A 72,089-nucleotide genomic window follows, 5' to 3' on the forward strand; every position below is an offset into this window, starting at 1 on the left:
TTGTGAGATTATGTCATTATGGGTAATTAATAAAGATTGACAAAAAAAGCTTGCAGTAACTATTTGAGAGACATTAAAAATAGATACCCAAAAAGCAAACGTATACAATTTATAGAAAAGAACTAATTGGATCCCTCCAAGTATTGTAAAGAGGTCAACAATCTCAGTGAAACCCACATTTTTCACTGATACAAATAAATCAGGTATGGCTGGATATAAATCTGAGAAAATAAGGTGATTAAAAGTCCATTTACATCAGTTCAAAAATCAAAATTATATACAATCTTTATGGTATTGTTAGATTTTCCTGAATCTCTTAATATAATTACTGACTCTCAATATGCTGAAAGAGTTGTTTTACATGTAAAAACTGCTAAATTTACTCCTAATAAAACAGAACTGACTACATTATTTATAGAACTACAATAGGTCATCAAAAACAAAAGTTATCCCTTGTATATTACCCATATTCGATCCCATACAGGTTTACCAGGTCCATTGACATAAAGAAATGAAAAGATTGACAAATTCTTGGTAGGTAATGTACTCAAAGCCTCAAGATTTCATTAAAAACATCATGTCAATGCTAAGGGGTTAAAAAAAGATTCTCTATCACTTGACAACAAGCCAAAGAAGTAATTAATAAGTGTCATACATATTCCTTATATCATCAACTACTATTACCTGCTGGAATTAACCCTAGAGGTAACAGAAGGAATGAAATTTGGCAGATGGATGTGTTTCGTTTTGCAGAATTTGGAAAAATGAGGTATGTGCATCAAACCATTGATACATATTCAGGTTTTCAATGAGCAACTGCCTTAAGTTCTGAAAGGGCTAACTGTGTGGTTATTCATTAGCTGGAAATAATGGCATTTATGGGAATAACATGCACAAATTTAGACTGACAAGGCTCCTGCATATGTGCCCCTTAAGATGAAAAACTTTTTATATTTTATAATATAAAACATGTTATCTTAAAATAAATGCTTATTGAACAAAAGACAAGAATCCAGACACCCAGGGACCAATTAAATAATGCTTTGTTGACTCTAAATTTTCTTAATGTTAATCATTAAGGGACATGAGCTGTGGAGAGACTTTGGGTGAAAGAAAAAAACTGATAAGTTGGGACAACCAATATTCTACAAAGATTTGTCGAGAATAAAATAAAACCCTGCAATAGTTTTGAGATGGGATCCTTGGTATGCATATGTTTCCACAGAAAGTGAAAAAATATGGCGACCAACCAAACTTATAAAGATTAGATCTGACCTTATAGCAAGTGAATCTTAAGAGCTACCTGGTTCTTACAAGTTGACATTGTTTCATACAGCTTGGAGAACTAATGCCCTCTTCTGGCCTGCTGGTGTATATGCAGGTAAGCCCTGTATTATTTGCAAAAGCAAGACAACACTGAAGGACAAAACAGGCAGCCTGGGTGATTTAACCTCAAAAGCATGCCTCTGGCACTTCAAGCAAGGTACCAAAATTGATGTTTCCTTGAAAAATTATATATGCACTAACATACCTATACTAATGATTTCAAAAGTTTGCTTACTTTCAGAACAAAAAACAGGACAATGTTGAAAACTGAACTTCTGCCTCTGGCCCTACTGCTTCTTCCAGAAATTGCATGCATATTAAAAATAAACCGGCTAGCGGAAAGGATCGATCCCAAAAAGACTGGAAAAAAAACAGATACAGCTAGCTTTTTCAGCGTTTGGTCAATGTATTATTTTTCTAGGGTACCCAAAAATATTTTATCTCCTAAACAAAATAAATTAATTTTGAGAACATAATGCCTCCATTCCCAGTAGTTGGGATGGGTGTTTTTGGTTGGTTACCAATGCTCATTTTTGCCTAAAGGGGTTAGTCAATTTAATAAAAATTTCATTTGGGGATTTCTTTCTTCTATCTTTCTTTCTCTCTTATTTTCTATCCCATCTTATATTAAGGAAAAGAGGGGAAGGAAGGAAGGATATAGGTTTGCAGAATAAAAGGTAGATTATTGAATCTACTAGCTTCAAAAATCCTACATTGGTATTTTAGAATGATGAAAATTTAAGACCTTTGATTGATGAAAATTTAAGACTTCAACTTTTGCTTCACATTGATATTAATTTTAATTGTATATTGTCATTCATCTTTACCTTATGTATTGTACATTATATGTTGACAAAATATTATATATTGTATGTTATATATTTAAGTTCATTTTGTTCAATGTTTATTTAATGTATTATTCATGTACCATTAATGTCTTATGAAAAACTATTAATAATCTGTTCAGAAAGATTGGGGATAATAGTTGGGATTTAATTATGTAGAAATCCTACTAGATACTAACTTACTATGTCATGGAGCAGGTTTGTTTAATTCTTGTATATGTCTTTAAAGAAATAGATTGATAATTATAAGAATACATAGAGTTGGTCTTCAAACTATTCAAAGATCCACAAAATATGGCATTTAAAGATGAGAGCTTTCCTGACAGAGAGAGACGTCCGCTCCTGGCCGCATCTCTATATGCATCATTGAAGATGGGGGCATCAAGGGACGAGGGTGCCAAAAAGTCACTGGACTGAGAAACTGCTCTAATCTCTACTGCTGATGATAGGATGACTGTCTGCAATGATCAACAGTGATGCTGAAAAGTTGACTGTCCAGCTTTAAAGAGACTAGATGGACCAGATCATTGGATTTCCTGCTTTAAAAAGCAGGTTGTTTGATGTTTTGGGCCGATAAGGATGAAGACTGATTGCCCCAATGAAAGAGAGAATAGGGTGACTGTCCAAGTGGTCTGCCTTCTCTGTCCCATCCACACTTGTAAGTTGCTTGCCAGCACTTCCTTTATTAGATGCAATTTCCTTCTTCGGTCTCTGATTGGATTGAATACTAGATAGCCACTGTGTTACTAGAAGCTTCAGTTTAAGAATTAAAAACACATTTATAGATTGATAATTGCAATTTTTCATGAAAAAAGGACTCCCTTTGATAGGATAGTGAAATACTTTCTCTCAGGTTAACAAGTATAAAAGGACATTTTTATGTACTTGATACCTGATGATTCTGTATATATGTAGTTTTGTGTATATAGTTCCTTTTTTTTTTAAGAGAAAGGGGATGTGTGGGAAGGACTGTAAGTTTTGTCACTAGTGAAAGCAGTCTTGGTGGGCTTTACCCTTGGACACCCCATGGTTACCTTGTGATAGACTGAGTGGAGCCATCCTTGGCCTGGAATTCAGGAAACAGACATGGGGACTCCACCTGGACTATTGTTTTCCGGATGGAACCTCAACAAGAGAAGTATACCGCACTTCGCACATGACCCAGACAGGAAGAGAGGAGAGAGCAACAGCAGGTTGAGACAGGGCTTGAGCACATGTGGATTAGCGAACAGGCTGGACTAGCACACATGCCAGAGTCACCTAAGGACCCGTCTCATGGAACGGATACTGGAAGGTTCACTCTTTTTTCCCTTTAACCTTTTCCCCTCTTGTGTAAGCTAGTTGGGTTGTATAATAAAGTTTAATTGTTAAGAAACAGAGCCTACAAAGTCCTTTGCGTATAGAGACAATGTCAATTATTAAGATATTATGTCATTAGTGCTGTTGATTTACTGATTTACTGAATCTCCACTTAGTCCTTGCATCAATACTATTGTTAGAGAACAAGACAACGTTCTTTTCCTTCTGTCTGCCTTCCTCTCACACATGGTCTCCTTAATGAACATGGTTACTATACAGAGAGGACAAGTATGTGAAACTAATACATGTGTTCTAACAAAATAATAAGCAACAGAAAATACTATTGTGGTTCTGGTTCTGGTAGTACACTAGAGTTTGAGGAAGCACATTACTATTTATGTTAATTAGAATATATCTGTCTATTATATGTATCTTATATGTCTGTCATATATATAGAGAGAGTTATGAAAATATGACATTCTTTACAAACACATGCAGTTCAAAAATAACTTTGAAAGGCAAGTGGTGGAAGAAAATGAGGTACATATCTCACTTTGTTACTGTTGGCATAGGCTCCAGAATCTTGACATCACAGTGGTCTGTCACCATGACTACTACAGAACCCTCACTCAATAATGTTTCATCTACCAAGTGCTCAAGTAAACTTCAGTGTTTATTTCCATAAAAAGGAAAAGATAATTTCACTCCTATTGAAAGTTTCCTTTACAGGCTCCAATATAAAGGTATCTTCAAATATCTAATTTGATTTTTATGATAGACTAATGGTTGCAGGATTTCTTCTGTCTTGATTCCTATAGATCGTGCCATCCAATACCTTAGTGGTTTCATGAAAAGTTACTCATGTTAGCAATATTAACTACCATTTCCCACGAGAAACAAAGTTATCGTATTAGAAGAGATATCATTTAAGCTACACATAAGAATGGTTTCTGTAAATCTTTTTGAAGTCTGTACAAGTTATGAAATAAGCTTATTTTCTGCTCTACTTAATTTTGTTATTCAATGTGATAGCAAAGAATTATTGGCAATTGGTCAGACTTAAATCCAAAAGTCTACAAATTCTCTCAATTTCAGAAAACATGTTATTATTTTCAACATGTATTTTGTTCTTTGGAACATATTTCACAATGTTTTAACATTAATTAATATTAGACAGAAGTAACCTTCCATACATGATCATTTTCTTTCCATTTTACTCATCATGAAATGGAGTTGGTACTACTTTTACCATATCTTTACACCATTGCATCATGCATGTGAAGACAACCATTAGCTATTGTCTCTCTTTGATGTATTGATTCACAGGCATCTTATCTACTTTCTAAGTAAAGAATATCGTTTCTCTGAACATTCTCCTTCAATTCTGTATGTTTTGAGCAGAGTAATATTCAGTTAAGTAGATATATAATTTTAAAATAATAATACATGCAGGAAAGAGTAAAGAAACCACCAAATGTAGTCAGTTCATAATGAAGGAGAAGACTTTTATTATGAATCAGAGAGGATAATGGTCAGATGCATCTGTGGGATTTCAGAGCAGATAGAAGAAGAAATATGTTTGCTATGACCAAGTCAGTCTAGGAAAGAAGGGAGAATATCTGAAAAAAATGTTGAGATAGCTGGAACAGGGATAGAAATTTTACCTTCATAAAGAAAGGGAGCAAGGGTTCTAAAACATTTTTGAATTAGCATAGTGAAAGTGTTGGGGATATTTGAGAAGGGAAAGGAATCTAGGTGGGGGCATGAAAATACATAGCAATTATATTTCCTTCCCCTTCAGTGAACCTGAAGTCCAGAATAGGTGTTAATATCCTGATAGAAGCCATAGGTCAATAGAGAGCCATGTGTCTTTTTTGCCAGGGTCAAAGGAAATGACCCATTTTCCTGGATAAGAATGATTTTACAAATTCATTTTATTATATTTATTTTTAAATTTATTCACTTTATATTCTGATTCTAGCCTATTCCCTGTCTCCTCGCATTGCTACCATCTTTCCCCTCATCTAAGCTAGTTCTCAGAAAGAAGGAGACCTACTGCCAAATCATCTGTCCCAAGGGTAGCACTTCTCAAGTGGACTGGCTGCATCCTTTTCCTCTCAGTCCTGGCAAATCATCCCCTCAAGGGGAAGTGATCAAGAAGTAGGCAACACAGTCAATGTCAGAGGCAGCCTCTACTCTTCATATTATGGGATTCACAGGGAGACTATGCTGTATATCCACCACAACTGAGGAGAGGAGGGGGTCTACGTCCTCTCCATGCATGGTCCTTGGTTAGTGCACCAGTCTCTGCAGGCCAACATGGGCCCATATTTTTGGCTATATTGGTTTCCTTGTTGATATCCTGTCCCATCCAGGTACATCTATTCCTAAACCCTTCTATAAAAAACCCTGTTTTCTCCCAATTTTTAAATTTATTTATTGTAATGTATTTTATTAATTTATTCATATTACATCTCAATCATTATACTATGCCTTGTATCCTCCCATTCCTCTCTCCCTCCCATTTTCCCCTTAATCCCTTCACCTATGACTGTGACTGAGGGGGACCTCCTTCCTCTGTATATGCTCATAGGGTATCAAGTCTCTTCTTAGTACCCTGCTGTCCTTCCTCTGAGTGCCACCAGGTCTCCCCATGCAGGAGCCTTGGTCAAATATGGGGCACCAGAGTTTGTGTGAAAATCAGTCCCCACTCTCCACTCAATGTGGAGAATGTCTTGTCCATTGGCTAGATCTGGGTAGGGTTTCAGAGTTTACTGCAGGTATTGTCCTTGGCTAGTACCATAGTTTGAAGAGGATTAAGAATTTCTCTTTCACGTTATGTATATAATTGTGTTGACATTTAATGAGAATAGCATGGAATCTGTAGATGGCTTTTGGTAAGGTGGACATTTTCATTAACTTAATCCCGCTAATACATAAGCATGGAAGATCTTTCCAACTTATGATTTCTTCAACTTTTTCTTTAAAAAGATGGAACTTTTCTCATACAGTATTTCACTTGCTTCATTAGAGTTATAGCAAGTTATTTTATATTATTTGTGGCTATTGTGAAATGTATTCTTTCTCTAAATTCATTCTCAGCCTATCTGTCATTTGTATATAGCAAATTTTGTATGGTGCTGAAGGATTTTATCAGATGTAGGTATTCTCTGGTATAATTTAGGTGTCTGTTCTGTGTACAATCATATCATAAGGTAACAACAATTTTTATCCTTTCCAATTTTTATCCCCTTGGTCTCCTTTAGTTGTCTTTTTCTATGGCTAAGAGTTCAAGTATCATCTTGAAGAAATATGGAGAAAGTGTTTAGCCTTGTCTTCTTGCTGTTCATGGAATTGTTTTAAGTTTCCCTCCATTTAATTTTAATGTTTGCCTTTATGTTTTTCTATGTTACCTTCCTAGTGTTCAGATAGGGCCCTTATGACCCCATTATATCCGTGAATTCTAACATGAAAGGGTGTTGGATTTTTGCCAGAGGTTTTTCAGCATCTAATGAGATAATCATGTTGTTATTTCCTTCATTTTGTTTATAGGGTGGAATAATAATAATGGATTTCTATGTTGAACCATATCTGCATTTCCAGGATAAAGCCTACTTGCTCATAGTGGATAATGTTTTGGTGTGTTCTTAGATTTGTTTTCTGAGTATTGTGTTGGGTGTTTTGCATCAGTGATTATAAGGGAGATTAGTTTGAAATTAACTTTCCTGTTGCAGCCTTTGTTTATCTTAGGTATTAGGGTGAGTGTGCTCTCACAAAATAACTTTGGCAGTGTTCCTTTAACAGTATAGTTATTAGCATTATTGTAAAAGTCTAGAATAGTTCTGATTTAAAACAATCTGGCCCTGGGCTTTAGTTGTTGTTGCATTAATTAAATCACTGCTTCTATTTCCTTTGGTGACATAGTTCACTGAAGGCTATTTACATGATACATGATTTTTATGGCTTTGTTATGTCATTCATTTCTTTACACTTTTCAACATTGTGGAGTAAGATCTGGATAAGATTGGATATGACTTTCATTGTTCACAACCTTATCTAAAACACTTGAAGGCTCTACAGATATCATGTATGCTCCAGTGATCTAGGTTTCAGCACAAATAGGCTTTGAGAAATATTAGCTTTTCACTGAGAGCCTCCAATATCTCCCTGAAACTTTTTAATTCCCAATCTGGCAATTGCCCTTCTCCTTATTTCCAGGTTGCTCCCTATTTCACCCAAATACAGCAACGCTCACAGTGTTCTTTCTTTCCACTTAATTATTGGATGCCCATGTGCCAGGACTCTCATGGCTCTCATCTTGTAGCATCCAGTCTGTTACTTGTCCTAGTTTGTGACAGACACTTGCACTGTGTGTGCCAGATACTTCTACAAATTCAGTGGAAATATCTGTCTTTCATAGAATAAGCGTCTGCCTATAGAATTCAGCACTTTCCTTTACAGTCATATCCACTAACTTCCATATGCAGAACTCGACGGCCCACCACACTAGGGTTGCAGCTTTTACCCAATTTGCTTCTCTCAGGTGGTCTGTCCTTGTTTTCACTTCCCTTTCATGTATGTCTAGGAAGGCACTTTTCTCCACTCATCTCTAACACAGGGACGTTACTTCCCAGGTACCCTGACATATTTGCTCTACATCTGGTGGCTGCTGCTTGCTTCCAAGCCCTGACCAGCTAGAACTAAATCTGTCCAATCACAGCCTCACCTTTGTGCTCAAATGCACTTGATGTCAGCACTGTATCTTCATAAAGACATGTTCCTTTGCAGTGATACTTCACGCTCCTCGTTAGCATAGTCCAAGGAGATAGAGTCTTCATCTTCCTTTGTACAATAGTGGCTCTGCACAGGAAGGGGAACCTGGAATGTTCCTGACACCTGAGAACAAATGTGATTTCCAGAACAGAGAGAAGACTTGATATCCCACAGGCATGGAGGAGTGTTTGAAGTGTTTCAGGCTGTAGTGGGTCAGAAAGTGAACAGTAATCTGGTGAATGCAGACTCATGCTGTTCTGGGAAGAATAGAGAAGAGGACAGGAGCAGTAGATCAAACATCCTGCCATGCACCTTGTGTACTTGAGACAGTGTTGGCCCCTGGCCTCTTTTTTTGTGAACTAGAATTGTGGCACTGAAGGAAAGAGAGTTCTGACCCATGATGGACAAGAGGCTAACCTCGGGACGCTGGCTATTTTGGATCTGTTTCTTGCCATTCACAGGGTCTGTGCACTTATTTGTCTCTGGTGATAACAATTATTCAAGCCAGGTTTGAGGGCGCATACCTATATTCTGACCACTTGGGAGACAGTGGCAGGCTATTCTTGGTGAGTTTGAGGCCAGCTTGGTCTACAATGTGAGTCCAGGACAGCCAGGACTGTTACACAGAGAGAACCTGTCTCAAATCAATCAATCAATCAAACAAACAAAAAACCCAAGCAAAACAAAACAATTATCCAGAAACTACTATGAAGATGTTTTTCCCACTCTGTTTGGGAGGTAATGGCACTATGTGAGGAAGACTGTGTGTGACAAAAGCTCTTGAGATACACATGCAGATCACAGGTTTCTGTGTAGTTTGAAAACATAGGAGGCAGGTCCAGATAAAATGAGTGATGTGAGAAGGATCCCAGTGAATTGCAAGGACAATCTTGTCCTCTGCCAACAGCTATAGGTTTCTGTGAAAAATGTTTAGCCCATGGTCAGATTGAGGGGATCAGATGGTCCTCTTGTAATGAAGGAGAGGTAGACTGTCCTTGGAATCTCAAGATGAGTAGTAAAACAAGCATTTCCAACATGGAGGTGAATCCTTCCTTCCAGAAGAGCCCCAGTCCTTCTCCCTGGCACGTAGAAAAAGAGAAAAAATCAGATTAATTTTCAGTTCTGTCATGTCCAAAATGTTTAATGAGAAAAGGAGTGTGTGTGTGTGTGTGTGTGTGTGTGTGTGTGTGTTATTTGATTGTTTTTTTACTGGATCTTTCTATAAAGCCTGTTTTCGGCTGAAGGTTAATTACTATATTTGTTTTGTGTCAAAATCACAGATGCCTTTCTGCTGCTGTCCCTCGAGTGCCATAAGTAAAGAATGTGCCACCACAATCAGCCTCAATAATGAGCATTTATTAGAGGTAACTGCATAAAAAGATAGTACACTATTATTAAACCAAATTTTTATATCTTGAAAAGGCTGCATAACAACCTCAGTTACAGTAATAAATAATATATTTTATCTTCCTGACCTGCAAGGCTGTACAGTACAGAATATTTCCAATTGCCTTTATTGTGCCATGAGTATTAATAATCTTAGATGTAGGATGTTTTTTTCCCAAGACAAGGCTGTTTGCCATAAAGATTGTATTAATTTAAAAATAAATAATAAAGTTTGAAGACTCTCTGTGGATAAGACTGACATCTCACATATCTGAAATTTCTGTGTCCTTACATCCATGGCACAAAGTCTTAATATGTAGAAATTTTGCCAGAATGAAAGATAAAAATGGGACAAAGAAACAATGAAAAATTCTCACTAAATATTGAGACACAATTTAAGTTCTCATTTGTATTTCCTGTGGAGAGTAATGAGAAACAGTATGGGTGAAATTTGAAATAGATCAAAATGTCTCTGCCTGTGTTATACAGCATATTCTTTGTCGAAATTGGATACTAAAGTGTTGCTTGGAAACATGCCTATAATATAATTGTATTTTAAGCCTCATTTTAGCATAAAAGTGTAAAAAAGAAGTTGTTGAAAAAGGATAATGCCAGCTGCCTTCAGTAAGAGCCAAATATAGAAGAGTTGGTGCAGAAGTGCCTTATTTAGATATCAGTAGGTGGATAGTGTTTTGGTAAGGGATCTCGAAAAGCAATGTCAGTATAAAAATGAAAATGTGAGGGAATATAACCATTGGGCTTTCCTTAGAGCAACAAAATCATTGTATTATAGACTGGGACACAGAAGCCAAAACTAATATCTCACTGGAGACAATGGTGAGTCAGGCAGTGATTGAATTGCTTTTTTCTCATCTCCAGGCAACTATATTGCTTACCCAGGACAAGAAATACTTTCAGGTTGGGGTCACCACACAGATTCTGGCCATGATTGCAAATATGGGTTTCAATTTTGTTTCAATGAGCTGTCACAGGAAGAGACAAAGGGAGGAAAGGGTGACGAGGAATTATTTTTTTTCTAACATGGTATTCTACTTTAATTCTTTGTTTTTTACATCTTTTTTTTACTTTATTAATTTATTCTTGTTACATCTCAATGGTTATCCCATCCTTTGTATCCTCCCATTCTTCCCTCCCTCCCATTTTCCCCTTATTCCCCTCCCCTATGACTGTTCCTGAGGGCGATTACCTCCCCCTGTATATGTTCATAGGGTATCAAGTCTCTTCTTGGTAACCTGCTGTCCTTCCTCTGAGTGCCACCAGGTCTCCCCTTCCAGGGGACATGGTCAAAGGTGAGACACCAGAGTATGTGAGAAAGTAATATCCCACTCTCCACTCTACTGTGGAGAGTGTTCTGTCCATTGGTGACGAGGAATTTTAACTGACAGCTGTGTTTAGTCTTCATTTAAAGTTACAATCTGACTCTGTTAGGTGTTAGGTATATAGCAGATCACTTCAGGAACTCAACTGGGTCTGTAGATAAAAACATAATCTGGGAAAACAGAGCAACTAAATTCAGGAAAGGAAAATGTTTTGTTCGTTCAGAATGTAGGAGGTCACGGTTTCTGCATCTGTTCACTAGCAAAAAGCATGGAGTGAGGCCAGTTTTGATTCCTGAGTTACTTTCTTCCATTTCACCAGGAACAGGGAAAATCTCCTGCATTTAAACACAGAGTGGCTTATGGAAGGTGAAATATCAAGGTAAACTTTCGTGAGACAAACATTATGAAGGGTAAATAAGAGATGGCCTTTTCTCAGGTAAAGATATGTGTGTAGGGGGACAGGTTGATTGTCCTTACAACAATACTTCATTGTTAAAATATTTGAAACTTCACTATGAAGACTCAAATTTTCAGAGTTAGTTTTTCAGTTGATTCTCCTTATTAACTCTTTAAATATTTTGTCACATGTGTGTTAAAGCCAGCATATTTTAAGTCTTTTATTAAGTCTTTTTTTTTTAAGGACAACTTCTATAAATGTGGTGGCGCACACCTTTAATCCCAGCACTCGGGAAACAAAGGCAGGTGGATCACTGTGAGTTCGAGGCCAGCCAGGTCTACAAAGTGAGTCTAGGATGGCCAAGGCTACACAGAGAAATCCTGTCTCGAAAAACCAAGAAGAAAAAGAAGAAAATAATAATTTGTAAACATTATAAAATTTATGGCTTCAAAGATGAATATAGGCATTCAACTTTTACAGAGACAGAGTGGGATCATATTTATTTGTAAATATAGGCCAATCTTTTATGAATATTCCATCTGAGGGCCTAGTTAAGTAGTTCTAAGCCTTCCTAATGCTTCAAGCTTTATTAGCATCCCTCATGTGTCGGTATGTCGTATGATGTCACCACACACAAGTTCAGTGCTTCTGGACAATTGGATCATTGCAGAGACATCAAAACATTATTTTTTGGAATATAATATATTTTTAAAATGCATTTTAATTATTGCTAAGAGAACAAGTTCTATAGTTAACTAATTTTTCTTGTATGAAAAATAGAATTTAGCCAGTGGATATAAATAAATTTTGTTTACTTTAATTTCAGGGCCTACTGAATTTAAAGGATGTGGCTATAAACTTCTCCAAGGAAGTTTATACTTCCTTGGAGTAAGAATGTCTGGACTCTGCTCACAGGGCTTTGTATGGAGTTGTCATGCTGGAAAATTACAACAACCTGGTTTCTGTGGGTGAGACTATTTTTATTTCACCTTTATAGGTATTGATTATTGTCTTATTTATAGGTAACATTTTATGTCCATTTATCTTATTTTTACATTTAACCTACTGATAATTCAATCACCTATGCCTTTCGTATTAGTAGCCAGTAACTCTTATATATGATACTACTTTGATTTCAACAGTTGTCACATTTTTAATGTATTTATTAAGGAAAGTGTATCCTGAATTTTTAAAACTCTTGAATTATGAAGAGTCTAAAATATTTTGGAAGGAAGTGAACACTAGGAAATCACACATGTATATTTTATGCCTTTCCATTTTACCTATTTGTCACAAACCTATGCCAGTACCCAGCTACATTGTATGTTATATCTGTATGTCTCTTTAAATGTACAGGTGTTTCAGTTTCAAAATCAGAGTTAGTAACCTGTAGTGAACAAAAGGAAGAACGCTGGATGGCAGATAAAGATGAGACAGAAGAAAGAGAACGAGGTAAGAGGAAATAAAATGACAGAACATGTAATGCCTCTAAATCAAGGAGCAATCTAGTTCTCAATGTGATGATACAACCTATTCAATAGAAATTATTCCTAAGAATTTCTCTTAAAATCATCTACTAAATGTATAGTACAGCATGGATGTTTGATTCTTGCCTTATTTTATCTTAGTAGTAGTGATTTGAAATGCAGTATGTTATAGACATTTGACAAACTAGTAGCTCATTCTGTATTCTAATTACTGATAATATTTTTGTTGCATGTGAATGATAAATAGATTTGGGTGTTTCTATTATTTATTCCATTAAAAGGATTTTATAGCATATATATTGCTTATAATTTTTTTCTTTCACATCCTCGCAAACCATCTCTTCTCTTTACAATAACTCCATGTCATGATTTCTCCACACCCCCACTGTTTAAAGAAAAAAGAAAACAATAAAAGACAAAATGGATTTAAACTTTGAACTGGATTTGTGCTCATAACTTTTCCTGAACCTAAGTCATGAAATATGATTAATAGATCCAATGTTATATCCTAAAAACGCTTATTTTTTCCCTCTCCACTTATCTATGTAGTAAAAATAGATTTTCAGCTTGGGTGAGACGTTTTACCTCTTTCCCATTCTCAAAACAAGATTTTTCTGCCTTGAACTTGTGCATACTATCAGTGGGGTTATATGTGTATTAGTCGTGTTGTGTCTATAAGGTACTGTTTATTGAGAGTCATACAACATTTCTGGCCTTTATAATCCTTTGCCTCATTTTCCACATAAGTCCCTGAGCCGTGTTAAAAGGGGTGTGATAAATATAACCCACTTAAAACCAAGTACTCCACAGTCTCGAAATATCTACAGTTTGTCACATTGTTGACCTCCACATTAAGCTTCGCTATTGAAGGTTGAGTGATGTACAGATCTATTGGAAAAGGAATGTCTTATGGAAGCATATTATTGCCATTTTAATTTAGAAAAAACAATAGTAGGTTTTAATATTAAGCTATGACTTGGCTTCATACATAGGTCAGATGTGGGTTTCACCTTCCAAAGCTACCGTAATGCCATTCAAAAAGTAGTCGGTACTGAGAAAGAATTTGTGGAATTATTTGTACCAGTGAACATATCTTGGAGGAAGGCCATCATAGGACATCATAGAGTTCATATCTGCGTGTCTCTGAAATAATTTTGTCTTTCTATTACACTAGTAATACCTGTCAATACTACGAGTACAAGTCAGTAGGGGTTATACACTCATCTGTATTTTGTATAGTTTAAATAAATAGCAAATAATGCATCCATGGGGCTTTACCAAAATAATATTTGCTTGTTTATTTATTTACCTTAGTCTTGAATGTAACCTCCTTTCCTCCTGGTCCCATTATCCGTATCTCTTCTTCCATCTTCCTTCACTACTTCCAGAAAAGGGAAGACTAGAACAACAACTCACCCTAGGACATCAAGGCACATGAAGCCTGAGCCCATCTTCTTCCCTTGTAGCCTGCCTCAGGAAAGTTATTGAACAGTAGTCAACAGAGTTCATGTTAGAGGAGGCTTTTGGTCCACTTACTAGGAGGTCCATATGAAATTTGATGTGTCCAGTGGCTACATCTCTGTAGATGGCCTAGGTTCAGCCTATGCATGGTCTGTGGTTGATGCTTCAGGCTCTGCAATCCACCTGGGCCCACAGTAGTGGCTTTGTTCTCCTTTTGTGATGCTTATGTCATTTCCACATCCTTCTGCCATCCTCCCACTCCTCCACAAGACTCCCTGTGCTCTGCCCAATGTTTGGCTATGAGTATCAATAGGTGATAGAATCTGCTGTTGTGTGGAGCCTCTCAGAGGACAACAATGCTAGGCTCCATTCTTCAAGAAGAGCAAAGTATTCTAATAGTATCAGGGATTTGTTCTCTCCTATGAGGTGGGTCTCAGGGTGTACCAGGCCTAGGTTAGACATTTGCTCATTCTCTGTTCTATCTTTATTCCTTTACATCTTGTGGAAAGAGTAAATTTTGCATCTACCTTTGTTTTGAGTTGGTTGCTGTTCTGCTTCTTCTACTAGGTGTCCTGTCTATTTCTTCAGTCTCCATGATTCTGCTACTACAATTCTCAGTGAGAAACACCCCCATATCCTCCCAGAAACCTCCAATACCTTAGGCCTCCAGCTTGTCACAGAGATGCCCCCACATATGGTTATTCTTTTACATGAAGCCTTCTGTCCTGCTGTCCTTAATCTCACCAGGTCTGATTTCCACCATCATTTTTCTCAGCACACCCTCTCATACACTGTTACTTCTCTGCAAATTCTTCCACAGTCTATCCTTTTTATCATTTAATTTTAGATAAAAGCACCACCCTCTTGGGTTCTTCTTTTTCCTTATCTTCTTAGAGCCTATTAATTGTATATGATTATCTTTTACTATATAGCTAAATTACAATTATAAGTGAGTAAATGTCATGTGTGTATTTCTGGGTCTATGTTACCTCACTATGGATAATCTTGTCTAGTTCTATCTATTTGACTACCAATTTTGTGGTGTCTTTGTTTTTAATAGCTGAGTAGTATCCCATGATATAAATGTAACCACAGTGTCTTTATCCATTCTTTCATTGAAGGACAAAAGGGTTACTTCCAGGTTCTCTCTCTTAGAAGTCAAGCTGATATGAACATAGTGAGCAAATCTCCTTAGTGCATGATATGGTGTAGCACATTTTGGCTATAATCCCTGAATTTGTATATCTGGGTTGTAAGGTAGAACTATTCCCAAAAATCTGAGAAAGCACCAGTTTGATTTTTCAAGATTTCTTATAACTTCGCACTCCCATCAGCAGTGGAAGGTTCAACTTTCTCCATGTCCTTGCCAACATGTGCTACCACTTGACCTTTTTATGTTCCTCATTCTGATGGGTATAGGATGAAATCTCATAATCGTTTTGATTTACATTTCCCAGATTACTAAGGATGTTGAGCATTCCCTTAGGTGATTCTCAGCCAATAAAGATTCCTTTGATGAGAATTATCACATCAGTTCTCTATCTCATTTTTTATTGGATTCGGTTTGATGGTTTAATTTTTTCAGTTCTTTATATACTTTGTATATTACCACTTTGTCAGAGGGTGGGTTGGTGATAATTTTCCCAATCTGTAGGATGCTGACTTCTTCTACTGATACTTTACTTAACCTTGCACAACCTTTTCCATTTCATCAGGTCCTATTTATTTATTGTTGAACTAACAACATGAGCTGCTTGTGTTCTAGTCAAGAATTTGACTCCTGTGCCAATGAGGTCAAGATTGATCTCCATCTTCACTTCTGAAAGATTTAGTGTATCTGAGTTTATATTGAGATCTTTGAACCACATGGACCTCAGTATTATTCAGGGTGATAAATATGAATCTATTTGCATTTATTCTACCTGTAGACATTGAGTTAAAACAGAACCAATTGTTGAAGGTGCTTTCTTTTATCCATTGTATGGATTTTTGTTCTTTTGAAAATATCAATTGTTCGTTCTGGTGTGTTTGTAGATTTGATTTTGAGTATTCCATTGAACAACCGCTTTATTTATATACCAGAATGTTGAAGTTCTTATTAAACTTGCTCTCTACTACAGTTTGAAATCAGATGTGTAGATACCACCAAATGTTCTTTTATTGTATAGGATTGTTTCAGCTATTCTGTTTTTTATTTTCCATACTACCTGAGAAATATTCTCCCCATGATTGTAATGAATTCTTTTGGCATTTTGAGGGCAATTGTAGTTAATCTGCAGATTCATTTTGGCAAAATGACCACCTTCACTATATTAATTTTACGGATCCAAGAGCATGACAAACCTTTCCATTATCTGATCTGATATGTTCTTCAGTTTCCTTCTTCTGAGACTTGAAGCTTTTGTCATCCAGGTTTTTACTTGCTTGTTTAGAGTTACATCAAGATATGTTATATTATTTATAGCTATTATGAAGGTTATATTTCCATAATTTCTTTCTCAGCCAGGTTTTTCTTTACTTACAGGTTGTCTACTGAAATTTTAGTTAATTTTAAACTCAGCCACCTAGCTTAAAGTGCTTATCAGATGTAGGAGTTCTCTGATATCCTTTTTCAGGTCATTTTTGTATAGTAATTTATGATCTGTGAATACTGATACTTTGCCCTCTTTCTTTCCAACATGAATCCACTTAAAGACCTTTAGTTGGAGATCCAAGATGGCGGCGAGCAGTGTGGACCGTGTTTGGAAGTTCCAGTGAACAATTCAGGGAATTGCACAGATTTCTGAACCAGGAACACCAAGGTCTCCACACCACGGCAGCAGGAGTGCTCCACGGTTTGGAGGGACCAGGTTGCGGAGGACCTGCTTGCCCCTGCACATGGGAGGAGCACAGATTGTCTCGGATCAGAGCAGCAGTGGCAGAGACAGCAGAGACACCAGTGTCACCAGCGGCACCAGTGATGGTGGCTGAGGTTTGCAGCTCAGAGCCTACCAGTGGAGGAGATTGGTGTGGTGGACAGTGGGAGTTGCTGCAGGAGAGGGGAGTCTGGACAGGATTTGGGTCGCATGGTGCCTTGAGACCCAAACTGGACTCAGCAGACAGTTCAGCCCCAGAGTCCCGGGTTTGCTCAGTGCACTGTGCCAAGGAGACATTGGCTCAGCTCAGCAAGCAATTCTACCCGAGGCACTACCTCAGCGCAGGCACAGCTCCCCTGCTGTGACACAGGCTGAGCCAAGCACTCAGTTCCACCCTAGGATCCAGCTCAGCACAGCTGCAGTTCTCCTGCTGTGACGTAGGCTGGGTGGAGCGCTCAGTTCCACCCTAGGCACCAGCTCAGTGAATCCGCAGTTCTCCTGCCGTGACACAGGCTGGGCAGTGAGCTCAGTTCTACTCTAGGCGCTAACTCAGTGCAGCCGCAGTTCTCCTGCGGTGACGCAGGCTGGGCAGAGTGCTCAGTTCCACCTGAGGCATCATCTCAGTGCAGCCAGATTTCTCCTGCTGTGGCAGACGGTTCAGGCCCTGAGAATCTAGCTGAGTTCGATGCATGGTTCGGGCCCGGGATCCCTGGCTGGACTTGGCAGGGGACCCAAAAGGCTGTGGATACCTTCACCTGATCCAACGCTCATTCAAAGACCCAGAACAATTGCAGGACCCACAGCAAAGGGGAGCTGAGGATAACTTGCTGTGAGAGCCCAAAATGACAGGGCTAACCTCCTGCCATCCACACCAGTGAAGTATCAGAGCTTCCAGCCTACTGAAATCGTGAGAAAACAAGTGAATCTATCATCAGACTCCCTCCACCCAACTCTGGATGTTACCCAACAAAAACAGAGATGGCAAGATGTCTAAAGGACAGCATAAAAGCATACACAAAAAACCCCAAAACAACATGACATCTCCAGTTTCCAGCTATCCCAAAGAAAACAAACCAGAGAACTCAAATACAACGGAAACACAAGAAAATGACCTCAAATCCTTGGTAATGAGGATGATAATGGAGGAAACAAATAAAATTCTAAATCAGATGCAGGAAGAGGCAGCCAAGCAGGTGTGAGACATAAAAGAAGCACATAGAGTGGAACTGGAAAATTTTCAGGAAAATGTAAACAACCAGATGAAAGAAAGAAATAAAACGGTTCAAGATCTGAAGACCTATAAAGCGACAAGGGAAGAAACTCAGGAATATACAAAAATTCAGATGAAAGAAATAAAAAAATCTGTTCAAGATATGAATATGAAAATGGATTCAATGATAAACATACAGACAGAAGAAAAATGAGAACGTGAGGCCTCAGAGTAGAAGGCGAATGACACAGTGCTGAGCTTTTCAAACAGAATCCAAGAGATGGAAGAACGAATCTCAAGTCTAGAAGATACAACAACAGATCTTGAAGCAACCATTAAAGAAAATGCCAAATCTGGAAAACTCCTGACACAAAACATCCAAGAAATTAAGGACAACATGAAAAGAAGAAATCTGAGGATAATAGGCATTGAAGAAAGAGAAGATATCAGACTCCAAGGCCCAGAAACTATTCTCAACAAAATCATAGAAGTAAATTTCCCCAATCTAAAGAAAGAGATGCCTATAAACATACAAGAAGCCTACAGAACACCAAATAGAATTGACCAGAAAAGAAAAACTGCCCGTCACATAATAATCAAAACACAAAACATACAGAACAAAGAAAAAATATTAAAAGCTGCACGGGAAAAGGGCCAAATAACATTTAATGGCAAACCTATCAGAATTACACCCGACTTCTCAGCAGAGACCATCAAAGCCAGAAGGGCCTGGAAAGAGACCCTGCAAACCCTAAGAGACCACAGATGCCAGGCCAGCCTACTTTACCCAGCAAAACTATCAATAACCATTGATGGAGAAAACAAAATATTCCATGACAAAACCAAATTCAAACAGTACCTATCCACAAATCCAGCTTTACAGAAGGTACTAGAAGGAAAACTCCATCCCAAAGGGTCAAGCTACAACCAAAACTACTAAGGAAATAGATAAGTATACCATGGCAAAAGCACAACTACACAAACACTCGACTGGAAAGAACATCAAAATTAAGATTCTTAATAGTAACTGGTCATTAATATCTCTCAACATCAAGGGTCTCATTTCTCCGATAAAAAGACAGAGAATAACTGAATGGGTGCATAAACAGGATCCAACATTCTTCTGCATTCAAGAAACACATCTCACCCATAACGATCGGCTTTACCTCAGGATAAAAGGTTGGAAAAAATATTCCAAACAAATGGTCACAAGAAGCAAGCAGGCGTAGCCATTTTAATATCGAACAAAATAGACTTTCAACCAAGATTAATCAAAAGGGATGAGGATGGACACTTCATACTTATCAAAGGTAAAGTCAATCAAGATGACATCACAATTCTGAACATCTATGCTCACAATACAAGGGCACCCACATCTGTAAAAGATCTGCTAAAAAGGCTTAAACCACACATCGATTCCCACACAATAATAGTGGGAGACTTCAACACCCCACTATCACTGAAGGACAAGTCATTGAAACAGAAACTAAGCCGAGAAATAACATCATTAACCAATGCCATGGGTCAAATGGATCTAACAGATATCTATAGAACTTTTCACCCAAACAAGAAAGAATATACCTTCTTCTCTGCACCCCATGGAACCTTCTTCAAAATTGATCACAACGTAGTTCACAAAGCAAGCCTTAACAGATACAAGAGGATTGAAATAATACCTTGTATCCTATCAGAACATCATGGGCTTAAGCTGCAATTCAACAACAACAGAAATAACAAAAAGCCTACACGTATGTGGAAACTAAACAACTCTCTGCTAAATGACACCTGGGTCAGGGAAGAAATAAAGATAGAAATCAAGGAGTTTCTGAAATTCAATGAAAATGAAGGAACAACATACCCAAATTTGTGGGATACATTGAAAGCAGTGCTAAGAGGAAAATTCATAGCACTAAGTGCCTTTAGAAAGAAATTGGCAGCATCACACATAAACACCTTAACGACAGAACTGGAAGCCCTAGAAAAAAAGAAGCAGAAACACCCAAAAGGAGTAGATGTCTGGAAATAATCAAACTCAGGGGTGAAATTAACAAATTAGAAACTAAGAAAACAGTCCAAAGAATCAACAAAACCAAGAGCTGGTTCTTTGAGAAAGTCAACAAGATAGACAGACCATTAGCCAAACTAACTAAAAGGCAGAGAGACAGTATTGAAATCAACAAAATCAGAAATGAAAAGGGTGACATAACAACAGACACTGAAGAAATACAAAGAATCATAAGATCCTATTTTGAAGGCATATATGCCACAAAATTTGAAAATCTAAGGGAAATGGATGATTTTCTTGATCAATTTCACTTGCCAAAGTTGAGTGAAGAGCAGATAAACAAGCTAAATAGTCCCATTTCCCCTACAGAACTTGAAGTAATCATTGATAGTCTCCCAACCAAAAAAAGCCCAGGGCCAGATGGTTTCAGTGCAGAATTCTACCAGACCTTCAAGGGCGAGCTAATACCGATACTCTTCAAGCTACTCCAAAAGATAGAAAGGGATGGAACATTACCAAATTCATTCTATGAGGCCATAGTCTCATTGATACCTAAACCTCACAAAGACTCAACAAAGAAAGAGGATTTCAGACCAATTTCTCTTATGAACATCGATGCAAAAATACTAAATAAAATACTTGCAAAACGAATACAAGAGCACATCAAAGATATCATTCATCATGACCAAGTAGGCTTCATATTAATCATGCAGGGATGGTTTAATATACGGAAATCCATCAATGTAATGCACCGTATAAACAAACTGAAAATAAAAAACCACATGATCATCTCTTTGGATGCAGAGAAAGCATTTGATAAAATCCAATACCCATTCATGTTTAAAGTTTTAGAGAGATCGGGAATACAAGGCACTTTCCTCAACATAATAAAGGCTATATATAGGAAGGCAATAGCCAAAATCAAAGTAAATGGTGAGATACACAAAGAAATTCCTCTAAAATCAGGAACAAGGCAAGGCTGCCCACTCTCTCCATATCTCTTCAATATAGCACTCGAAGTTCTAGCTAGAACAATAAGACAACAAAAGGAGATCAAAGGTATTCAAATGGGAAAGGAGGAAGTCAAATTATCCCTATGTGCAGATGATATGATAGTCTACATAAGTGACCCTTAAAATTACACCAGAGAACTCCTACAGCTGATAAACACCTTCAGCAAACTGGCTGGATACAAAATTAACTCAAAAAAGTCTGTAGCCTTCCTATACACAAATGACAAGCTTGCAGAGGAAGAAATTAGGAAAACTACACCCTTCACATTAGCCACAAGCAAAATAAAGTACTTAGGAGTTCCTCTAACTAAGCAAGTGAAGGACTTGTTTGAAAAAAATTTCAAAACTCTAAAGAAAGAGATTGAAGATGACATGAGAAGATAGAAGAATCTTCCTTGCTCATGGATTGGGAGAATTAACATAATAAAAATGGCCATCCTACCAAAAGCAATCTACAGATTCAATGCAATCCCTATCAAAACACCTACACAATTTTTAAAAGACATTGAAAGTTCAATTCTGAACTTCATATGGAAAAACAAAAAAACCCAGAATAGCTAAAACAATCTTGTACAATAAAAGGTGCTCTGGAGGAGTCTCCATACCTGATCTCAAACTGTACTATAAAGCAATAGTAATTAAAACAGCATGGTACTGGCACAGCAACAGGCTGGTTGATCAGTGGAATCGAATCAAAGACCCAGATATGAATCCACACACATATAGTCATTTGATTTTCGACAAAGAAGCCAAACCCATTCGATGGAAAACGGATAGCATCATCAACAAATGGTGCTGGTCTAACTGGATGTGTATGTGTAAAAAAATGCAACTGGACCCATATTTGTCACCTTGTACAAAACTCAAATCCAAGTGGATTGAAGACCTCAACATAAAACCAGAGACACTAAGTCACTTAGAAGAAAAAGTGGGAAAGAGCCTGGAACATATTGGCACAGGAGACAACTTCCTGAACAGAACACCAACAGCCCAGGCATTAATGTTAACTATTAATAAATGGGACCTCATGAGGCTGAGAAGCTTCTGTAAGGCAGGAGACACTGTTAAGAGAACAAAGCGACAGCCTACAGACTGGGCAAAGATCTTCACCAACCATACATCTGACAAAGATCTAATATCCAAAATATATAAAGAACCGAAGAAATTAAACACCACCAAACGAAATAACCCAATAGAGAAATGGGGCTTGGAACTAAACAGAGAATTTTCAACAGAGGAATATCAAATGGCTGAGAAACACTTAAAGAAATACTCAACCTCCTTAATCATCAGAGAAATGCAAATCAAAACAACTCTGAAATTCCATCTTACATCCATCAGAATGGCTAAGATAAAAAATTCAAGCGACACCACATGCTGGCGAGGATGTGGGGAGAGAGGAACACTCCTTCATTACTGGTGGGATTGCAAACTAGTACAACCACTTTGGAAATCTATCTGGTGCTATCTCAGAAAAATGAGAATAGGGCTTCCCCAAGACCCAGGTATTCCACTCCTTGGAATATACCCAGAAGATGCTCCAGCACACAGGAAAAAATTTGCTCAACCATGTTCATAGCAGCCTTATTCATAATAGCCAGAATATAGAAACAGCGTAAGTGTCCCTCAATAGAAGAATGGATAAAGAAACTGTGGTACATATACACTATGGAATACTATTCAGCTATTAAAAACAAGGAATTCCCAAAATTTGTGGATAAATGGATTGAGCTAGAAATGATGATAATGAATGAGTTAACACAGAAGTAGAAAGACTCAAATGGTATATACTCACTTATATCTGCATATTAGCCCAAGGGGCATATCCCACGAAAGCCTTCACTTACCAGGAAACTTAGACAGAGGGGAGGACATTCTAGTGGGACTCTATATGAGAGAATCGTGGGAGAATGGCAAAGTAGAAGGATCCAGAGGGTCCTGGAAGCCTACAAGTAGAACATTATGATAGGCAGATTTGGGCACAGAGGTCCTGCTCAAACTAAGGCACCAGCCAAGGACAATACAGGTGGTAAACCTTAAACCCCTACCCAGATCTAGACAATGGACAGAACACTTTCCACAGTAGAGTGGAGAGTGGGATATTACTTTCTCACATACTCTGCTGCCTCACCTTTGACCATGTTCCCTGGAGGCAGAGACCTGGTGACACTCAGAGGAAGGACAGCAGGTTACCAAGAAGAGACTTGATACCCTATGAACATATACAGGGGGAGGAAGTCCCCCTCAGGAACACTCATAGGGGAGGGGAATAAGGGGAAAATGGGAGGGAGGGATGAATGGGAGGATACAAGGGAAGGATAACCATTGAGATGTAACAAGAATAAATTAATAAAGGAGAAAAAATGAAAAAAATAAATACAACTTGTTAATTTATAAATTTGATGAATCACCCATTAATGAATCCATTCATAAATTATTTGACATATTTAAATGACAATATCTCAGTAGTTTTATATATAGACATTAAGATAACATTTTAGAAGTAATTTTTGGTTTACATTTTTTCAATTGAATACCTAGAGTAAACATTCATTGTGTCCCAATTACATAGGATCACACTTATCATTGTTAAGATGCAGGAATATTATGTATAACTAGGGATGAGGCATATTTGCCTCATCTTGTTAGCTACAAATTCTTTAAGGGAGCAATATTTTAGATCAAACTCCTATAAAGGAGAGTGTGATGAGGAAAAATGCTTCACATACTCTATTAGCATAAACATATGGACCAGAGAAAGATTTGCCATGTTAAAGCCTTAATCCCATCTTCCCACAATGGATCCAAATGGCAATGATTTTTCCCACAAAACACACCCACTCAGGTCTTATTATACTCAGTGTTTCCTCTGCTCCCCAGATATTCTCTTCCTAATGATTATCTTGTAATTATTCGAAAGGGATCAAATTTGTTGTGTTGTGTGTGTGTGTGTGTGTGTGTGTGTGTGTGTGTGTGTGTGTGTATGTGAAACACTATTGTTGGCATTATGAAATGTCGAAATAATGATATGAACAACAACATTACAGCATGTAGTGAATATTAATTACTGCAATGTAGAATTAATAGAACATAGGTGTAATGTATTTATTAATATTCATAACAAATAAGGGATTAGCTTCAGATTTAAAAGTATCTCTAATGTATAATCCATAAAAAGCACAAAGACTAACAACAAAATAATCTTCACATAGAATATATCTTAAACATGCCATTGTTCTACCATATTAAACTATATATAACATTATGTAACAGGCTTGTCTTAGCATAGATATTAGTACTATTATCCTGGCTTAAATTCTTACATTTTAAAATATTATTTATTTATTCAGTTTTGACATGAATTCTATAGCACAACCAATCAATGGCATCAGATAAAAACAGCATGAAACATTCTATTTTATTTTATTTTCTAAATAATTGTGTAATAAAAATTTAAGGAGTATTTTTGGGTAAAACTTTTCCAACTCCTACCAAGTATTAGGATTCCTGATACGGGTTCTCTGAGAATAGCTAAGATTCAACATTGTTTAAACACTTACAAGTATTTTCTCATTTAAAAGCCACGTTTCTCAAATGAACTCTATGATAGTAATTACCTATCAAGTTAGACTCTTATAGGAAATCTCTTTGTGCTCTAAAGTTTTAGTTTGTACTAAAATAGTGTGTCTTCAATTTGCATAAACTGTTGTTTTTGAAGATATGATTTCTGGGTAAAGGACATTCCATTCTTTACATTAATAAGGTATGTTTGGGTATGTATTCTGTGGTGGGTTTGAAGAGTTTTGGACTTCCAAAAGTATTTCCTGTATTAAACTTATAAGGTTGCTTTCTAGTATGGATTCTTTGATGAACTTGGAGAGTTGAAGACATGGTAAACCACTTGCCACAGTCTTTATATTTGTAATGTTTATTTTCAGTGTGGTTTCTTTAGTGAACTTAATGACTTTAGGATTTGGTAACAGATTTCCCACACTCATTATATTTGTAAAGTTTTTCTCAGTTATGGATTCTTTGATGAACTTGGAAAGATGAGGATGAAGTAAATTATTTCCCACATTCACTACATTTGTAAGGTTTGTCTCCAATATGAATTCAGTGGTAAGCTTCAAATTATGGGTACTATGTAAATGATTTACCACAATTATTATATTTATATGATTTGTCTCAACTATGGGTTGTTTGATGACTTTGGAGAGATGAATACTGGGTAAAGGTTTTCCCACACTCATTACACTTGTAAGGTTTTTCTCGAGTATGGCTTCTTTGATGAATTTTAAGATCTGAGGACATTGTAAATGATTTCTCACACTTATTACATTTGTATGGTTTGTCTCCATTATGAATTCTTTGATGAACTTGGAGATTTGAGTACTGGATAAAAGATTTCCCACACTCATTAAACTTGTAAGGATAATCTCCAGTATGGATTCTTTGATGACGTCGGAGTGTTGAAGAGTGAGTAAAGGATTTCCCACACTCATTACATTTGTAAGGTTTATCTCCAGTATGGATTCTTTGATGACATTGGAGAGCTAAAGAGGGAGTAAAGGATTTCCCACAATCATTACATTTGTAAGGTTTATCACCAGTATGGATTCTTTGATGACGTTGGAGAGCAGAAGAGTGAGTAAAGGATTTCCCACACTCATTACATTTGTAAGGTTTATCTCCAGTATGGATTCTTTGATGAACTTGGAGAGCTGAAGAGTGAGTAAAGGATTTCCGACACTCATTACATTTGTAAGGTTTATCACCAGTATGGATTCTTTGATGACGTTGGAGAGTTGAAGAGTGAGTAAAGGATTTCCCACACTCATTACATTTGTAAGGTTTATCTCCAGTATGGATTCTTTGATGACGTCGGAGAGCTGAAGACTGAGTAAAGGATTTCCCACACTCATTACATTTGTAAGGTTTATCTCCAGTATGGATTCTTTGATGATCTTGGAGAGCTGAAGAGTGAGTAAAGGATTTCCCACATTCATTACATTTGTAAGGTTTATCACCAGTATGGATTCTTTGATGACCTTGGAAAGTTGAAGAGTGAGTAAAGGATTTCCCACACTCATTACATTTGTAAGGTTTATCTCCAGTATGGATTCTTTGATGACCTTGGAGAGTTGATAACTGAGTAAAGGATTTCCCACACTCATTACACTTGTAAGGTTTAACACCAGTATGGATTCTTTGATGAACTTGGAGTTTTGAGTACCAGGAAAAGTATTTCCCACACTCATTACATATGTAAAGTTTATCTCTGGAGTGGATTCTGTAGTGTACATGAAGACTTGAGGAGTTGGTAAAGGATTTCCCACTCTCAATATATTTGTGAGGATATTCTTGAGAAGGAATACTTTTTTGATCCCGGAGAGAAGAGAATAAGGCAAATGATTCCAAACATTCATTACACTTTTGACATATTTGTCCAGTATTAACGCTGTGTTGAGCTTGAAGTTTTGAGGACTGTGTAAATGATGTGTTCCTCTTCGTATATTTATAAGCGTTATCTCCACTGTGGATTCTTTGATGAACTTGAAGTTTTGAGGACTTGGTAAGTGATTTTCCACACAGATTACATTTATAAAATTTACATCCCATATCTATTTTGTGTTGACATTTAAGTTCACTACTTAATATTTCCCTCTTTCTGTGTAGAATAGAATTGTACTTCAAAACTTGTTGTGAACCTTTTACCTGTGGCGCCTCCAATTGTGAAATCATGAGTGGTAGAGACTGAGTGCTCTCAGAGGAAGCCAGAGCTTCTTGATCTTTTGTTTCAGAAATGACACACATGTATTTTTCACACTGATCATTTCCATAATGAATTGTTTTATGAACTTCACTGTCACATGAATATTCCCAGAACTTCTTTCTATTCATCTCTGAAAGGCCATTACACCCAAATAATCTTGGTATTTCTTTCAAGAAAGAATCTTGTGTGCACTCCTTTGGGAATTGCTTCTTGGTATGGTAAGAAGACAAAACTGAAACAAATGAAATGAAATCACTATATGATATTTCAGATGCATATTAATGTAATATAGATATGTAATATATAAAATGACATCAAACTGGGGATCATAGCAAAATGGTACAACATAGAATTGCAGCAATTTTTCTAAGAAAACAAATGTCCTGGTTATAATGGATGTTAGAAGATATCACATGAAACCATCGTATATTTTGTAATATACATTAGTGTCTTCATTAAGTATTCATTGGAACAAGAAGAACACTATGATGGGCAAACCTGGGCCCGGGGGTTCTGCTCGATCTATAGCACTAAGGACAAAATGTGCAGTCATCATCAAACCCCTACCCAGACCTAGCCTAAGGACAGAATATTCTCCACAGTTAAGTGGAGATTGGGGACTGACTTTAACACAAACTCTGGTGCCCCTTATTTTTCCATGTCCCCTAGATTGCGTGTCCTGATGGCACTCAGAGGACGGATAGTAGACTACCAAGAAGAAACTTGATAATGTAGCATCATATTCAAGGGGAGGAGGTCCCCATCAGTCACAGTCATAGGGAAAGGGAATGTGGTAAAAGAGGGTTGGAGGGAGGAATGGGAGGATGCACGGGATGGAATAGCAATTAAGATGTAATATGAATGATTTTATTTTTCAGTAAAAAACAAACATGCAAAAAAGTATTAATTGGAACAAATAATGTCAAATAAAATTGTTGTAACTTTAACGCATGAATAGAAAACTACTCTTCACTGTGACATTCAATTAACAATATAAACACCAATCATTATCCTAAATACATTTAGAAATTATTGACAGAAATGAGCAACTACAGCATTATTTAAGTTTTTCATCCAAATGCAAGATTTATCAATGATTCTAAAATCAAAGAGAATATTAATAAGAACACAAGAGAAAACATGATAAAAATTAAGTGTATCATGTAAAATCCATGCCCAGTACATGAATATAAAGGGTTTCAAAATTTTCACAAACATTAAGGAATATTTACTAAGACAAGTAAGTTTCTTAGAAACCAAAGAATTCTTAAGAAGTTAAACATGTTTATGTCCCTAAAATCAAATTTGAATCCACAGTACTATATATATATATATATATATATATATATATATATATATATATATATATATATATATATCTTTATTTTAAATTAAAATATGAAATTCCAGACCTGACATTTAAACAGTCAAACATAACTTAAATTTCTATTGAAGTGAAAATTCATTACATTTCCCATTGCTTCTTTCTCTCCAGTATCACTCAGGTAACATTCTATGGTCCCTACACTCATTATCAAGTTAAAAACACGTTTTACTCTGAAATTTGCCTATCTCTTCATGTTTGGGTTGTGGGTGTGTGTGTGTGTGTACTTACAAGTACAAGTACTTACAAGTACTTACAAGAACATATGTGTTCTTTTTTATCATTGTATATTGTTTCACATATGAATACTAATCATTCAAGAATCCATACTGCAGATGAAATGTAATATAATGGGAGAAATGAGGAAAAGTTTCTCAGCTTGAAGTGAACAAAAGATAAATATAAAAGAAAAAATATTTTTGACAAATATTTAAAAGGTAGCACTCAAGGATCTTGCTACAGTTCATGCATTGTGTGTGAGTAGCAAGGATGGAGAGAGAGTGGATCAAGTGAGTAGCCAAGTTCTGGACTCTGAAACAGCATTGCCTGTATTTCCTAAATAAGAGGAGGCATCCTAGGAGCTATGGACACATCAACCAAGCCCCATATGGCTGATACCCAGGTTCAAGAAGCATACTGTCCCAGGTTAAATCACCCAGTAGCTTCCAGCCTAGCCAAACCTGGGTTACAGAAACACATGGCTGCAACTATTGACTTCTGCAAAAATAATTTCTGGGAAACAGGGACATGTTTTGATCCTCTGGCCTGCAGTTCTACTTTTCTATATGTTAACATATGCTGGACAATATGAATAGACAGGCTATCATTCCAAAATGGAGGCCTCCAGCAGGCATAGAGTCTGAGAATCAGGAGCTCAGTGAGTGCAGAACACGTAGTTGGCTGCTCAGTTGAGCCTACCCCAAAATGCAAACAATGTCTCATGTTCCCTATAGAAAAAACGGTATCCAAGTTGCAAGAAGAAACAGCTCTATGCTCTGACCTTCTGAATACTCCTGGAATTCTGAGAAACCGACCAGCCTATTTTTCACAGTACTAATAGCCATCTTGAAGAGAACTGACAGATCTGAGAACCACACATGTCAGACCCTTATCCAAATCACCTGACTGCATGTCCAACTGGGACACAGCCTGATGTGAAATGATACAGGATATTGGAGGAGATCCAAATCCCAGCATATGACCCATGGCTCTTCTTGCATGCTCTAGAAGCCCAGAGATATCCAGAAACAACCAGCCAAAGCAAGGAACACCAATATGGCTAAAGGGCAGCAAAACCTATGGCAATATGTCACCAACACATTTCAACTACCCTAATAAAACATGGCCTGGACATACAAACACAACTGAAACGCAGGTAAATGGTTTTAAATCTATGTTTGTGAATATGACAGAGTCAATTCAAAAAGTGATAATTAAACTTATATAAGAAATATAGGAAAATATGATAAAACAGGATAAGGACATTAATAAAATGATCCAAGACCTGAAAAGGAAAATAGACTAATTAAAGTAAACACAAACTGATGAAAAAATGGAGTTGGGAAACTTAAAAAGAATCAGAAAATTCAGAGGTAAGTATCACCAACAATATATGAGTGATGGAGGAAATAATCTCAGGCACAGAAGACACAATTGAAGAAATAGATACATATATCAAATAAAATATTAAATTTAAAAAAGTTCCTTACACAAAACATCCAACAAATCAAGGACATAATGAAAAGACAAAACGTAATATAAGTATGATAGAAATAGACAGAAGATGACAAGCTCCAAGACCAGAAAATATTTTTAACAAAATTGAAAAAGAAATTTTCTCCAACCTAAACAGAGAGATACATTTTAACATACAAAAGGCTTACAACGCAAAAAATATAATTGACACAAAAGAAATTCCTCTTGACATATATTAGTCATATCCTGCCTTGAGAAGGAGAAAGAGGTACAAATTGTCAACCAAGCTGAGAACCCATTTATTGTACTAGATATATGGAGAGAGGAAAATAAGGAAAGGATATATATATATCCTTCGGATATCATTGAATATATATCATTGGATATATTAATCATATGTTATGCCATATCTTGGGAGAATTTATTAGCACAAACCCAATTTCATGTTTAAATCCATTTTAGCTTCTATTCTTTTCTCCTCTCACTGTCTCTCTCTCTGTGTTATATATATATATATATATATATATATATATATATATATATATACATAGAGAGAGAGAGAGAGAGAGAGAGAGAGAGAGAGAGAGAGAGATCATGACATTGAGTTATTGAGGAAAGACCTGGTAGTTTGGCTGATGTGAATGAGAGAAAGACTAAATGCAAAATATATGATATAAAATCCTTTTAAAGGAATAAGTAATGGAAACCTCCAAATAATTCATCATTCATGTACAACAAAAATATTTTCAGTAATTAGACACAAATCAATCTACTAGTTTGTTAAATGTCTATAATATAATGTACTTCACATCAAAAATATTAAAATAAATATGTTAAATATCATATAAGATCCATGCTGTACAATACATTTTGTACTTTGTTCTAAAAGAAATTCTTAGGCCTACTTTCTGCTGAAGCTGTTTGCTAAATACTCTTCAGGTCTAGATTGCTCCTTGGATTAGAGTCATCACATGCTGTGTCATTTTATTTTATCTTACTTGATTCTTTTTCATTAATCTTCTCTTTATCATCAATCCAGGGTTTTTTCATTTGTCTAAGACATGTTAATACCTCTGCTTTTGAAACAGAAATGCCTGTGAATTCAAAAAGAAATACAGACACACCATTCTATGTAGCTGTATACTAGCATAGGATTGTACCAAATAGAGAAGAAAGTATACATGAATGACTTACTAGTTCTCAATTCCTTCCAAGACGTTTTAGACTCTTCATAAGTCAATAGATTTTCAAATTCTGTATTTAATTTTCTTAAGTAAACTTAAGTAAAATAATAGTAAAAGCATAACTTTGGGATTCAAAATGGATTCACATATAAATGCTACTGGTTACCAGCACAAAAGTTATGAAACGTTTAATTATTATTCGGATAAATGTAAAAACAAAGTAAAGGGATGTAAGAAGTTATCTATAGATAAGACAGTAATCAATACCTATAAAAACTTATGAGATAAACTAAGCGATAAACTAAGCAGTGGAAGTAAAGTCAAAATATTAGCTAGTAGAAGCTTTAGACATCCCTAAGATGAAGTAGCAAGCATGGAATAAAAATATTCTCACCTACAGAAACCAGGTTATTGTAGTTCTCCAGCATGACATCTCTGTACAAAGCCCTCTGAGCAGAGTCCAGACATTCCCACTCCTCCTTGGAAAAGTTTATAGCCACATCCTTGAAAGTCAGTAGACCCTGAAAATAAAATTAACAGTATCCTTTCATGGTCATTGTATAAATTCTATGTTTGACACAAGGAAAGATTAGTTAACTAAAGAACTTGGTCTGTTTTAAAAAATCAAATATGCATTTTAAAACTAAATTATATTCTGAAAAAAATATTTTTCTGAATTCTCTGCAATGAAGCAATAGTCTAGCAACACTGACCGTGTGTGTGGGGACCTTTTTGGGGGATCAAATGACATGATCACCACACCATGAGTGATGCTATTAAAGTTGCAATCAATAGGAAGGATGAGAACTACCAAAAGAGGCCCTCAGATGAAATATTCACAATATATTGGCTTCTATTCCCGATTAAATAATGACCCATCTCAATCTCTGCAAATATAGAGTGCCTATATTTATCTTTGATATGAGAAAATTTATAATTTTTACAGATTACATTTTTATTTTGTAGAAGTTGTTCTAAAAAAAAAAAGACTTGCAAATAAGCTGCCTTAAGCAAACAGGTGACAAAAGTTTTTAAGAGATAATAATGAGAATCAAATGATAAAAGTACTTCTGAAAATTAGTCAGCATCGTGAAGGTTCAGAAGTTCTGATAATGAAGCATTTTTGTACAGACAATCAACTTGTCCCACACACACGCACACACATTCATTTACCTGTGAAGAAGACATCTCTTCTTTCCTCTTGAGAATGGAATGTCCCAGGAAATTTTACATTGACATTTCACCTTCTAGATTCCACTCTCTGTTTAAATGCAGAAGATTTTCCGTGTCCCTGGTGAAATGGAAGAGTGTAAATCAGGAATCAAAACTGACCAATATCCCTGCTTCTTGCCAGTGAAGTGATACAGAAACTATGACTTCCTACAGCTGAAAAAACAAAAGATTTTCCTTTCCTGAATTTAGGTGTTCTGTTTTCTTAGCATATTATGTTTTTCTCTACAAACCCAATTGAGTTGCTGCAGTAACCGGCTATATACCTAACAGAGGCAGATTGGAATTTTAAAGGAAGGATAAACACAGCTGTCAGTTAAAATTCCTCTTCACCATTTCCTCTCTTTTTCTTTGTCAGAGATAGCTCATTAAAACAAAAGTGGCACGTAAGTTTTCAATCATGGCCAGAATCTTTGAAGAAACCCCCACCTGAAAGCATTTCTTGTCCTGGGTAAGCAATGTAGTTGCCTAGATCCAAGAGGAAACAAGCCAATCACTGCCTAATTCACTATTGTCTCCACTGAGATATTACTTTTGGCTTCCATGTCCCCGTCTAAAATACCATGATTTTGTTGCTTTGAAGAAAGCCCCATGGTTATATTATCTCACAATTTCTCTTTTATACTGACATTGTTTTTTTGTTTCATCAGCAAAACACTAACTGCTGATACCTATATAAGTTACCTCTGCACCATTTCTATTACATTTGGCTGTTACTGAAGGCAGCTTGTCTTTATGCTCTTGTAATATGTTCCTTCATGATACTTTTATGCTAAACTGAGGTTTCAAATACAATTATATCATAGGCAACTTTACAAACCAAAATTGTATCATTCAATTTCTAAAAAGAAAACGGTGAATAACAAAGAGAGAATCATTTTAATGTATTCCAAATTTTACACTTACTCTTTCTCATTAGTCTCCAATGGAACAACTAATAAGAACTCCAATAGTGCCTCTACGTTTGGTGGGAAGTTTTCTTACATTTCCTCTTTTTCTCTTTCATTCTGGACATAAAATTACATATAAAGTCCTTTTTCCTTGGATGTAAGGATTCATAAAGTACAACAAATTCCGTCTAACTCACAGAAAATTTTCAAACTGTATTATATATGGTTAAATTAATAGCACCTACATAGAAATTTGCCTTGTCTTAGGAAAAAACATACTGCATCTAAGATTATCTAGACTTATTGCACAATAAATGCAATTAGAAATATACTCTAAAACAGGCTTAAAGTTATAGAATAATATTATATATTATTTCTTATGTATATAATATTTGTTAGGGAGCCATTGTGAAAGAGAAAATCATGGGTTTAATAATTGGGTGGCATCTTTGTATGCAGTTGCCTCCAATATACTCACCATTGAGGCTGAGTGTGGTGACACATTCTTTAATTCTGGCTCTTGGGAGGCAGAGGAAGGAAGATGTCCACGATTTTGAGACAAGACAAATCTAGAAAGCAAGCTCCAGGCTGTTGATGTACCTTTTATTCTTCCTACCTTAGTTAACACAGTAAATTATTAAGCCACTAGTTTTCTTTTACCAGCTAGTTCCCAAAGGACAGCACAGATAGTAAGGTTTCTTTTCAATCTGCAAGCACTAGGCTGGGCAGAATCTGAGCAACTCTAATCTTAATAACCTTAAAACCAAAACATGAACCAATAACTTGCGAGTGTCATGGCTCTCAGGTAGATTATTTTCCCTCAGGCTCTTTTTTGCCACCATCTTCCTCATGCTTATGACCCAGAAATCCCTCCCTTCCATTTTCTGTCCTTCTGCCCAGTTTCTTGGCCAAACAGCATTTTACTGGCAGCTATAATACCCACTCAAGGCATTCTTCTACACCAGGATAAATAGAAAGATCCTGTAACAAAACAAACACCACACACACACACACACACACACACACACACACACACACACAGACTACTCCTTATTTCATGAATATATTATGGACACAGCAGGCATTATGTTCTCCAATAATTGAAAAGAATTAAGAATTTTCTCCATTGCTAAGAGCCAGGGAGAAGGACTGTAGCTCCTCTGGATGAAAGGATTCATCTCCATGTTGGATATTGTGTTTTTTAATTTATTCAGATTACAACTCAATTTTTATCCCAACACTTTTATATTCCCATTCCTCCCACCCTCCCGTTTTCACCCTATTCACCTCCTATAGGTCTAAGATCGATGGCGACCTCCTTCTTCACTATATGGTCATAGGCTATCAAGTCTCATCTTGGTAGCCTGATTATTCTTTCTTTGAGTGTTTTCGTGCCTCCCCACCATGGGGATGTGATCAAATATGGAACAGCAGAGTTCATATCAGAGTCAGTCCCCACTTTCCACATAACTGTGGAGCATATCTTGTCCATAGGGTAGATCAGAGTAGGGGTTTGATGTTTACTACTTGTTTTGTCCTTAGTAAAGCAATAGTTTGAGCAGACCCCTGCCCCTGGGCCGCGATCCACTCATTGCGATGTTCTTCTTTTACGTTTCTAAGACACACTGGGTCTTTCTATTTCCCCTTCTCCTATATATCTCTTACCTTAAGTCTCAGAAGGATGTTGTCATATCTATCCCAATCTATTCGTAAGTGAAGTCTTCTGTCGGACATGATATTTGGGGTACTGCCCAATTATCAGTGAGCATATACCATGTGAGTCTTCTGCTTCTGTGTTAACTCATTATGACCATTTCTAGTCCCATCCAATTGTACACAAATTTCAGGATTTCATTGTTTATAATAGCTGAGTAGTATTCCATAGTGTAAATGTACCACAGTTTCTTTATCTGTTCTTCAACTGAGAGATGTTTAGACTTTTTCCAGGTTCTGGCTATTAAGAGTAAGGCTGTTATGAACTTGGTTGAACATATATCCTTGTTGTTTGATTAACCATGTTCTGGGAATATGCCATTGAGTTGAACAGCTGGGTCTTGAGGAATGTGTATGTCTCTTTGTGTCTCTTTCTGTTCTAGATGCTGCCTCCATCTAGTTCTCTGTTTCCCCATTACTCTTTCTTCTCTCTCTCTCTGTCTCTGTCTTTGTTCTCTCTCATCTACCTTCCCAACCCACTGAGACATGAGACAACACTACCTATTGTTTTAGCTGTTTGCTCTGTGGTGTTATAATATGTAGTCTGGACTGGCTAAAACAGATGCTAAACCAACATGGCCTGAACATGTACTTTATTATATGAGTTCAGGCACTCCGTGAAGACCTCCTGTGTGATTTGAATAGTGTAGAACCAAAAGGGATTCCCCTGCTGTGTCCTCCATCTCTGTGAAAATCACTGGCTCATAACCTCCTAGTGCTGTGATGGAGGGAGTATCCGAATGAACTGAAACTAAGGGCCCTGATTCAAAGCCCCATGTGTGTAATTGAATTTCAAATTCCCAAAAGGAGTCAGAAAAATTATTAGTGCAGTTTTAGGATTGAGCTGAACACTCATGAACCTGCCAAATCTTGTTACTATCAAATGTGGATTTACTGAAGCTAAGGTGTTCCACAGATGACCTATCAGCTGGCTACCCAGGTCGTTACTCCAATTAAGCATCCTCAACGCATAAGGGCTGTGAAATGCTGAGGCTAGCACAGGACCAGCTGTGCCTTTCCTATGCAGTAAATGCACATTAGGATATAGTGAGTGTCCAGCCCTGGCCTATGCTTTTACTGCACCATAGGGTGGAATGAGTGGCCAGATCTGGCCTTTATCTGTACAATGACTCCCTAAAGCACTCTATCAATAAAACAGTGAGCAAGGAGGTGGGAAAGAAGACATGGAAACTGCTCACTTGCTAATTGTTTCCCAGACGCTGAGCTAGATAAGGCTTTCAAACTAGGTGCAGCAGAAGTAGAGCCAGATCTACCAGTAGTTAACAAAGAGACATAAATGCACTGGTTAATGAATAATGCCACCATAAGACAGCTGTAGACATTCTTCCTTGATGCAAAGAAGCTATGGAGCTGCCCTAGTCTCCTGGGCAAAAGGACAAGGTCTAGCTCTACCTGTCCCTAACTACTGGGAACAGGAATCCAGATTCTCTTAGGCAGAATCTGAAATAGCATGTTGGAAGGGAACTGGGAATGTTGGACTGTAACTCTATGTAGTCCATGTGGGCTAAGCCTGATGGCTCACAAACACCAAAAATGGTGCCCTCTTCAGGCCTTCAGGCATTTGTGCAGCAGAATAGTGATGGTTTCTGCCTGCTCCCTCACAAGCCTCCCAGGCCATCACTAATATCCTTATCTTTTGCTCTGTTCAGAAGAACATACTCATCACCCCCACTCTTCCTCTTAGCAGGAAATCCACAGGCAGTTGGGGAAGTAGGCACAGGGACTCAGGAGTCTGATTTTACTGGGGATTGCTTGTCCCAGCTGGCTGCTACTATTCTAAGAAGATCCCCCTCTTGGAGCCTCCCTGTAACTGACCCTCTCCAGGACACACCTCCTCCACAGCTGTTATGTAGCCCTAAAATTTTTAAGTTTCCATTCTCAAGAAAGGCTCAGAAAAGCACTAAACTAAACAGCCGATCGAGGACCACCCTTAAACCATAGAATCTCAATGGCATGATCTTCCCTAGTACCACCAGAAAAGGAAATATGGGGAATTGAAATAGCCTTGGGAATAGACCAGCTGCTTTTAGAAATCAAGTCCCTCCAATCTTTTCACAGCTGAGTAGACCTTTTGAGGTCACTTTGAAGGAAATACCAACATGAAAATAGTATTGAATGCAAAACTGGCAGGAGATTGGTCATGCTTTGGACTCTGTTTTCCTTTTTTGACAGCACAGATTTTTGCTGTCTCATTCATAGACAGTGTGTTGCATGAATGCTGGTATTGCCCACCTTCTGCTGCTTAAGCAAACATATTCAAAGTGTTGTCTCTCTTGTTCAGTTGTCTTCTCTGGGGAGGTCCAGCAACTTTCCTCACATTTGCATCTTCTCAGAAGGAGCTGTGGTCAGCTCTCTTTGTGAAGGAGTGTTATAAAATGAAAGAGTTCCTTACTCATACCCAGTCACCAGAACAGCTAGGACTATCCTTTCATTTCTGAAAACTCTCCAGAACCTTCCTCAGGACATGGATATAAGCCCAGACACTTGAGGAACTTGCCTTTGACTTCATTTTAAATACAATAAGTCTAGGACTTCCAGCTTCATCACCCTACCTGGTCTTTGCCCAGACCCTGTGCACCTGTTTCTTCTGTCTAAAAAATATCTTAGGAATTACCATTGGGATGTTAAATAAACCATCTCTTTAGTGTATGTGGTTAAATCAAAATACACAAATAAATATATCTAAACATCACTAATGGAAGGGATAGGCCTTTACTGTAAGTAAATTTTCCTTCCCTCCCTTTCTCTCTCTATTTTGGTTTATCAAGATTGGGTTTCTCTTTTTAGTGCTAACTGTCCTGGAACTCACTCTGTAGACTAGTCTATCCTCAAGCTCATAAAGGTCTGCTTGTATCTGCCTCACAAGTGCAGGGATTAAGGACATGTTTCAAAACTGAGCAACACAGGGAGGGGTTAAGGTGGGAATAAGGATGGGATAGGGTGGGGAGAAAGTGGACACCAGGAGGATATAGGGTCGGGATAGGGGGTATAGTAGGAGGGGAGGAGGCAGGAGAATGAGGGTATAAGGTGGGGATCGGGTAGAGAAAATGCGGGCAGAGTGAGGTGTATGAAGTGGAGAAGGCGGGACGAAGGTGGGAAGAAGACATTCACTGGGAGGGCTTAATGTGGGGATAGGGCAGAGAAAAGGCAGGCAGAGGGAGAGGATAGGCTGGGTAGAGGGGGGAATAGGGCGGGGAGAAGGCAGAGAGAAGGAGGTTATAGGGCGGGCAGAGGGCAGGGAGAAGGAATGTATAGGGCAGGGATAAGACTGGAATAGATCACAGAGAAGGCTGGAATAAAGACAGGCAGAAAGAGGGGAGAAGGAAGGGAGAAGGTAGGGACAAGGTCAGGATATGGCAGAGAAAAGGAGGGCAGAGAGAGGTGATATTGTGGGCAGATGGAGGGAATAGTACAGGCAGAGGGAGGGGATAGTGCGGGGAGAAGGTGGAGAGAAGGTATAGAGCAGACAGGGGGTGTGGAGAAGGAAGGTATAGGGCGGGGATAGGGCGGAGATAGTGTGCAGAGAAGTTTGGGATAGAGCAGGCAGAGGGCAGGGATAGGGCAGGGATAGGACAGAGAGAAGGAGGGTATAATGTGGGAATAGGGTGGAGAGAAGGAGGGGTGAGTAGGCACAGGGAGGAGATAGGGGTGGGATAGGTGTATAGGAGGAGTGGGGTATTACAAGATCCATGCCTGGTGTGCCTGAATCCCTATGGTTTCAGGCCACTGGCAGTATCCGGGGAGGTAGCAGTTTCCACGGCCCTGTATGCCAGGACACTCCCAGCTTGCTATAGATTAGCAGTTATATCCTGCACGCCTGAGCCACAGCACCCTATATCGTGGGACCCAGCTAGGATCTGTTGTTTGGGGAGTGCAGGGTTAGTGCCACTATACTCACTTATATCGAGACACTAGTCCAAGGTGTACGTCCCCATGAAAAACTGTGCCTACCAAGAAAGTGGGTAAGAGGGGAGGACATCCTATTGAGACTTTAGGTGTGAGAAAACTTGGAGAATGAGGAAATAGAAGGATCCAGCGGGTCCTGGAAAACTACAGGCGAATCTGGGCCCTGGGGTCCTCCGCAAACTGTGGCAACAGCCAAGGAAAAAATAGGCAGTAAACCTTGAACCCCTACCCGGACTAGCCGATGGACATTCTCCACTGTTGAGTAGAGAAAGAGATCTAACTTTCACACAAACTCTGGTGCCCCATATTTGACCATGTCCCTTGGATGGAGATGCCGGGTGGCACTCAGAGGAAAGATAATAGGTCACCAAGGAGAGACTTGATACCGTATGAGCATATTCAGGAGGAGTAGGTCCCCCTCAGACACAGACATAGGGGAGGGGAGGGGAGTAGGGGGGAAGTGGGAGGAAGGGAGGAATGGGAGGATACATGGTATGGGCTAACAACTGAGATGTAATATGAATAAATTAATAAAAAAAGAAAGAGAAGAAAAAAAAGAAATTATGGGTAGCAAGAAGATGAACTCTGGGCCCAAATGCCTATGGCCTACAGGCTAGACTGGCAGACCTAGAAATTCTCTCCTCCTGGGCCTAAGAACAAGAGGCCTATTGCTTCAGCTATAAAAGCCAACAGCTCTCCATTCTCAGATTGGAGGCTATTTCTCTAGGTTTTAACCAACAGAAGCCTGGTATTTGGCAGCTATTTTAATTCACATGTCCCATCCATCAACATTGATTGCAGTAGCAGCAGGCAGCATTTATTAGTATTGCACCTCCCAGATAGGCCTCAAATTCAAGGACACTTGGGTTCTTGGTAACTAGTTTTATAGCTCTTGTGCCATGATTTACAATGAGGAGAGGTGACTGCAAGTGTTCACTGGGATTTCTGAAACAAGCTGTTGGGTCAGCCATTGTTTGGTGGACAGGAACCTTAGGAACCAGAGCTGTGCTTTGGCAGAACGCTCCTGGGGTCAAAGTGTAGCTTGCCTGACGCTTGTGTGTATTGTGTAAGGCTGTGAACTTGTCATTTTGAGGGGTGGGGATGGACTGAGACAGAGTTTCACTGTATAATCCTGGCTAGCCTTGGAATTCACATTGTAGAGCAGGCTCCCCTTAAAGTCAGAGACCCCTTTGGCATCTGACTACAGGGTGCTGGGATTATGTGAGTTTGTGCCACCTGTCCTTAGTCAGCTAGCTTGTTTTAGAAAGGCATTCTGGCATGATAGGCCCTATGTCTGCCTTATACCCTCCTTCTCCCCACATACCCCACTCCTCCTATACCCCTATCCCTGCCCTATCCCCTCCCTGTGCCTACTCTCCCCTCCTTCTCTCCACCCTATTCCCACCTTATACCCTCCTTCTCTCTGCCCTATCCCTGCCCTCTGCCCGCTCCATCCCAATCTTCTCTGCACACTATCTCCGCCTTATCCCTGCCCTATACATTCCTTCTCCACACCCTCTGTCTGCTCTATACCCTCCTTCTCTCCACCTTCTCCCCGCACTATTCCCTCCCTCTGCCTATCCTTTCTCTGCCATATCCCCTCCCTCTGCCTGTACTATTCCCTCCATCTGCCCACAATATCACGACTCTCTGCCCTCCTTTTCTCTGCCATATCCTGACCTTGTCCCCACCTTCTCCTTTCCCTCTCCCATCCCTCTGCCTGCCCTATCCCTGCCTTCTCTGTGATCTATTACCATCTTATCCCTACCTTATACATTCATTCTCCCCACCCTCTGCCTGCCCTATACCCTCTTTCTTTCTGCCATTTCCCTGCCCTATTCCCAACCCCTGCCCGGCCTATCATCTCCCTCTGCCCGCCTTTTCTCTGCCCTATCCCCACCTTAACCCCTCCCAGTGAATGCCTTCTTCCCACCTTCGCCCGGCCTTCATTTCCTACCCCTCCCTCTGCCCACCTTCTCTCTGCCCTCTCCCTGCATTATACCCTCCCCCTGCTCCCCTTTTCTCCATCCTATACCTGCCTTATACCCTCCTTCTCCCCACCTACTCCCCTCCTTCTCCTATACCCCCCAATCCCCACCCTATCCCCTCATTGTGCCTGCCTTCTCCCCATCTTCTCTCTGCCCTCTCCCCACCTTATCCCCTCCCTCTGCTCACATTTTCTCTACCGGATCCTCACCTTATAACCTCCTTCTCCTTGCCTCCTCCCCTCCTCCTATACCCCCTATCCCCGCCCTTTATCCTCCTGGTGTCCACTTTCTCCCCACCCTATCCCATCCTTATTCCCACCTTAACCCCTCCCTGTGTTGGTCAGTGTTGAAGTATGTCTTTAATCCCAGCACTTGTGAGACAGATACAAGCAGACCTTTATGAACTTGAGGACAGACTAGTCTACATAGTGAGTTCCAGGACAGTTAGCACTAAAAATAGAAACCCAATCTAGATAAACAAAAACAGAGAGAGAAAGGGAGGGATGGAAAATTTACTTACAGTAAAGGCCTATCGCTTCCATTAGTGATGTTTAGATGTATTTATTTGTGTATTTTGATTTAACCACATACACTAAAGAGATAGATTATTTAATATCCCCATGGTAATTCCTGAGATATTTTTAGACAAAAGAAACAGGTGCACAGGGTCTGGGCAAAGACCAGCTAGGGTGATGAAGCTGGAAGTCTTAGGCTTATTGTATTTAAAATGAAGTCAAAGGCAAGTTCCTCAAGGGTCTGGGCATATATCCATGTCCTGAGGAAGGTTCTGGAGAATTTTCAGAAAAGAAAGAATAGTCCTAGCCATTCTGCTGACTCTTGTAAGGGACTCTTTCATTTTATAACACTCCTTCACACAGACAGCTGACAACAGCTCCTTCTGAGAAGATGCAAATGTGAGGAAAGTTACTGGACCTCCCCAGAAAAGACACTGAACAAGAGAGACAAAGCTTTGGATATGTTTGCTTAAGCAGCACAAGGCAGTCAATACCAGCATTCATGCAACACACTGTCTTAAATGATACAGCAAAAATCTGTGCTGTCAAAAAAGGAAAACAGAGTCCAAAGCATGACCAATCTCCTGCCAGTTTTGCATTCAATACTATTTTCATGTTGGTATTTCCTTTCAAAGTGACCTCAAAAGGTCTCGTCAGCTGTGAAAAGATTGGAGGGACTTGAGTTCTCAAAGCAGCTGGCCTATTCCCAAGGCTATTTCAATTCCCCATGTTTCCTTCTCTGGTGGTACAAGGGAAGATCCTGCCAATGAGATTCTATGGTTTAAGGGTGGTCCTCGATCTGCTGTTTAGTTTAGTGCTTTTCTGAGCCTTTCGTGAGAATGGAAACTTAAAAATTTTAGGGCCACATAACAGCTGTGGAGGAGGTGTGTCCTGGAGATGGTCAGTTACTGGGAGGCTCCAAGAGTGGGACATTCTTAGAACAGTATCAGCCAGCTGGGACAAGCAGTCCCCAGTAAAATCAAACTCCTGAGTCCCTGTGCCTACTTCTCCAAATGCCTGTGGATTTCCTGCTAAGAGGAAGAAGGGGGGGTGATGAATATTTTCTTCTGAACAGAGCAAAAGATAATGGTATTAGTGAGGGCCTGGGAGTCTTGTGAGGCAGCAGGCAGAAACCATCATTATTCTGCTGCACAAATGCCAGAAGGCATGAACAGGGCACCATTATTGGTGTTTGTGAGCCATCAGGCTTAGCCCACATGGACTACATAGAGAGTTCCAGTCCAACTTTCCCAGTTCCCTTCCAACATGCTATTTGAGACTCTGCCTAAGAGAATCTGGATTCCTGTTCCCAGTAGTCAGGGACAGGTATAACTAGACCTTGTCCTTTTGCCCAGGAGACTAGGGCAGCTCCATAGGATCTTTGTGTCAAGGAAGAATGTCTACAGCTGTCTTATGTTGCCATTATTCATTAACCAGTGCATTTATGTCTCTTTGGTAACTACTGGTAGGCCTGGCCCTGCTTCTGCTGCACCTAGTGTGAAAGCCTTATCTTGCTCAGTGTCTGGGAAACATTTAGCAGGTGAGCAGTTTCCATGTCTCTTTTCCCACTTCCTTAATCACTGTTTTATTGATAGAGTGCTTTAGGGAGTCATTCTACAGATAAAGGCCAGATCTGGCCACTCATTTCACCCTATCGTGCAGTAAAAGCATAGGCCAGGGCTGGACACTCACTATATCCTAATGGGCATTCACGGCGTAGGAAAGGCACAGCTGGTCCTGTGCTAGCCTCAGCATTTCACAGCCCTTATGGGTCGAGGGTGCTTAATTGGAGTAACGACCTGGGTAGCCAGCTGATAGGTCGTCTGTGGAACACCTTAGCTTCAGTAAATCCACATTTGATAGTAACAAGATTTGGCAGGTTCATGAGTGCTCAGCTCATCCCTAAAACTGCACTAAAAATTTTCCTGCCTCCTGTTGGGAATTTGAAATTCAATTACACACATGGGGCTTTGAATTAGGGCCCTTAGTTTCAGTTGATTCGGATATTCCCTCCATCACAGCACTAGGAGTTTATGAGCCAGTGAATTTCACAGAGATGGAGGACACAGCAGGGGAATCCCTTTTGGTTCTACACTATTCACTTCACACAGGAGGTCTTCACAGAGTGCCTGAACTAATATAATAAAGTAAATGTTCAGGCCATGTTGGTTTAGCATCTGTTTTAGCCAGTCCAGACTACATTTTATAACACCACAGAGCAAACAGCTAAAACACTAGGTAGTGTTGTTTCATGTTTCTGTGGGTTGGGAATGTAGATGGGAGAGAACAAAGACAGAGACAGAGAGAGAGAGAAGAAAGAGTAATGGAGGAAACAGAGAACTGGATGGAGACAGCATCAAGAACAGAGAGAGACACAAAGAGACATACACATTCCTCAAGACCCAGCTGTTCAACTCATTGGAATATTCCCAGAAAATGGTTCATCAAACAACAAGGATATATGGTCAACCAAGTTCATAACAGCCTTACTCTTAATAGCCAGAACCTGGAAAAAGCCTAAATATCCCTCAGTTGAAGAACAGATAAAGAAACTGTGGTACATTTACACTATGGAATACTACTCAACTATTATAAACAATGAAACCCTGAAATTTGTGGACAAATGGATGGGACTAGAAATGGTCATAATGAGTTAACACAGAAGCAGAACACTCACATGGTATATGCTTACTGATAATTGGGCAGTACCCCAAAAGTCATGTCCCACAAAAGTCTTCAATTACAAAAAGATTGGGCTAGATGTGACAACATCCTTCTGAGACTTTAGGTAAGAGATATATAGGAGATGGGGAAATAGAAAGAACCAGTGTGTCCTAGAAACCTACAAGAAGAACATCGCAATGAGTGGATCGCGGCCCAGGGGCAGGGGTCTGCTCAAACTATTGCTTTACTAAGGACAAAACAAATAATAAACATCAAACCCCTACTCTCATCTACCCTATGGACAAGACATGCTCCACAGTTATGTGGAAAGTGGGGACTGACTCTGATATGAACTCTGCTGTTCCATATTTGACCACATCCCCTTGGTGGGGAGGCGTGAAAACACTCAAAGAAAGAATAATCAGGCTACCAGGATGAGACTTTATAGCCTATAAGCATATAGTGAGGAAGGAGGTCACCTTTGAGTTTAGACCTATAGGAGGGGAATAGGGTGAAAACGGGAAGGAGGGAGGAATGGGAATATAATAGTAATGGGATAAAAATTGAGTTGTAATCTGAATAAATTAAAAAACACAAGGAGATCCAACATGGAGATGAATCCTTTCACCCAGAGGAGCTACAGTCCTTCACCCTTGCTCTTAGCAATGGAGAAAATTCTTAATTCTTTTCAGTTATTGGAGAACAATATGCTTGCTGTGTCCATAATATATTCATGAAATAAGGAGTAGTGTGTGTGTGTGTGTGTGTGTGTGTGTGTGTGTGTGTGTGTGTGTGTGTTTATGTGTGTGTGTGTGGTGTTTGTTTTGTTACAGGATCTTTCTATTTATCCTGGTGTCGAAGAATGCCTTGTGTGGGTATTATAGCTGCCAGTAAAACTCTGTTTGGCCAATAAACCTGGTGGGATGACAGAAAATGGAAGGGAGGGATTTCTGGGTGATAAGAATGAGGAAGATGGTGGAAAAAAAGAGCCTGAGGGAAAATAATCTACCCGAGAGCCATGACACTTGCAAGTTATTGGTTCATGTTTTGGTTTTAAGGTTATTAAGATCAGAGTTGCTCAGATTCTGCCCAGCCTAGTGTTTGCAGATTGAAAAGAAACCATACTATCTGTGCTGTCCTTTGGGAACTAGCTGGTAAAAGAAAACTAGTGGCTTAATAATTTACTGTGTTAACTAAAGTAGGAAGAATAAAAGGTACATCAACAGCCTGGAGCTTGCTTTCTAGATTTGTCTTGTCTCAAAATCATGGACATCTTCCTTCCTCTGCCTCCCAAGAGCCAGAATTAAAGAATGTGTCACCATATTCAGCCTCAATGGTGAGTATATTGGAGGCAACTGCATACAAAGATGCCACCCAATTATTAAACCCATGATTTTCTCTTTCAAAATGGCTCACTAACAAATCTTATATCCATAAGACATAATATATTATATTATTCTATAACTGTAAGCCTGTTTTACAGTATATTTCTAATTGCCTTTATTGTGCAATAAGTCTAGATAATCTTAGATGCAGTATATTTTCCTAGGAGAAGGCAAATTTCTATGTAGGTGGTATTAATTTAACCATATATAATACAGTTTGAAAACATTCTGTGGGTTAGACCTACATCTTAAATTTCTGAAATTTATGAATCCTTACATCCATGGAATATGGCGTTTATGTGTAAATTTTGGGCCAGAATGAAAGAGAAAAAGAGGAAATGTAAGATAACTTCCGACCAAACATTGAGGCACTATTTAAGTTCTTATTAGTTGTTCCATTGGAGACTAATGAGAAAGAGTAAAGGTAAAATTTGGAATACATCAAAATGATTCTCCCTGTGTTATGCAGCATTTTCTTTTTAGAAATTGAATGATACAATTTTGGTTTGTAAAGTTGCCTATGATATAATTGTATTTGAAACCTCAGTTTAGCATAAAAGTATCACGAAGGAACATATTACAAGAGCATAAAGACAAGCTGCCTTCAGTAACAGCCAAATGTAATAGAAATGGTGCAAAAGTAACTTATATAGGTATCAGCAGTTAGTGTTTTGCTGATGAAACAAAAAAGCAATGTCAGTATAAAAGAGAAATTGTGAGATAATATAACCATGGGGCTTTCTTCAAAGCAACAAAATCATGGTTTTTTTAGATGGGGACATGGAAGCCAAAAGTAATATCTCAGTGGAGACAATAGTGAATTAGGCAGTGATTGGCTTCTTTCCTCTTGGATCTAGGCAACTACATTGCTTACCCAGGACAAGAAATGCTTTCAGGTGGGGGTTACTTCACAGATTCTGGCCATGATTGAAAACTGACGTGCCAATTTTGTTTTAATGAGCTATCTCTGACAAAGAAAAAGAGAGGAAATGGTGAAGAGGAATTTTAACTGGCAGCTGTGTTTATCCTTCCTTTAAAATTCCAATCTGCCTCTATTAGGTATATAGCAGGTTACTGCAGCAACTCAATTGGGTTTGTAGAGAAAAACATAATATGCTGGGAAAACAGAACACCTAAATTCAGGAAAGGAAATCTTTTGTTTTTTCAGCTGTAGGAGGTCATGATTTCTGCATCACTTCACTGGCAAGAAGCAGGGATATTGTTCAGTTTTGATTCCTGATTTACATTCTTCCATTTCACCAGGGACACGGAAAATCTTCTGCATTTAAACAGAGAGTGGAATCTAGAAGGTGAAATTTCAATGTAAAATTTCCTGGGAAATTCCATTCTGAATAGGAAAGAAGAGATGTCTTCTTCACAGGTAAATGAATGTGTGTGGGGGGGACAAGTTAATTGTCTTTACAAAAATGCTTCATTATCTGAACTTCTGAACCTTCCCGATGCTGACTAATTTTCAGAGGAACTTTTATCATTTGATTCTCATTATTGTCTCTTTAAAACGTTTGTCACCTGTTTGCTTAAGGCAGCTTATTTGCAAGTATTTTTTTCAGAACAACTTGTACACAATCAAAATGTAATCTGTAAAAATTATAAATTTTTTCATATCAAAGATAAATATAGGCACTCTTATCTTTGCAGAGATTGAGATGGGTCATTATTTAACGGTGAATAGAAGCCAATATAATATGAATATTTCATCTGAGGGCCTCTTTTGGTAGTTCTCATCCTTCCTACTGATTGCAACTTTAATAGCATCACTCATGGTGTGGCGATCATGTCTTTTGATCCCCCAAAAAGGTCCCCACACACAAGGTCAGTGCTGCTAGCCTATTGCCTCATTGCAGAGAAGTCAGAAAAGTCTTTTTCTCAGAATATAATTTAGTTTTAAAATGCATATTATTTTTTTTTATAACAGAACAAGTTCTTTAGTTAACTAATCTTTCCTTGTGTCAAACATAGAATTTATACAATGGCCATGAGGGTATACTACTAATTTTATTTTCAGGGTCTACTGACTTTCAAGGATGTGGCTATAAACTTTTCCAAGGAGGAGTGGGAATATCTGGACTCTGCTCAGAGGGCTTTGTACAGAGATGTCATGCTGGAGAACTACAACAACCTGGTTTCTGTGGGTGAGAATATTTTTATTCCATGCTTGCTACTTTCCCTTGGAGATGTCTAAAGCTTCTACAAGCTAATATTTTGACTTTACTTCCACTGCTGAGTTTATCACTTAGTTTATCTCATAAGTTTTTATAGGTATTGATTACTGTCTTATATATAGATAGCTTCTTACATCCCTTTACCTTGTTTTTACATTTAACAGAATAATAATTAAATGTTTCATAACTTTTGTGCTGGTAGCCAGTAGCACTTATATGTGAATCCATTTTGAATCCCAAAGTTATGCTTTTACTATTATTTTACTTAAGTTTACTTAAGAAAATTAAATACAGAATTTGAAAGTCTATTGAGTTATGAAGAGTCTATAACGTCTTGGAAGGAATTGAGAACTAGTAAGTCATTCATGTATACTTTCTTCTCTATTTGGTACAATCCTGTGCTAGTATACAGCTACATAGAATGGTGTGTCTGTATTTCTTTTTGAATTCACAGGCATTTCTGTTTCAAAAGCAGAGGTATTAACGTGTCTTGGGCAAACCAAAAAACCCTGGATTGATGATAAAGAGGAGATTAAAGAAAAAGAACCAGGTAAGATAAAATAAAATGACACAGCATGTAATGACTCTAATCCAAGGAGCAATCTAGACCTGAAGAGTATTTAGCAAACAGATTCAGCAGAAAGTAGGCCTAAGAATTTCTTTTAGAACAAAGTACAAAATGTATAGTACAGGATGGATCTTATATGATATTTAACTTATTTACCTTATTGGTGCTGATCATATACATTATATTATAGACATTTGACAAACTAGTAGATTGATTTGTATCTAATTACTGAAAATAGTTTTGTTGTACATGAATGATAAATTATTTGGAGGTTTCCATTACTTATTCCCTTAAAAGGATTTTATATCGTATATTTTGCACTTAGTCTTTCTCTCATTCACATCAGCCAAACTACCAGGTCTTTCCTCATTAACTCAATGTCATGATCTCTCCCTCTCTCTGTGATATATATCACAGAGAGAGAGAGAGAGAGAGGAGAAAAGAACAGAAGCTAAAATGGATTTAAACATGAAATTGGGTTTGTGCTAATAAATTCTCCCAAAGATTTGTCATAACATATGATTAATATATCCATATATATATATATATATATATATATATATATATATATATATATATATACTTTCCTTATTTTCCTCTCTCCATATATCTAGTACTACAAATGTGTTCTCAGCTTGGTTGACAATTTGTACCTCTTTCTCCTTCTCAAAGCAGGATATTACTAATATATGTCAAGAGGAATTTCTTTTGTGTTCAATTATATTTTTTTGCGTTGTTAGCCTTTTGTATGTTAGGTTGGAGAAAATTTCTTTTTGAATTTTGTTAAAAATATTTTCTGGTCGTCGAGCTTGTCATCTTCTGTCTATTTCTATCATACTTATATTAGGTTTTGTCTTTTCATTGTGTCCTTGATTTGTTGGATGTTTTGTGTAAGGAACTTTTTTAAATTTAATATTTTATTTGACATATGTATCTATTTCTTCAATTGTGTCTTCTGTGCCTGAGATTATTTCCTCCATCACTCATATATTGTTGGTCATACTTACCTCTGGATTTTCTGATTCTTTTTAAGTTTCCCAACTCCAGTTTTTTCATCAGTTTGTGTTTACTTTATTTAGTCTATTTTCCTTTTCAGGCATTGAACAATTTTATTAATGTCCTCCTCCTGTTTTATCATATTTTCCTATATTTCTTGTATGAGTTTAATTATAACTTTTTGAATTGACTCTATCATATTGATAAACATAGATTTAAGACCATTTTCCTGAGTTTAAGTTGTGTTTGTATGTCCAGGGCATGTTTTATTAGGGTAGTTGGAATGTGTTGGTGCCATATTGCCATAGGTTTTGCTGCCCTTTAGCCATCTGGGTGTTCCTTGCTTTGGTTGGTTGTTCCTGGATATCTTTGGGCTTCTAGAACATTCAGGTAGAGCCATTGGTCGTATGCTGGGATCTGGATCTCCTCCAATAGCCTGTGTCATTTCACATCAGGCTGTGTCCCAGTTGGACCTACAGTCAGCTGATTGGGATAAGGGTGTGACATGTGTGGTTCTCAGATCTGTCAGTTCTCTTCAAGATGGCTTTAGTACTGTGAAAAATAGGCTGGTCGGTTTCTTAGAATTCCAGGAGTATTCAGAAGGTCAGAGCATAGAACTGTTTCTTCTTGCAACTTGGATATCGTTGTTTCTATAGGGAACATGAGACATTGCTTGCATTTTGGGTTAGGCTCCACTGAGCAGCCAACTGCGTGCTGTGCACTCACTGAGCTCCTGATTCTCAAACTCTATGACTGCTGGAGGTCTCCATTTTGGAATGATAGCATTTCTACTATTGTCCAGCAGATATTAACCTTAAGAAAAGTAGAACTGCAGGCCAGAGGATCAAACCGTGTCCCTGTTTCCCAGAAACTATTTTTGCAGAAGTCAATAGTTGCAGTGATGTGTTTCTGTAACCCAGGTTTGGGTAGGCTGGAAGCTACTGGGTGATTTAACCTGGGACAGAGTGCCTCTTGAACCTGTGTATCAGCCATATGGGGCTTGGTTGATGTGTCCATAGCTCCTAGGATGCCTCCTCTAATCCAGGAAATACAGGCAATGCTGTTTCAGAGTCCACAACTTGGCTACTCACTTGATCCACTCTCTCTCTATCCCTGCTACCCACACACCATGCTTGACAGGTAGCAACATCTTTGAGTGCTACCTTTTAAATATTTGTCAAACATATTTCTTCTTTTATATTTATCTTTTGTTCACTTCCAGTTGAGAAACTGTTCCCCATTTTTCCCATTATATTACATTTCATCTGCAGTATGGATTTTTGAATGAATAGTATTCATATGTGAAACAATATACAATGATAAAAAAGAAGAACACATACAGAGGACTTTTTATGTACTTGTGAGTACACACACACACACATACACACACACACAAACACACACACACACACACACACACACACACACACACACACACACACACCAAACATGAAGAGATAAGAAAATTCCAGAATAAAACATGTTTTTAACTTGATAATGAGTGTAGGGACCATAGAATGTTACCTGAGTGATGCTGAAAGAAGCGATGGGAAATGTAATGAATTTTCACTTCAACAGAAATTTATTTTAAGTTATGTTTGACTGTTCAATTTCAGGTCTGGAATTTCATATTTTAATTTAAAATAAAGATATATATAGTACTATGGATTCAAATTTGATTTTAGGGACATAAACATGTTTAACTTGTTAAGAATTCTTTCGTTTCTAAGAAACTTACTAGTCTTAGTAAATATTCCTAAATGTTTGTGAAAATTTTGAAATCCTTTATATTCATGTACTGGGCATGGATTTTACATGATACACTTAAATTTTTATCATGTTTTCTCTTTTGTTCTTATTAATATTCTCTTTGATTTTAAAATCATTGATAAATCTTGCATTCAGATGAAAAACTGAAATAATGTTGTAGTTGCTCATTTCTGTCATTAAATTGTTCATGTATTTAGGATAATCGTTGGTTCATATATTGTTAATTGAATGTCACAGTGAAGATTAGGTTTCTATTCATGTGTGATAGTTACAACAATTTTGTTTGACCTTATTTGTTCCAATTAATACTTTTTTGCACGTTTGTTTTTTACTGAAAAATAAAATCATTCATATTACATCTTAATTGGAATCCCATCCCGTGCATCCTCCCATTCTTCCCTCCAAACCTCTTTTACCCCATTCCCTTTCCCTATGACTGTGAGTGATGGGAACCTCCTCCCCTTGAATATGATGCTACATTATCAAGTTTCTTCTTGGTAGTCTACTATCCTTCCTCTGAGTGCCATCGGGGCACCCAATCTAGGGGACATGGACACTAAAGGAGCACCAGAGTTTGTGTTAAAGTCAGTCCCCAATCTCCACTTAACTGTGGAGAATAATCTGTCCCTAGGCTAGGTCTGGGTAGGGGTTTGATGATGACTGCACATGTTGTCCTTAGTTAGTGCCATAGATTGAGCAGAACCCCCGGGCCCAGGTCTGCCCATCATAGTGTTCTTCTTGTTCCAATGAGTACTTAATGAAGACACTAATATATATTACAAAATATACGATGGTTTCATGTGATATCTTCTAACATCCATTATAACCAGGACATTTGATTTCTTAGAAAAATTGCTGCAATTCTATGTTGTACCATTTTGCTATGATCCCCAGTTTGATGTCATTTTATATATTACATATCTATATTACATTAATATGCATCTGAAATATCATATGGTCATTTCATTTCATTTGTTTCAGTTTTGTCTTCTTACCATACCAAGAAGCAATTCCCAAAGGAGTGCACACAAGATTCTTTCCTGAAAGAAATACCAAAATTATTTGGTTGTAATGGCCTTTCAGAGATGAATAGAAAGAAGTTCTGGGAATATTCATGTGACAGTGAAGTTCATAAAACATGTCATTTTGGAAAAGATCAGTGTGAAAAATACATGTCTGTCATTTCAGAAACAAAAGATCAAGAAGCTCTGGCTTCCTCTGAGAGCACTCAGTCTGTACCACTCATGGTTTCACAATTGGAGGCGCCACAGGTAAAAGGTTCACAACAAGTTTTGAAGTACAATTCTATTCTGCACAGAAATAGGGAAATATTAAGTAGTGAACCTAACTGTCAACACAAAATAGATATGGGATGCAAATTTTATAAATGTAATCTGTGTGGAAAATCACTTACCAACTCCTCAAAATTTCAAGTTCATCAAAGAATCCATACTGGAGATAAACTTTACAAATGTAATGACTGTGGGAAAAACTTTGCTCACTCTTCGGCTCTCCAATGTCATCAAAGAATCCATACTGGTGATAAACCTTACAAGTGTAATGAGTGTGGGAAATCCTTTACTCAGTTATCAACTCTCCAAGGTCATCAAAGAATCCATACTGGAGATAAACCTTACAAATGTAATGAGTGTGGGAAATTCTTTACTCATTCTTCGACTCTCCAAAGCCATCAAAGAATCCATACTGGAGATAAACCTTACAAATGTAATGAGTGTGGGAAATCCTTTACTCACTCTTCGGCTCTCCAATGTCATCAAAGAATCCATACTGGTGATAAACCTTACAAGTGTAATGAGTGTGGGAAATCCTTTACTCACTCTTCAACTCTCCAACGTCATCAAAGAATCCATACTAGAGATAAACCCTACAAATGTAATGAGTGTGGGAAATCCTTTACTCACTCTTCAACTCTCCAACGTCATCAAAGAATCCATACTGGAGATAAACCTTACAAATGTAATGAGTGTGGGAAATCCTTTACTCTCTCTTCAACTCTCCAACATCATCAAAGAATCCATACTGGAGATAAACCTTACAAATGTAATGAATGTGGGAAATCCTTTACTCAGTCTTCAACTCTCAAAGGTCATCAAAGAATCCATACCGGAGATAAACCGTACAAATGTAATGAGTGTGGGAAATCCTTTACTCAATCTTCAACTCTCAAACATCATCAAAGAATCCATACTGGAGATAAACCTTACAAGTGTAATAAGTGTGGAAAATCTTTTGGAGAGTACTCAAATCACCAAGTTCATCAAAGAATTCATACTGGAGACAAACCATATAAATGTAATAAATGTGAGAAATCATTTACAATGTCCTCAAATCTTAAAATTCGTCAAAGAATCCATACTCGAGGAAAACCTTACAACTGTAATGAGTGTGGGAAAACCTTTACCCAGTATTCATCTCTCCAAAGTGATCAAACAACCCATAGTTGAGACAAATCATATAAATATAATAAGTGTGGGAAATCATTTACATAGTACTCATAATTTGAAGCTTACCACTGAATTCATATTGGCGACAAACCTTAAAAATGTAGTGAATGTGGGAAATTCTTTACTTCATCCTCACCTTTCCAAGGTCATCAAAGAATCCACAACTGAGAGAAACTTTATAAATATAATGAGTGTGGGAAATCCTTTACCAACTCCTAAAATCGTTAAGTTCACTAGAGAAACCACACTTAAAATAAACATTACAAAGATAAAGACTGTTGCACGTGTTTTACCATGTCTTCAACTCTCCAAGTTCATCAAAGAATCCATACTAGAAAGCAACCTTATAAGTTTAATATGGGAAATACTTTTGGAAGTCCTAAACTCTTCAAGCCCACCACAGAATACATACCCAAGACATACCTTATTAATGTAAAGAATGGAATGTCCTTTACCCAGAAATCATATCTTCAAAAGCAACAGATTATGCAAATTGGAGACTACTTTAGTACAAGCTAAAACTTTAGAGCACAAAGGGATTTCCTATAAGAGTCTAACATGATAGGTAATTACTATCCCAGAGTTCATTTGAGAAACATGGTTTTTAAATGAGAAAAATGTTTGTAAGTGTTTAAACAATGTTGAATCTTAGCTATTCTCAGAGAACCCATACCAGGAATCCTAATATTTGGTAGGAGTTTTAAAAGTTTTACCCAAAAATACTCCTTAAACTTTTATTACACAACTATTTAGAAAATAAAATTAATTAGAATGTTTCATGCTATTTTAATCTGATGCCATTGATTAGTTGTGCTATAGAATTCATGTCAAAACTGAATAAAGAAATAATATTTTAAAATGTAAGAATTTAAGCCAGGATAATAGTACTAATGTCCATGCTAAGAGAAGCCTGTTGCATAATGTTCTATATACTTTTGTATGGCAGAATACTGGCAAATTTAAGATATATTCTATATGAAGATCATTTTGTTGGGAGTCTTTGTGCTTTTTTTGGATTATCCATTATAGATACTTTTAAATCTGAAGCTATTCCCTTATTTGTCATGATTATTAATAAATATATTACACCTCTGTTCTATTAATTCTGCCTTGCTGTAATTAATATTCACTACATGCTGTGATGTTGTTGTTCATATCATTAATTACACAGTTCATAATGCCAACTAAAATATATTTTTAAAAAAACAAATTTGATACCTGTCGAAAAATTACAAGACAATCATTAGGAAGAGAATATCTGGGGAGCAGAGGAAACACTGAGTATAGGAAGGCATGAGTGTATGTGTTTTGGGGGAAAAGTCAATGCCAATGGGATCCATTGTGGGAAGATGGGATTAAGGCTTTAAGATGCCAAATCTTTCTCTGGTCCATATGTTTATATTACTAAGTATGTGAAACATTTTCCATCGTCACATTCTCCTTTATAGGAGTTTGATCTCAAATATTGCTCCCCTAAAGAATCTGTAGCTTCCAAGATGAGGCAAATATGCCTCATCCCTACTTATACATAATATTCCTGCCTCTTAACAATGCTAAGTGTGATCCTATGTAATTGGGACACAATGGATGTTTGCTCTAGGGATTCTCTTGACAAAATGTAAACCAAAATTTACCTCTAAAATGTTATCTTAATGTCTATACATAGAACTACTGAGATGTTCTTGTATAGGTCATATAAATATGTCGAGTATATTATGAATGAATTTATTAATGGGTGATTCACCAATAATATAAATTAACAAATTGTGTTTACTTTAATTACACTTTTTTGATCCAATTAACTAAATTTTGTAAAGTTTATATTTAACTTCAAACATATCAAGGTAAAAATGTGATTAAAACAGAGGAGTTATTTTTGCTATGTGTGTACAAATAGTACGTATTCTGTAAGATAATTCAAATCTTAGTGACCTAAATTCATATGAGATATTTGTTCGACACATGTATAGATAAAAATTGCTGCTAAAACCATAGTCATAGATGATGAAATGTTGATTTGTAAGCCATAATCCTTGCCTCAGACGGTAGCCTGACTCTGGAAAATGCTCCCATGGTGATTGTTGATGAAACAAGCTAGAGACTATAGGTAGTAAGCTGTTTAATGTTTCATGGAGAATTTCTTTGCCCTTGAGAATTTTAAAATTGTTTTGGGAACCTCAAGTCCTTAGATGCATCCGCAACAGGATGGATTTTCCACTAAGTACCAAATTTCAACAAAGTGTTAAGCCCTTTCTTAGAGTAGGTATTTGTTAAGGAATTAGGTATTTTACTGTACTCTGAAAGCTGTCCTACTTCATTAAACTGTCTTTTACATTATGTTGTATCAATAGCATTAGTATCAGGAAGGAAGACTGATTGAATTGTGGTCATCCTTGAGCTTGAGTTAGAGATGTCAAGAGAAGTTCTTTCAGCAATTTTCAGGTTAGGATATTACAACTGCATATTGACAGGACTGAGGAACTTCCTCTTTTTATAATCTGTGGATGTGGCCTCTCTTCTGGCTAAAAATGTAGTTCTATTCATCTTAATATATGAACAGTCCCTGAGAATTTATATGGTGCCAATTCCACAAGAGCAGTATCCCAAGTCCATGGAAATGAAATACTATACAAACTTCAATCAGCATGCCATTGCAACATCTGAAAGTTATAGAACATCCTCTGGTTAAAATTGACAAAGGTAGTGAATTATAACTTGGTACAGTTATGTGAGGCTTCTAACTTTTGTGTTTGGCATAACACAGGGCCAGAGGTATACCTTGTTTAAGATCAACTAACCTTTCCAAGGAAAACACTACCCTGACAGAACATTATCTTGCTGATGCATACAGTGTGTTTCTATGTTTTTTTATCAGGGCTTGAATTAGGCAAGTCTGATTATAGTAGCACAAGGTCTCGACTCCTTATGGCTTTGAACCCTATGGGGATTTTATGACTAGTGACTATGATTGATATGCAAGGCTTTATGGAGTAGTGAAATTTTGACCAAGTGTACACTGAAAACACAATATTCCAGTACCAGATATTCTCATGGTAAATATGAGTGTGAAGAAGTAGGGGAACAGAAGTCTGCATATGAAAAGTAAGAATATGAGGCAACTGTCCAGGGTCCCATTCTTTTCTTCCAATGTAACTGATCTTATTTCCATGAAGTCCAATTCAATGGTGCAATATTCTCCTAATGCTATATGAACGAAGCATTAATGTTTCTCTATGTATTGTCAGTGAGATGTGTGGTGGTGCTGGCCCCACCAGACATGTGTTTCAGTGCACTGCAGTGTGAGTCTTGTACAACATTTAATCCAAAGTAATTACACTGTGTCAAGTTGAGAGAACTTTCTCTTGTCATAACTGCCTAAGATAGTAATTTCTCATATGGAATCTTGTGGAAGGCAGCAAACAGGGGTCTTTTATAAGCAGAGAACCCAATGAGGAGATAATTTTTAAAAACTACCTTTGCTTTACTCTTTCAATTCTGGCTATTTTAGGATGAAGAAATAGCCATTTTTTCCACAGTACAAATGCTCAGTAGTACATACTTTTGTTTTCTTTTAATCACTAATTCCCTTTTTTAATCTTCTTGGGAGTTGTAAATGGATGATAAGCTTTGAATCAGCATATATTCTCTGTTTGCATACTAGAAAATTTCTACAAATGATTGGCACTTAGTGCAAACATAGAGTCACATTGTGTGAAATAACTGCTAAAACTGCAATACATAATAAATTATACCCAAGAATTTATAGGGTTGAAAAACAGAAGAGTATAGTCCTTTCACACTTCTGGCTGTAGTTATTAAAACTCATATCTGAAATCTTCTATGACAGTGAAATTTTTTTTACAAATATTCTAGGTAAGTCATATAAATGAGCTAAATAATTCTAATGAGTAAAAGAAATTGAAAATATCATGGAAAATATATAAATACCTTATTAAAAATAACATTGAAGCAATACAAGCATGTAAAAATAGAACTTTATGAAAACTAATGAGTAAGGTGAATTCATATTCTCTGGCACTCATATTTTCTTATAACTTAAACAGGAATAGAAATGACCACCATCCATACCACTAACATCCAAACCTGAGCCAGTATGTGGATGGTCCATCTCAGGGCTTCCAAGAAGCATAAATGCAACAGGCTGCAGCAGCTACCAGAGTTGCTCTCGTTTTCTATATTCTCTGTCTGCCTCTGCAGACTCAGAGCATTGCACTACTTGGAGAGAGTTTGTAATGATAAGACATTTAAGCAACCCCTCCCTTTGCATGACCATGTATCGTCAGTGTTGATCATTCCTCACTCTCTTGTCTGATGGTTTTGAAGACAAACATCAAGAGGTCAGTGTTGGAATATGATGTGACATTAATTTATTATACATACAACTCATACTGTCTTTCTGAATCCTGGCACTCTACTCAGGATGATATTTTCTAGTTTCATCTATTTTCCTCCAAATTGCATGATGTCTTTGCTGTTAATAGCTGAGTAATACTCCACGTGAAAAGTAACATTGGTCTTTATTTAATCTTTGGTTAGCGACATCTGTTTGTTTCCATTCTCTACCTATTATGAAGAATGCTACTATCAACATAGTTGAACAAGTGTCCTTGTGGTATGTGGTAGCTCCTTTTGAGTATATGCCAAGGAGTGGTATAGATTGGTCTTCGGGTAAACCTATTGCCAATTTTCTGAGAAACTTGCAGATTAATTTCCACAGTAGTTGTATAAGATTACATGGCCACCAGCAATAAAACAATGTCCTGTGGCTCCCTATATTCTCCTCTTTTTTATTTTTTGATCTCAGCAATTCTTATGGGTTAAGACACAATCTCAGAGTCATTTTCATTAGCATTTTATTGATGACTAAGGAGGTGAATATTTCTTTAAATGCTTCTCAGCCACTATAGATTCCTGTGTTCAGAATTCTCAGTTTAGTACTCCATTTTTTATTGGAGTGTTTGGTTTGTTGATATTTTGTTTCTTGAATTATTTATATAGACTGGATATTAGTCATCGTTCAGACATAGGGGTAATGAAGAAATTTTCTCACTCTCATGGTGCCATTTTCTCCATTTGATGATGTAATTTCACTTACAGAAGCTTTTCAGCTTCCTAGGGTCCTATTTACTAATTATTAATGTTAGTACCTGACATTTGGTGTTCTATTCAGGAAGCTGTCATATGTACAAATGATTTCAAAAATATTTTTACTTCCTCTTCTATTAGGCTTTAATCAGATTTCAATTTTTTGACTTTGATCCAATTGGACATCAGTTTTGTTCAGGGTAATAGTTGTGAATCTGTTTACATTTTTCTATATGAAGACATCCTGTTAATCAAGCAACAATTGTTAATGGCTATTTAATGTTTCCACTTTATAATTTTGGGTTCTTTGTCAAATATGAAGTGTTCATAGATACTTGTGATTACTTCTGGGTCTTTGGTTTTATTTTATTGATTAAACTTTCTGTTTTTCTGCCAATTCCATGCAGTTTTTTATTACTATTTCTCTTTAGCTGTAAATCAGGCATGGAGATACCTCTAGATGCTCTTTTATTGGACAGGATTGTTTAAGCTGTTCTAGATGTTTTTTTAAATATGAAGTTTAATATTATTCTAAGTCTTTTAAAATTCTATTTGAAATTTGATGGAAATTTCATTGTATCTGTAGATTGCTTTAGATAAGATAGCCATTTTTACTGTTATTTCATATTGTACCTATCTGTTTCCTTATAGAATCCATATTATACAGCACCTATCATCTATATATCTCTGTAGCCTTCAAATCCCCATTCAAATTGATGTCAGTAAAAATGAGCAAAATAATTCTCTACAGTTGAATAAAGATTATTAAAATACACATGTACATATTGTGTGTAGTAAGTATTCATTTTGTTTTTTTGTACATAATCAGTATTTAGTTTGTCCTACCTATCAGTCAATTCACCTAAAAGAAACTAAGAGCACTTGTTCCCCTTCTAGAGAACACAGGATTCAACCCTAACATCCAGAGTTTAATTTTCAAATATATAGCTGTTAGCTTTCAATCTTTTCATTTTACACATTTAATGTGAAGTTAAAATGATAATATAGAAACAGGCAGCTGTCCACTGGGAGTCAGTCTTAGGGATGAGAGAGTATATAAAAGTAAGTAAAGTAAGCAAGTAAAATATTAGGTAAAGTTTTTGCATTAACAAAGTGTAAGGGCAAATATGATGTCTGTTGATTAATGACCAAAAATGATGAGTGTATGAAGAACAATTATGAAAATCTACCTTCATTCAATTCCCCAAGATTATTCATTTAATAGGGACAGTAGTACACAGCAAACCTAAATGTGCCGTGGGAAATGATCTGCTATTAAAATTTTAAGAAGAATAGAAATAGAAGGAGAGAGAGAGTAGATAATGATAGAAACTAAGAATAACTGAAGGCCACTACATATGATCTCATTTTATAATGAGTAATAATGTCCTTTAGGGGAGAAAGGGGTTCTGTTGTATTATTTATCATTGGACCATACATAGTGTTATATTAACCCTCTGACAATATTCTCAGTTGTACAATATTGGAATTATATTTATTGAAGTAAACCACAATTTTCTAATTATATGTGAGGGAGTTCAACAGGAAAGTTTTGACAGGTGCTTTAATCGAGGTCAAAACCCATGATGTGGGGAATATTTGATTCTAGGTGGATCTCATGGCTCTTGTAATTATTTTATTCCTTGTGTTTAATTTTCATGATTGCAAGCTATATCATTATGTATTGATGAAACACACATCCGATTTTCATAGAGCAAATTGTGTGTCTTTATTCTATTAGTGTAAGTTATTAAGCTTTCATTTGTCAGATAACGTTGGAACAATTAAAAAATTTTCTATTAATTTTTTTAACTCATTTACTCTCGATTCTCACATTTTCCCCATGTAAATATTGAATAGCAACCAATGTGGTGCATGCATCAGGCAGTGAGTACACTTTATGAAATTAAAATTTGCCAATGAACAAGCAAGATTGTCCAGTGAATAAAGGGTTTGGATTCTGAAGCTTGAAAATCTGATTTGGATTACTGGAACTTAAGAGAAGTTTAACAGAAAGAACCAGACACAAATTTTGTCTTTGAACTAGACACAAAGCCCTAGATATATTACACATAGATTGAAAACATATACTCATGCTCACATATACTATATGTACATACATACATGAAAGTAACTCCCATCCTGAAGATTTATATTTAATACTATCTAGATTGCATCATAAATAATTTTATTTTAAAAGTTCATGCATGTAGATGAAATTTATTTTCTAAATCAAAAACAAAGTAAATGAGAACAAGGGATGAAATTTGAGGAAATTATTAAGTTATGTTTCTGATCTATGCAGGAAACTTAAATAAGCAATAAGAAAAATACAATTAGTTCATCTTTACATTTGTAATTTAATTATGTGGACAAATATGCAGCAAGTACTCTCAATCTTGTAACCTGTGAAATTTGGAACATCAATGAAAGTATATTAAATAACAATAATATCATTGTTTTGAGAATATACAAGAATTCATGTTTGAGTGATGTGATTCAGCTTGAAGAATTCTCCAGCAGAAATACCAGAAGAACTCCTTTTAAAGATAAGTGAGTGGATTTGATATTTGCATAATCATATGGGTTTTAGTAATCAGAAGCCCAATTTATTAAATAATAGAGATTACATATTGCTTGTAAACAGTAATATGTAATATGAAAACTTCATATGGATGAGAGATAAATTCAAATCCCCTTTTCATTATGTATTATTATCTCAAATCAGTGTAACAGGTTCATGACTGAATCTGATCTATTATTAATATGTAATGTTTCATTGCCTTACTGTGTCTATTCTTTTCCTAAAAAACAAGATTATTTACCCTAGATCTGTTTCACTTTTTCTATTTGGTACCCATTCATGAAAAAATGTAAATGCCTATGCAACTTGACAAATATGTATATCTTTAAAATAATTTCAGGTATAGTTCTTGCTTTTTACAATGATTGAAAACTAGTTCTTTAGGTACTATTTTTGAAATATTCATATAATGTATTTTGATTATAATTTTCTCGGTTGACTCTTTTGGATTACATGATTTATTTAATCTCACACTACTTGAATTTCTTGTTTTATTAATTAATGTATTTAAACAATGTACAACACTTCCCTTTTCTCCTCCCAGTACCACCCTCCAATCCGACAACCCCCATTCTCCTTTCCCTTCTTCTCAGAGATAAGTTTTCTGGCACATCAAGTCTCAGCAAGACTAAGAGTTTCCTCCCTCACGAAGGCCATATGAGGCAGGCCAAATATAGGGAAGGGAACAACAGGCAAGGAAGTATTCCTAGTTTGTATTCACCAAATGAATATTTTCACTTAGGATTGGTGTCTGTCAAAGGTAGGATATACAAAGAAAAAGATGTAACTTATAAACTCAATTTTAATTTCAGATTTTAAGAACTGGTGGTGACATTCAAGCATTTTCATGATTTTCTCTTATTTCACATTAATATATTTGTAGTATCAAAGTGTAATGTTTTACCGTTTTTGAAGACATCTTGTATGTTTTTAATGGAATTCCATGATGAATGTTTACTTCCAAATAGGTGTCCCATGATTCTTTACTGAGACCAGGATTTTTTTATCTCCTTCCATTTAATATAAAATGTCAAAAGAGAGGACCATTACAAGTCTAACACTTATTTTAAATATAGGTTACTTAAATTTTGTTGTCCAAAACTTTATTGATTTTTAAATTTATTTTCTTGAAAATTATGTTCTGATGCTTGGATCATATTCACCTTCCAGCAAAATTCTCTTAGTTCTATCACCAGTTGTCTACTAAACCGAACACACACACACACACACACACACACACACACACACACACACACACACACACACGTTTTTCTTTTAACCCATCACATTAGTGAAGGTGTGGCTTTCAAGTTTATGATGGTCAACATATAAGAGACCTCATCCACAATTACTTTTACAGTGTTATTGCAGAACATCAAAATTAATTATCAGTTCAATATTTAATATACAAAATATTATAACTTTTAAAATATTCTTAGAATGTTTTTATTTTTCCTTTTAAATTATATATAGAACCTAATCATATTGAGTGTCCCAGCTTATTTCCCAATTAATGAACTTATATCAGATTGACATTTCATATTCATTACCAGAGACGTAAGTTTAGTTACTTTTTCAGTAAAGGTAATGACATGATAAAGTATTGCATTTAGGTCCAAAGGAGGATTCTTTTTTATTTCTCCACAGTAAAGGTGACACTCAACACACTGAAGATTCAATCTGATGGCTTATCTAAGTGATATTTTTTGATAATCACTTTGGAAACTTCTGATTTTAGAAAGGTATAAAAATTCATTTAAGAATTCTCCATAGCTCAGAGTCAGTTCTGTACATGCCAGAAGAGAAAGTTATTGCTGAGTAATGATGATGCTTTAAAACAAGTGTTATATATTTTCTTCTAAAAAATCAGAAGAAATATGTTTATAGCCACCTTAATTTAGATATCATATTTACAAAATGCTGCAGTAAAACCCTTAATGTTTCCATTTACTTCAGCAATATTCAAAATTACGATGAAGGCAGTACTTGGCACAAAATTTAATTCAAATGTAAATATGTTTGAGTCTGAGAGGAAATATTTGTTCTGGATTAGATAACAGAATGGATTCTGTCATTAATTTTGATTTGGTGATATGTTTTTGTGTATGTGTAAAATAAGAATTTCTTAAGCAAGTATAAAATAAAATGATATTAATTTTTTAAAAATATTTTTGAATTGTCAACAACAGTCATTATTTTCCTACAAATAATACACTTGTGAGAATTAAATAGAATTTAAGACATGAAATCGTAATTTTTAACTTTTTTTGAAATTTGGCAACAAAAAGCAATTGATGTTATGATATGTGAAGTCATAACTATACATATGTATATGTATATCTTTGTATGACTCGATCTTATTTTAAATTTATATTTATTTCATTAATGAAAATTTAAAAACAAAAAAGACAGTATATAATTAGATTAAATTCATAACCATAAAATACAAGTATATGTAATATTAAAATTTTGACTAAAATATTGATCCACAGTGTGTGTCATTTTAATTTTGGATATATGCATATTTAATGAATATTTTAACAGAGCATATTAATAATATAAATACTAATTAATATTATAGAAATTATTTAACATTCCTGTAAAGTATATATTTATATTGATCCTACTTTCATTAAGTTTCAGGTGCATTTAGTTTCATTAATACAAAATGATATGTTATTGTGGACTAAAAAATCTTAATGATTTTTTTCTAATCTAAAAACAAATTTCAGCATTTCATTTTTGACCACTTTTTAAAAGTGTTCTACAAACAACTTATCCACATAACATAAACAGAATGTGTAAACATTCCAACTTGATTCATGGATTGTTGGATTTGTGAAAGATCAGTATGAGGACACTGTTCACTGATCCTTTTCCAGATCCACATGTGCTGGAGCTTGGTCCAATCCTGATACCTCCTCTCCTTGCTACCAGTCTGTCTCTCATGTGCAAGGGCCGGTCCCTTCTTCCCATCAAGGATGGACTAGAAACACAATGATCTGGGTGAAGTCCCTCAGTATGCTTCCTGAATTCCAGGCCCAGGATGGCTCCATCAAGGTTAATCTCAGGGAGTATCTATGGTATGTCCAAAGGCAAAGGCCACCAAGACAGCTTTCACCTGTCACAATTTTTACAATCCTTCCCACACATCCCCCTTTTCTTTTAAAAATAATTAAGAACTGTATACAAAAATATACATATACACAGAATCATCAGGTATCAAATACTCAAGTCCTTTTATATTTGATAACATGGGAGAAAATATTTCACTATCCTACCAAAGAGAGTGCTTTCTTATTGCCTAAAGTTTTTAAAAGTCCCTTCATGAGAAATTGCAATTAAAATTCTATAAATATGTTTTTAATTCTTAAACTAAAGCTTCTAGTAACACTGTGGCCATCTAGTCTTCAATCCCATCTGAGACCCAAGAAGGAAATTCTATCTAATAAAGGAAGTGCTGTTGGGCAACTTCCAAGTGTCGATAGAACAGAGAGAGCAAACCACTTGGACAGTCACTGGATTCTCTCCATCAACTGGGCAATCAGTTTTTAGCCTTATCGGCCCTAACATCCAACAAACTGATTTTTGAAGAAGAAATTCCCACAGTCTGGTCCATCTAGTCTCTTCAAAGCTGGACAGTCACCTACCTAGCATCAATGTTGATCATAGCGTACAATCAGCCTGTCATCAGCAGTAGATATAAAAACAGTTCCTCAGTCCAGTGACCATTCTGTCACCCTCATCTCTTGATGCCTTCATCTTCAATGAAGTATATGAACATGTGGCCAGGAGTAGATGTCTCTCTCTCTGTCAGGATAGCCCTCATCATTAAATGCCATATTCAGTGGATCTCTGAATAGATTGAAGACCAACTCTCTATCTATTCTTACAGTTATCAATCTATTCTTTTGAAGACATATATAAGAAATTAAACAAACCTGCTCTATGACAAAGTAAGTTAGTATCTAGTAAGATTGACAGGTAACTAAATGCCAACTTTTATCTCCAATCTTCCTGAACAGATTATTAATAGTTAGTTTTCATATGACATTACCTTTTCAAATGAGTGAAACATGAATAATACATTAAATAAACATTGAACAGAATGATTTTAAGTCTCTACTAACATATAATATATCATATTTTGTCAACAGATAACATGAAATACATACGGCAAAAATGAATAGCAATTTACAATTTAAGTTTTGATCACTGTGAAGCAAAAGTTGAATAAAATAATCCTAAATTTCCATCAATCAAAAGTTTTCAATTTTCATCAATCTACAATAACACTGTAAGGTTTTTGAAGCTAGTAGATTCAATAATCTCCCTTTTATTCTATAAACCTATATCCTCCCTTCCTTCAACTTATACCCTTCCTTCCTTACTCCACCTTTTTCCTTAATATTAGATAGGATAGAAATATAAGAGAGAAAGAAAGATAGAAGAAAGACATCCACAAATAAAAGTTTTATTAATTGTAACTAACACCCTTAGGCAAAAATGAGCATTGGTAACCCACAAAAACCACCCACCCCTCCTACTGGGAATGGGAGCATTGTGTTCTCAAAATTGCTTTATGCTGTTTAGGAGAAAAATGTTTTTTGAGTACCATAAAAATAATATATTGTCCAATTGCTGGAAAAGCTAGCTATATCTGTTTTTGTCCACTCTTTTTGGGATCGATCCTTTTGTCTAGCTAGCCATTTTATTGTTAATATGCATGCATTTTCTGGATGAAACAGTAGCACTAGAGGCAGAAGCTTTATCTTCATTGTTGTCCTGTTTTTTGCTCTGGAAGTAAACAAACTTTTGAAATATATAGTATAGGTATGTTAGTACATATATAATTTTTCAAGGAAACAACAGTTGAGGCACCTTGCTTGGGGTGCCGGAGGCATTCTTTTGAGATTAAATTACCCAGGCTACACCAACAGGCTAGAAAAGGGCATTAGTTCTCCAAGCTGTATGAAACAATGTCAAGTTGTAAGAACCAGGTATATCTTAAGATTCACTTGCTACATGGTCAGAGCTAATCTTTATAAATTTGGTTGGTAGCCATATATTTTCACTACATCTGGAAACATACACATACCCATCTCAAAACTATTGCAGGTTTCCATTTCATACTAGACAAATCTTTGTAGAAGATTTGTTGGCCAAGCTCCTTAGTTTTTTCTATCACCCAATGTCTCTCCACAGCTGACTTCCTGAATTCCAGGTCCAGAATGGCTCCACACAATCTATCTCAAGGTTAATCTCAGGTAGTATCCATGAGTTTTCAAAGGGCAAAGCCTGCCAAGACTGCTTTCACAAAGCTAACAATCCTTCCCACATCCTTCCTTTCTTCTTCCTTACTCCTTTCATTCTTTATACTTAACAGACAATGTTTCTGAAAGAGATCTCTCACAATTGCTAATACATGTTGGTATTAGCAATGTATTATGTTATGTAGATTAGCCATAATTTTAGCAAATTAATGGATAATGTAAAGTGGCAGAAGTTTTTAGCTTTTCTTATAGTGAAAATGACTAGAAACTGAGATCTCCATGAGTGGATAGTATGCTGACTAAAACTAGCAGAATATGAACCATTTCATTTGGGCATGTTTTATTGTCTTTTTTCCTACATCATAAATGCACATCCTGTAATAGCTGATAATTTTTACATTTTTGAAAATATGTTGTGGACTTCATCAAAATTTGTATTAATGTACTAGAATGTTATGATGATGCCATAACTTAAATATGTGCTTTAATGTAGCCATGTTATGTAGATTTGTAATGGGAGGAAGAAAATTTTCAAAAATCAACGGAGATTTGTATGTTTTAAAATAAATATTTACATCTGAAGAATATAGTTTTAGATTGGCTGTGGCATCATGATTTGGATTAGATTTGGAGGGACTGTGAGGTAATTGTTTCTTTACAGTTCCAGTGATAATCTTCAGAGCCCATATCATGTGACCAATATTCAGGGAGCCGCTGAAAGGCAGGGTTTAGTTTCAATATTTAATCATCTTAAGATATATATGATTTTTACCCTTTAGTAACAATATATGTTGGTGGTTATAATCCCAGAGAAGTCATAATACAAGCCCTGAAATGTGGCCTGTATCTGGTCCTACAACTAAAGTTAGTATAAATCATGGCATAGGCAAGAATTTATTGGCAAGCTTCTTGGAGTTTTGGAGGTGTATGTATTTTTCCCTGAGAAATTTAACTCAACTTTGACAATCTCAAGTCCTCATAGCTATCCAGAACAAGATTAGATTGCCACACTGGACCTACTTTCAGCAGTGTTTCAAGCCATTGCTTAGACTAGGCTTTGTTTGATGACTCAGCTGTTTTTCTCTACTCTGGCAGCTGGCCAACTTCATTCACCTACTAGTCTCTTTAATTGAGGATCTACAGAGTCATTATCCCTTGCTTTAGTGGTCACTCTAGAATATGATGATAAGATACCAGATGGAGTCATTCATCACTGTCTATTAAAGGATGTTGCTACTGCATACTGAGAGTACATTCGCATTATATTTCTGATCCCAGTGTCAGTGGTTTAATTTTAGAAATTCTCCATATTCTTTCATCAAAAAATTTGTCCATTCCTGTTTCTATATGCAATGGTTCTTAACAATGAAGTTGTCTCATTTAGTCTAGAGGGTTTGGTTATTTTGTTAGAAACAAAGATCTTGTTGAATCTTCAAGCTCAAAACCATTCCCCACACTCAATATAAGTGACTATTCTCTGGCCATTTTACCAACAATAGTGAGCAGGATGGCACATGGGTGTATTGGGTTAGGGAGTTAACTAGGAGTGCTTGTTTACAGGAACCAATGTGTGGATTTTGTTCAAAATCAGCCAGGCTTTTTATTGGAAAAACTATCCTAAAGGAGAACTGTCTTAAAGATCCACACATTATTATTCTTAGTTTTCTCCTCAACATGTGTCTGAAGAGAAATCTGGTTTCTATAACTCAGGGTAAGTTATCGTTTTCTCTTAAAACACAAAGGGGATTCAAGAGACACTGCTCTATCTCAGTTAGACCTGGAGGGGGCGACAAACCCTATCCTGCATTAGAAAGTGACTAGACAGAACTGGCACCTGTAGAGCAAAGAGACTCCATTGGCATCCTAGGTCCAGACTGTTAATTTAGTCCAACATATCAGAACTTCCATAAATGCTTCTTAAAGTTTTCTGAATCTTATCGGACTTCATTCCATTAAACAAAAGCCACAGCAAAAAATATCTTAGAGACAAGCAAACCTCCATTTTCAGGCCTGTCTGTGTGTGCAAAGCCTATTATTTATTTATTTATTTATTGGTTTTTTGAGACAGTGTTTCTCTGTGTAGCCTTGGCTGTCCTGGACTCACTTTATTTTAAAATTCAAGTCAGGGTTTTTATGTGTAGTTCTGATTGTAGTGAAACTCACTCTGTAGACCAGGTTAGACTGAACTTGCAAAGATCCACATGCCTCTACCTCTTGGGTGCTGGCATTAAAGGTGTGGACCACCACACAAAACTCTCTCTCCCTTCCAAGACAGGGTTTTTATGTGTAGACTTGGCTGTCCTGGCCTTGCCTTATAGACCACCATGCTGGCCTCAAACTCACAGAGATCTGACTGTCTCTGCCTCCCATGTTCTGAGATTAAAGGCATGCTCCACTATGTCCAGATGAGGCAGGAATGCGATGGACTGGAGCTATAGGAGGGAAGGAGAGAGGGGGTTCAGACTCTGATTTGGATCCCAACACTTCTTACAACTGGCCCCTAACTCCAGCTCCAAAGATGTGGCTCCCTCTTCTGGCCTCTGTAAGCACTGCACTCATGTGCATACTCTTTAAAGCATAGTTCTCATCTTCTTTCCTATTAAGGACAGTGGGTCACTCTCTCCCTTGAAAGGGTTACTGTATAAATACAGGTTACCAATCAGGCCATGTGAGCTATAATCCCTGCCCCATTCCTCTTGGGCTATGGGTCTTCAGCCCTTAGGTGCACCTGTAAACAAACATAATATCTCATGGGATTGTGATGAGAACAAAGTTACATTAAAGAGCTTAGCCCAGTACCTGGTCACCCTACGCTTAACAAGAGGCTAATGTTGACTACTTTAGCCTGGCATCTTACTTGACCCAAAATATACACAGTTTATAACACACAATTTTCTTTATGGTTTTATGTTTTGTTTCTTTTACACTAATATTCCTTGTATTCTTAATAATCTGGGAGGAGCAGAGGCAGAGTTCCCTTTATTCCTATAATCCATCAAGTTTGGGAAACAAGGGAGTAAAATAAAGGCAGACACATAGAAAAGCTAGGGTTGCCTGAGTCTGCAACTGTTTTGAAGGAGCATACTGGATGTGGAAGAGAGGATCGAAGGTGATGCAAAGAGCTGGACAGATGGAACGAGGCCAGATGCCACTGACAGAAGGGTGCTATGGGTGGAACAGAGAATATGAGAATTTCAGCTGTGGGGATTCTAGCCTTTCAAGTGGGAAGGCCGCTGTGTGGGTAAATCCTGGGATAGATGGACAAGGCATGAGGGTGCAGTCGGCATGTGGGGGTCATCTTGAGCTGGAACAGGCAGGTACAGTCAGCATGTGCGGTTCATCTCCAGCTGGAAAAGAATCAGGCTCACTCAATGTTCTCTGGACTTGGCCATCTCATACAAATTGGCTGTCAAGACCATTAAACGTGTAGACATTCATACTTTTTTTTTTGAGACAGGGTCTCATTGTGTAGCTCTGACTGTCCAGAAACTCATTTTTTTAGACCAGGCTGACCTCTTACTCAAGAGATCTACCTGCCTCTACCTCCCTAGAGCTTGGATTAAATGGACTGGCCACTAAGCCCTGCCTTCATTTCCTTGTCTTAAAGACAGGGTCTATGTAGCCAATTGAGACTACTCACAATGTGAACTCCAGCCTGGAGTAATAAGATCACAGGTTGTATGCACTGCTACTGGCTCAGATTCACTCACACCCTTAACAGACTGCTTACTTGCTAACTGGAGAGAACACACAAGGAAAACCAAGTAGATGAAGCTGCTTCCAAGCCTGGGCAGCTGAAAGACCTCATGCAGCAAGCACTGGCTATTTGAAGTCAACAGGCATCACTGACATGACACAGGATAAGTGCAAGAGCCTGTGGGAGGACAGGCAGAGGAATTGATGACACCTTGGCGTGTCAGAGTCTTCCCAGAGGCAGCAATGTCTCAATCGGCTTTGGAAGGAATACTGAACCAGTTAAGGGTTGTGTGGTTGGTGGTCAAACTGCCGTGTTGGGAGAAAAATGTGGAGAACAAATTAACTCAAGTATGCTGAAGGAAAAGCCAGGTGTGGGGATGGCGCTTTACTGCTTATGGACCTGTTCTATAGGAACCCAGAATTGAACAAAGTGGTGGGGGATCTCCCTGAGTTTTTGGCCAGTCTGGTGTACAAAGCAAGTCTATGACAGGCATGGCTAAACAGAGAAACCCTGTCTCTAGAAAACAAGACAAAAGAAAGAAAGAAAGAAAGAAATTAAGAAAGAAAGAAAGAAATGTTCATTTTTTTCTTACAGTAAAACACTAGAAAAATAGACCTGCATGCATGTCCCATGAAAGACTTTACTTACCAGGAAAGTGGTTCAGAGGGGAGGACAACCTGTTGGGACTTTAGGAGAAAGAAGCATGGGAGAATGGGGAAATAGAAGGATCCAGAAGGTCCTGGAAACCTACAAGAAGAACATTATGATGGGAAGATCTGGGTCCTGGGGTCCTGCTCAAACTTTGGCACCAGCCAAGGAAAATACAGACAGTAAACTTAGAACCCCTACCCAGATCTAGCCGATGGACAGGACATTCTCCACCATTGAGTGGAGAGGGAGGTCTGACTTTCATAAAAACTCTGGTGTCCCATTTTTTACCATGTCCCCTTGATGGAGAGGTATGGTGGCACTCAGAGGAAGAATAACAGGTCACTAAAAGAGACTTGATATCCTATGAGCATATACAGGGGAAGGAGGTCCCCCACAGTCACAGACATAGGGGAGGGGAGTAAAGGGGAAGCGGGAGGGAAGGAGAAAAGGGAAAATACAAGGGATGGGCTAACAATTTAGATGTAATATGAATAAATTAATAAATATTTAAAATATATAGCTGCAGAGTTTGTTAATATTTTCAGTGGCAAAAAAAGAAACCATTTGCAACTCAACTCATTTGGTCAAACTTGTAAAACATCTCTACACTTTTGAAAATAAAAGAAAGATGGCTCAAGGGGCCAGAGATGAAACAGTGTTTAAACCGCTTGATGTAAAATCATGGTGGCTGGAGTTCAGATCCCAGAACCCATGTAAAGCCACACTTTTGTAACTACAGCTGCAATTGAATTATTCTTCCTGCTTTCTAGGGAGAAATTCCAGGCTTGTGTTACTGCTAGGATGATTGCCCAATTAGCAATGCATCTTTCTTAATGAATCATATTGACAATGCTCAGATTTTATTTATGCATTCATGATTGTATTATTCCTTGGGGAATTGTTTCCTGTTGTGCAACAGTTTCCTCTGATGTTGAAGAATTCCACCCTTCATTCACACTGGATGGAAGAACCTCCTTAAGTAGGAAAGCAAACAACTCAGAAGGTCATAAAATGTTCTGTAACTGACAAGAATTACTAAACCCCTCCTTGC

General features: G+C 37.2%; 2 protein-coding genes across 2 annotated transcripts; one reads left to right on the forward strand and one right to left on the reverse strand.

Annotated features, from left to right (window-relative positions):
- Nucleotides 1-25,582: 25,582 nt before the first annotated feature.
- On the reverse strand, nt 25,583-32,921 carry LOC311591786 (uncharacterized protein; the record flags this gene model as incomplete). Its single annotated transcript, XM_084803426.1, has 4 exons — nt 32,607-32,921; nt 31,828-31,954; nt 31,248-31,343; nt 25,583-27,402 (listed from the first exon to the last, which is right to left on the reverse strand). The coding sequence occupies exons 1-4, from the start codon at nt 32,619-32,621 to the stop codon at nt 25,583-25,585; spliced, it is 2,058 nt and encodes a 685-aa protein (XP_084659552.1). The 5' UTR covers nt 32,622-32,921.
- Nucleotides 32,922-46,801: 13,880 nt separating this feature from the next.
- Nucleotides 46,802-53,727, forward strand: LOC311591787 (uncharacterized protein; the record flags this gene model as incomplete). Its single annotated transcript, XM_084803427.1, has 6 exons — nt 46,802-47,126; nt 47,772-47,898; nt 48,383-48,478; nt 52,244-52,847; nt 53,043-53,200; nt 53,369-53,727. The coding sequence occupies exons 1-6, from the start codon at nt 47,112-47,114 to the stop codon at nt 53,725-53,727; spliced, it is 1,359 nt and encodes a 452-aa protein (XP_084659553.1). The 5' UTR covers nt 46,802-47,111.
- Between the last annotated feature and the right edge of the window lie 18,362 nt (nt 53,728-72,089).

The sequence above is a fragment of the Acomys minous genome (genome assembly GCF_964271855.1).
Source record: "Acomys minous genome assembly, contig: scaffold_52, whole genome shotgun sequence".
NCBI classification, from domain to species: domain Eukaryota; kingdom Metazoa; phylum Chordata; class Mammalia; order Rodentia; family Muridae; genus Acomys; species Acomys minous.